General features: G+C 47.8%; 3 protein-coding genes across 6 annotated transcripts in view; 1 reads left to right on the top strand and 2 right to left on the bottom strand.

Moving 5' to 3' along the window:
• FAM168B (family with sequence similarity 168 member B) overlaps window positions 1-335 on the top strand; it is a gene marked incomplete at both ends in the record, with an annotated part of 21289 nt that extends 20954 nt beyond the window's left edge. For all 4 annotated transcript variants that reach the window (XM_084247557.1, XM_084247556.1, XM_084247559.1 and 1 more), the window contains one exon: window positions 223-335. In XM_084247557.1, coding sequence (XP_084103683.1) covers window positions 223-335 — 113 coding nt within the window. The remainder of the gene's footprint in view (window positions 1-222) is intronic.
• A 6228-nt stretch (window positions 336-6563) lies between these two features.
• Window positions 6564-60546, bottom strand: ARHGEF4 (Rho guanine nucleotide exchange factor 4; the record flags this gene model as incomplete). Its single annotated transcript, XM_084250555.1, has 11 exons — window positions 6564-6715; window positions 7235-7312; window positions 7851-8094; window positions 8765-8896; window positions 10275-10404; window positions 10687-10919; window positions 12414-12593; window positions 12664-12837; window positions 13668-13847; window positions 24398-24528; window positions 60489-60546. 11 exons carry the CDS (start codon window positions 60544-60546, stop codon window positions 6564-6566), a joined length of 1692 nt encoding a protein of 563 aa, XP_084106681.1.
• On the bottom strand, window positions 17651-17899 carry SMIM39 (small integral membrane protein 39; the record flags this gene model as incomplete). Its single annotated transcript, XM_084231009.1, has 1 exon — window positions 17651-17899. The coding sequence occupies exon 1, from the start codon at window positions 17816-17818 to the stop codon at window positions 17651-17653; it is 168 nt and encodes a 55-aa protein (XP_084087135.1). The 5' UTR covers window positions 17819-17899.
• Window positions 60547-71532: the final 10986 nt, after the last annotated feature.

The following is a 71532-nucleotide window of genomic DNA, read 5'->3' on the forward strand; positions in this document are numbered from 1 at the left end:
TTTCTGAGACATTGAGTTGTACATAATCGGAGTTCCGACAGGACTCTAGGTGAGGTCTGTCTACTACTCTGTCCCTTCCCTTTTGCAAGGAGGGCCAGGCCTGGACTCTTGTCAAAGGTGGCGTGACCCTGGAGCATATGATGATGTAAAGCCGACCTGGTGTGTCAGCCTGGTGTGTAGGCCGCGCTGCGTGCCGCTAAGACTCGCTGCTCTTCCTTCCAGGTACCCTGCTGACTGCTCACTCGCCAACTCCTGTCGCCCCACATCCAGTCACTGTGCCCACGTATCGGGCCCCAGGAACACCCACGTACAGCTACGTGCCCCCTCAGTGGTGATCTCCCTGCATAGGTAAGTGCCCAGTCAAGCCTGAGGTGATTTTTTTTTTTCCAGTGGAAAATGACAGATCTTACCGTGTCCTGAGTGCTCATGAGAAAAGCGCCACCTGTTGACCAAGGGCAGTGCAGTGTCTACATTTTTGTTCTTACTGGGACTACAAAATAGGAGAAGGGTAGAAACCACTGAGTCCTGGGTGTGTGCACTCAACATTTGGTTCCTTCTGTGGACGGGGTTTCATTGCCCCATCTGCAGAAAGAGGTGACATCTGCGGAACCAGCACGGTGGCCCTTCCTCTTCTTCCTTCCTGGTTCTTGTGGTTGCCTCCTGGCTGGGAACACCTCCTCTAGGGATCGTGTAGCAGAGGAGCCCTGTGTAACTGCGTTCTGTCTGTCTTCTCCCTAGGTTTGAGGATGGAGCTGTGCGGTCACATCATGGAGGTTACACAGCTGGTGCTGCAGGCCTCGCGCCTCCAACCAGGACTTTCTTCTTAATGCTCTCAACACTTAGCTAAACACTACTACGCCCGGCCCAGCAGGTCCCAGCGCCATTAGTCTCCAACTAACTCTGTGGGTTGGTCTTAAAGCAAATCCTGTTTTGTGGGCTGCCTGGCAATTTTTTAGCTAACTATAATGATTAAAAAGGGAGTATTAATCTATTCTGAATCATATCTAGTTGAATGCATGTTTAAAAAAACAAACACAAAAAACAAAGCTTGCTCAATCTACCTGCAGTGACTGATGCAAAACCATCATATGCAAAACCCAAAGGAATGGAAAAGTATTTTACAATTTGTATCACTAATGCACTGTTGCAATGTATGCAAAGTCTTAAAGTTATAAGTGTTAACGTGAATTTCTTCATAGAGCATCTGAAATCTCTTAGATGATCCTTCAACCCTTTGGGGTTGATTTGGGTTGCCAGTTGGAGCCACGGACTTTTTGTTTTCTGCCATCTGTTCCTTCTGCACTGACTGGAGGGGGCTCTGGGGCTGAAGTGGAGGTAGGCTGCAGCTGCTGGCGTGCGGCCGGGCATCCCTTCCTTCCCACTTCGACTTGCGGGGTCGCTGTCATGTGGACATACTCACAGAGGATCACGAGAGATTGGAGTTGTGTGGCCAGTACATTTCGGGGTGAGAGGTGGTTTATGTATCAGCAAAGCAATTTTCTCTGTTACTTAAATTTTTGTTACAAATCTCTTACAGGTAGAGGTGATGTTTTCTGTATATGGAAGACGTCCTCTGTAGAGCTAAATTATTTTCCTGGGATGGAAGATACATGAAAGAGAAGCAACCATTCTTGGAGAAGTGTTGGCCTCTCTCTTATTTAGCTTAGAAAGTCATTCCTTTTCTTTTTTCCTGAGAAGTGTTTGAGTCAGCTGAAAACATGGAGGCTTTTCTGGTTTTTCCCCACAAACAAGGGCCAGTTTCAGCTGTGTGTTGTGAAGAAAGTTGTATATTTAAGGACTATTACAAGGGAACAAAACTTTATTTGAATTAGTCATTTCTCCGAGAGAGGCAGTGCAGTTGACTGGCCCTGTCCATGGGATGGGTTTGTCCTGTGAGCCTGTCTGAAGGTCTTGGAGATGGTGTGGGCAGCTGAGGGAAGGCTGATGCCTGTTGTCGGTGGACCTCTTCTGCCGTCTCTTCTGGCAGCTGAGGGTACTCAGTACCAAGCAAGCATGGATGGCAAGGAGCTGGGCAGTAGAGAATGCATTTGCCTGCCAGAATTTATTATGAAAAGGATTTTGTGTTTAAAATCTGAATTTTGTACATAAGAAATTAAGAGGAATCTTTGGCTTAAATGTGCCCAACTTGTATCGATGGAATTGTGTTACCTGTTCTCAGAGGGGGTGGGGGAAGTGAGGGTTTTCTTCTCTTTCAGCATCTGTCAGGCAGGATGGGTGTGCCCCTGTTCCTCCCCATCTTTGTTTCAAGTGTGGGCTTTGGTTGGGGGGTGGGGGTGGGGGGACTCTGCTCTTCTGTCTCTGGCAGCTAGCTCAGGACTGTGGCGCTGGTTTGGCATTCAGCCCCGATTAGTGAGTGGGGCACCTGACCCCTGAGCCTTTGGTAACCTATTTTTTACAGTAAGTATTCTTCATAATTTTCATTTTCACATTTTCTTTTACAAGAAATTTAGGGATATTTTTTGCATGGATCATTGTAAACAGAAGATTTCCTTATTCCTAATGCCCATTAGCATAGTGTGTTCACTGGTAAGTACTTTAAATTGCTTCATGAGCACTTAATCCATGTGTGCGCGCGGCTGTGTCTGTGTGAGAGAGAGAGTGAGTGTGCATGTGTGAGCAGCCATTTGTCCCAGGTACACAGTTTGTGTCCGCGTCTTCAGCTCTGTTGGCATTTCCTTCTGTGTTGTGGATGATCTGTAATACGAGTAGGTTCTAAGGATCCCAGGGGCTGAACTACAGAGAAGTTAGTTGCCCATTTTAGTGATAATAGAATAGGAGAAAATACAGGTTTAATATGTGCTTAAAATAAAAGCCCTGAACAACAGCATGGGGAAAGACACGTGTGCACACGTAGGAGACCGGGTGGAAGGAGGAAGGTATAGGAAGTTACATGGGATGGTTCTTCAGTTTCGCACACCCTGGGTGAGTGTCTCCACGGGCACTGACTTTAAAGGATGTTTTCAAGAGAAGGAAGGGTGGGTTGCACCCTCATCCCTCCCTCCCTCCCTCCCGCCGCCCCCCCCCCCCCATTTACATCAACTTCATAAACACTTTTCTCCCTATAATTTTTTTCTGACTCTTTTTTACCTTTTGTGAATCTGAGTTGGGAGACTTGTCAATACTTTCACATTACAGATGTGGGTATCTCTGCAGCTTTGAAACTTGGGGCATAAGCTATCAAATATGAAAGGTAAGATCTTGTCTGGCAGTTAGAATCTGGACATACGAATAGTAACGGAACTATCATAGGTTGTAATTTAAGCAACATTTAGTTCCACTAAAATTAAGGAGTAGAACTTCTGTTACAAAGTTGCATAATTTACTATCCCAAGCACAATAGTGGAGCACTCAGAGAAACTTTTGTTCTGTGTGTCATTCCTAATTTCAGTCTTTCAGCTGAATTATGGTTCTTTCAAAAGTTGAGACAGGCAAGCAGGGACCTAATTCTTGTAAACATGGACGTCATCATGGAATCACAAAATTTTGTGCTGCAACCTCTTGTTTAGTTTGGAGGTCTAGTTTTCTCTCTGGGATTCTGCTTGGGTCTGGCAGTGACTGGGTGTCATCGAGGAGCAGTGTCCACGCCGTGAGCTTGCAGCCTCTGAGCAGTGAGGTCAGCATCGGGGCCATTTGTGTTAACAGGCACAGGGCACTTCCAGACATTTCTGTCTCTTGTGTTACCTGTTTCCAGTACATGCTTGTTGGTTTAGTTTTAGGTCCGCCACTTACTTTTCTCTACTGTTCCTTGAGTGCTATGCAAATGTATTTATAGGAGTGAGAGTTCCTGGGTTGGGCCCCTGTTTGGTGCGTGCCCTGCCCTTCTTCAGCTGGGCAGATAGATGCTGCTTGTTCATCTGGTGGCTCCACTCTTCAGTGAGAAGAAATCTAAGGCACTTTGGTTGCAATAGTATTTGGCAGCATTGTCCCCACGTGGTATCTGTGAGCGCCTGCAGCGGTGGTGAAAGGATGGCGTGTACCAGAGGAGCCAGTATTGTGGCCTAGACTCCACCTCTCCTCTGTACATACTTGGAAACAAGTGTTTCCAGTTGGGCCACATCGTCAGGCAGTTAACGGCTGGACATCCCAGTCACTGCCATTGCTTAGGACAGGATGCCTCGCTGACCTTCCAGTGGGCACAAATGCAGGTTTGAGGTTGTGTGGCCCGAAGTGGGAGGCAAGTTCTGGTTCCTCTCTTTAGTGCTTTTTTGGGGGTGGGTGTTCTCTAAAGAGGAGTGTGGTTGGCTGTGGGTGGGCAGGCTGCTTAGCTCACCTCTCTTGCACATCTCAGATGTTTGTGTGTTTGCCCTGAGCTGTTCATTATTCAACGGGCGCTTTCTGAAGGAGCAGCGAATTTCTGGCTAGACTGCAGAAGACATGTGGAGGAGGGAGTTGTCTTGTTTGTGAGAACGTTGCAGCTGCAGCGTTGGTCGTACTGTTTTAGAGAATTGGGCTCTTTGGGCTCTTCATTTGAAAAACAAAACCTGTGGGGTCACCTTGAGGCCCCAGGACTAAAGCCAAGTCATGGGGGACAAGGACGCAGGAGAGGCAGGTGTCTGTGTAGGGAGCCCATGGTAAGCTTGAGGAGGGTTCCCCTTGACTGTGTGCTGGAGGACGCTGAACTCTGCTAGAACCCCTTCCTCCTGTGGGCTCAGCCGCCGGTCTCCCTGGGCCCAGTGATCCGTAGATTAGTTGGGCTGGATCTGAGCTGGCAGCCTGGTAGGGTTGCTGTGGCAGCCCCAGGAGAAGCCCAGAGGCCCACATGGGTTGTGGCTGACCAGGAAATAAGGTTACTTTATTTTCTTTTAATGATTTTTTAAATATTGGTTTTTTTTAGACCTGTCTCTTGGTACTTTTTTTAAGCTTGAGTCAAAATTGTCTTCCAGTGTTACAGGCACCCCTCACCTTTGCATTGAACTTACCATGTCAATCAGTATAAAAGAATGGAACATCCATCCTGAGCCAGTTCCATTACGTGTAAATTCATACTGTTTTAATTTTTTATGCAATCTGATGAATAGATCAGCTCAGATTTAAAATTCTTAAAAGCACGTTTATTGTAACAAGAATTGTTATGTATTAATACTGCAGTTTTCAATAAAGATTGACTTGTGTTGCAGATTGTGGTTTTCATGATTTTTCCTGTAGGTTTTATCTACACGTGGTCTGCCCTGGCTGGAGATATGGTAGCTCTTCTCAAGTTAGGGAAATCCAGGGGGTTCAGGCAGAGCCCTTGTGCTCAGCCCCGGTGGCCTTGGCAGTGAGCTAGCCGGGCAGTGGGAAGCCCTTAGGGAAGGAGCTGGCTTCGAAGCCCGTGGGGGCGGCAGCTGTACCCACGCTTGGAAGGCAGGGGAACCAGGCCCTCCTTCCAGGCCTTGGAAGCCCCAAGCCCCTCCACCAGAGCGCTGAGGGCCTGGCCTGGGGAGGGGGTGCGGTGGGGCTGCTCCTATTTGAGGAGAGGCCTGGGTCTACTGCGCAGAAAAGATAAGCAAGCTGAGGAGAAAACGCTCAAGACGACGACAAAAAAAAAACAGGCTCAGCCAGATTCTTTTTTCACAAGTTTCTTTATGAAATTAAATGTGGTTTCCGGCTTGGAGGCTTGGTGCGAGAGTGACGGACTGTACATGCGCTGAATTCCCGAGGACCAGAGGGTTTGCACGACACTGCACCCACAGCCGGGCCATCCTCACGGTACCTTTCCTAGCAGGATGTGGGCACCCCTTTAACCCAGGGTCTGCCAGCCTCTGGGTGGTGGGCAGCCCTCGAGGCTGAGCCACAGAATTCAGTCCTTATGGCTTCTCACGCTCACTCAGGGTAAGGCAATCTTTCTGTGTCACTAATAACAATGCTCCAATGTTAGGAAAACAACAAAATGCAAACAAAACCCATACCAGATTCAGGAGTCACCCACAGCTACAAGTGGACTGGTCACAAACCCTGACAAGTGTCGCTGACTAGTGTTTTTCTTTTCACTAGAAATACATGAGTAAAGAGGGTGCAGGGTGTCCGGTGGGTGGGGGGTCAGCTTGGGCAGGCTCCAGGCCCAGCATTGGTGCGATGAAGTGCTTTCCTAACCCTCCAGGGACGCATGCTGCTCTGTCACCGCCTGGCCGGGGCCCTGCAAGGAGCAGAGGGCCCCACAGCCCAGTGTTGGGCGTGGTGAAGGCAGGCAGGCTCTCGGGCCTTCCGCAGAGAACAGAAGGTGGGGTGACCAGATGTCCCAAGAAGAGGGTCCAGAGTGGCCGGTCTTCTCACACGCTAGCCGGCAGGAGGCCCCAAGAGTCTGTGATGTAGGAGCCTTCCATGCTGAAGGGCCCTTCCTCTCCAGCCAGGGTCATCAGTGCACTGGGAGTGGGGCGGAAACCAAGAGCAGGGGCACAGAACTGGCATGTGTTGGTGGCACTGAGCTTTGCCCTCACCCTGCTCACTCCCAGTTTGCGTAATAGCAAAGGAGGGCTGGCTGTGGGGGGCCTTGGGGAGAAAAAGCTGGAGGCCCTCCCAGTGGCAGGCGCAGGTCCACATGGTGCTGGCGGCTGCGGTACAGCTCACTTGCGGAAGGGCGCCAGCCGGCTGATGCTGTGCCAGAAGGTGGATGGCTTCCGCTTGGGCTCTGCCAGCACCAAGACCTGTTTCTGGGGCAGGCTGGTGGGCAGTGCCAGGTGCCTCTGGCGTGTCAGGTAGTAGGGCCGGCCGAGGGCTAGGAAGGAAAGAGTCTGAGAGCCAAGCAACAGCCTCTGCTGTAGGCGTGGGGTGGGGCCCATCCCCCTAAGGCTTGGCCTCAGCCCTCCATGGGAGGGCACTTGCGCCCCTGGGGCTGACCACACTGGGGGATGCAGTGGGGATGACCAGGGGCCTGGAAGGGCAGGGGCCCTGGCGATCCTCTGTGGCACAGGCCCTGAAAGGCTTGAAGGTGTCTGGAATGAGGATGTTGGCTCCTTGCCAGGTGGCAAGGCTGTTGCCAGAGAGCAGTCTGGCCCCGGGGGGGAAGTGAGCCCTGTCACTGGTGGCCCACTCTGGGGAGTCTGAGGGTTTGAGGCGAGAACAAAGACTGCATACTGATGGCTCCTTATCACCGACCTTTGAGGACAAACGCCTGCAAAGGGCAGGGGGCAGCTCTGAGGACCCAGATGCCAGCTAGGTGGCTTGGCTTTGGGGGTCAGAGGCAGCTCACACTAGGGCTGGCGCCGTGGTGTAGGTGGGCCTGCCATCCACTCACCTTTGGGCTTCCCAGTGGCCTGCTGCTTGTTGGCGTTCAGCATGGCCTGCTTCCTCTGCAGCTCCGTGATGGAGAAGCCTGAGGGTGGGGTGGGGTGGGGTGGGGTGGGGTGGGGTGGGAGAGGCCTGTTTCCTCTGAGCATGTGGCTTGCCTGCTCCTCCCGGCCTCGCTTCCCACCCTGGGCTGTCTTGCGCACCCTGTGCCGACCCGGTGCTCGAGTCCCTCGACAGGGGAGCTGCTTTGGATACCTCTGGCATCTTCCACATATCTACTCCCCCACCCCATCTCTCACCCCAACTCCATCCCCATAGCTGACCCAGGCCTAATGTTCTTTCTCTGCATGGCGGTAGCAGCTCTTCCCCAGACACAGCTGGGCCGGTCACATCAACAGTGACGCCCAGGGATCCGTGGACAGGAGGGGCGCCGTGAGGAGACGCCCTGCTCACTAGGAGGTACTCTGGAGGCCAGTGCCCACCTTCTCCGGTGTTGCCCACCAGCTGGCAGACCCATGCCCTGGGGCTGACACAGTGGGCAGGTGGGGAGTGCAATGGGCTGTGAGACCGCTCAAGGCTGTGCTGACCTTGCCTGGGGTGAGGAAGGCCGAGCAGGGTCTCACCTGTCTCCTTGTCCAGCCGCACCTGCTCCCGCTCCCTGGCCAAGGCCTTCAGCCAGCGCTGCTTCTGCTCAGGCTTCCTGGCACACAGCAGGTGGCTCTCCCCGCTGGGGCTGCAGAGCAGCCGGAAGGCGTTCTTGACGCTCACGTGCAGGTCTCTGTCCTTCCCATCCTCCAGGTCGACCACCTCCAGGCCGTCCATGTCCACCCGGCCCTTATAGTACAGCATGTCTCGCCGGAGAAGGTCCTGCAGGAGGCTTCCCGTGAGTCCCCGTCCTGTCCAAGCCCAGCCCCTCCCTCCCCGTTGCCCATTGCTAAGGGCTGCACACCCGCCTCCCAGCAGCAGGCGCGCCCCCAGGGGCCGAGCCTTTCGCGCAGCAGTGACTGCTGCAGCCCCTATGGAAGAGCCTTTTTCAGGGAGCAGGTGCTGGGGGCCATGGACTCATCGGGAGGCAGCCTGGAAGCAGAGAGTGGGGCGGGCCCACAGTGCAGAGAAGGCCCCTAGTACCAGTCAAGAGGGTCACGTGGGCTGCAATGGAGAAGCTGGCAGCAAAGAGGAGGCCAGGAGGCTGCTGGGGCAGAGGCCCCCAGGGCTAGGGAGGGGGGCTGAAGTTTGCAGGGAGGGGCTGGCATTAGAAGCAGCTGGAGCTGGGCCAGGGAATAGGGTGTTCTGAGCAGCAACCAACCTGGTCAGGCAGCAGCATGTGGCCGGAGGCTGCGAGGCTCATTGCAAAGTGCCATAGGGCCTGACCAGGGAAGGGGCCTGGGAGAGAGTAGCTGCTTGTGGTGGGGAGGGGCGGGAGAGGGAGGGAGGCAGAGAGGGATGGGCGGTTCCAGGCCACCACCCCACCCCTGCTTTACACCTCTACCCTGCTCTGAGCTGCCTGAGGTGAGGCAGAGCAACTCCAACTCGGTACCTTCTTACAGAAGATGAGCTGGTGATCAAACAGGAAGAACATCCTCTGCTGGCTCTTGGCCTGCGGCTGCGTGACACGAGTTAGCTCCCCTGCGTAGATAAGCTCGGAGCTTCGGACCAGGAGGTCCTCCCCCTGGGGGACCCCAAACAGAAGCAAGAGCTGAGAGCACCGGACTATGGTCCAGAAGCCCACCCATCTCTGCTGAGCTCCATGTCTGCCTGGGGGAGGGGGGCAGGTGTCCCCACGGGCCCCGCCTGCTGCATCCCCACTGGCCACACCCCCGAGAGCATCAGGTCACAGGGAAGGGCTCTTCTGGGAGTGGAAGGAAGAACTGGGCGCCCTGGGAAGGGGTTATCAAAGGGTGGTGTGACCTGGGAGCTGTGGTCTCTGCATAATGGTCTGTAGCAGCCAAAGGCCAAGCACCATAAGTGTGGCCAGTCCCCGCTGAAGTGAGTCACACACTGATTTGGGAGACTTGCATGAAACAATGAAATATTTCACTTTGATAGTTTATGTTGAAATGGTATTTTGGAGACATTGTTAAAATGTTATTTTTGTTTCAACTGTTTCTTTTTCAAGATGGCTGCTGCCAGAACATTCCCTGCGTCCCTTAAGTGCTTTTTCAATTGTATAGTGCTCCCCTGGACAGTAGACTAGACCTGAGGTCATGTCACCTCCACGGCCTGCCTTTTAGGGGGTCTTAGGAGGTTTTCTTCCCAGTTAAGTGTGTTTAGTGCCTGAAGTCTATCATCAGACTTCGGACCAAGTCCTGCCCCTTCCTGTTCCTGGAAAGCACAAGCCCCAGCCAGGCACTGCGGGCACTCCTTCTGTCTGGGGTGACTCTCGAGGGGTCCTGCTGGCACTCCTTCTGTCTGGGGTGACTCTCAAGGGGTCCTTAGCCCCAACGGCCAGAAAATGAAGGACAAAACCCATCCCAGGGATTCTAATTCCTTCTTCCTCAGGCAACGCCCAGGAAGCTGCATTTGTGTGACATTCGCTCCCTGTGGGGCGGGAATGCCTCAGAAGGGTGGAATGTCATCTTTACTTCAGGCCTCCGCGCTGCCTTAGAAGGCAAGACTGGCACATAGAGGGAGGGGAACGTGCAAGCCAGAAAAAACGAACCAGGAGCCCTGGCCGGGAGCCAGCCATGTTTGGTCTGCTGTGGCAGGCTGGGCCTTCTATTGGGAGTAGTGACTAAAACTGGGCGACTTGGCCTGGCCCCAGGGCAGGGAAACAGCTCCTCCCACCGGGGTGGCTGGCTGCACTTTGCAAGGGGCAGTACCTCTCCTGGCCTTGCCCTCTGAGGAGCAGGGGGCCAGGCTGGTCACTCTGGAAGGCAGCTCTATGCCCAGAGCTGGGGCCGAGGGAGGCCTGACTTCCCTACCTCCAGCTCCCATTCTCCAGTTACCAGGAGCATGACTCAGCCCCCTCCTGGAACTTCCAGGGGGATGGATGGTTTTAAATCAAGTGGCCCAGCCCCACCATATTTTTGGGGACATCAGGCCCTCACCTCCCAGTCCTCTACGGAGCTTTGCCACTGAGCAATTTTGTCGATGTTTTCTAGTCTCCGTTTCCGTTCGTTGATGAGCTGGGCCACGTTTTTCATGGCATGTAAGGCAGCTTCCACATCCTTGAAATCCCTGGGACAGAATAGAGATGAGAGCGGGTTGCCATAGAAAGTAGACAGCCGCCTGGGCCCCAGCGCACCCTGCGGAGCTGCTCCCCTCTGGGGCCATTGCTCCACCTCTTGGCCAGCCTCCACCTTTTATCCATCCATGTGGGCACAAAGCAAGCGGAACTTCATATCCTGCCCCTCCCCACTCCCTCCTGTTCTCTGCTCTTCCCTCAGTGCAGTGACAGCTCTGAGCGCTGTGCTGCATCACCCCGTGTCTGCAGCAGTGTCCAGTGCTCACACCCCTCACCTGTGCTGGGGGGGCGTGTACTTGAGCAGCTCAGCCAGCTGCAGCGGGTACTTGCAGATCTTCTGCACTGGTGTCAGCAGGAAGCCATGCAGGGAGATGTCGATCATCTTTTGCAGCAGCCGGCAGGCCTCGAAGAAGTACACGTAGTTGCTGAGCTTAGTGAGCCGAGAAAGCTCCAGGCAGGCGTTAGGGTGGTTGTTGCAGTACTCCGAGTAGATCTGGAAGTCTGCTTGCTGGGGGCACAGCTGGAGGTTAGGACAGCTGTCTCTGGCTCCCCTGGCAACTGGGGTGCAGGTTGGGGAGGGACCCTCTACCCTCTATCACACCCAGGGACATGAAAGGCCCTGGAAAGGGCCCCACCCAGCCCCCTTTCCTCAGCAGGGCCCTCTGCGGCTAGCGTGTCAGCCTGGGGGATGAAGCCTATGCCGCTAGTAAAGAAGGGCTATCAAGGCACAGACAAGAAAGAGGAAGGGACAAGAGACAGACCAAAGATGCCAGGGTCTGTGGCTGCACATTTTGGGTCTTCATTCTCAGCCCAGAGCCTTATTTTTTCCTCACAAAGTTTACACCTGCAGGATGAAAGCCTCTCTCGCTTTAGTCAACACGACGTGACACAGATGTGTCCACACTGTGTATCGGCCTTGAGGCTCGTGGTGCCTCCTATTTTTATCCTCTGTCTCCTCGGACACGCTGAGAGAGCAGGCGGCCCCTCAGCAAGCTCAGGCTTCGTGGACTTGGGTGGTAAGGAGGGGAGAGCAGCTCGCTGCTGGGTTGCTGTGATGCTCCTACTGTGCGCTGCACACCTGGACCCGCATCCTACACCCACGCCGTGTCCAGATCCACCACCTGCTCCCTCAGGTGCCCAGGCCAAGGCCCCCTTCTTACTCTCCTGCTCCGGAAGAGATGTGGTGGCTTCCCAACACCCTGTTGTCCTTCAGAGGAGGGACTTGGTATCCTCTGCTCCAGCCCCCGTGAGGGCGACAGGAGTGCAGTGGAAACACAGGCCTTCTCCCTCAGGCAAGGCCAGGTGTCCACCTAGGCCAGCCCAGGCCACTGCACTGGCACCAGAGCGCAAGTACGCCCTGTCAGGTCCACAGCCGGAAGGTTTGCTCACTGTGTGAGAGACCCCAGGAAGCCCTGAGCTTCTACTCTGCCCTAAGCAAATCCTTTCAGACCTGCGCCCCTCTGATCGGGGAGCCTGGTCTCCCACGCTGGGCAGGTAGAAGCAGAGACACTTTTGTAGTGAGGGGGTGATGGGTGAGGGCAGCTGAACAGGGAAGGCCTGGGAACGTGTGGGTACAGAGCAGGTTACTGGGCTTTTGCCTCCAAAAGGCGCGGGCAGAGGTCCCTGGTGGTGCAAGGGGTGACGTCTCAGCACTGTGAAGCTGGCAGCGCTCTGAAGATGCCCCGCCAGGGAGAAGCCCACGTTAGACAGCAGACCTCTCCTGCCGCCGCTGCTCCCCTCAGCAGTGTGTTTCAGTCAGTCTGCCTGTTCTGCCCCCCACTCTGTCTCTGCTGAATCCTCTCACCGCCCACACCTCCTGCCTGCACCCCAGCTCTTGTAAAAAATTAATCTTTAAAAAAATTATTTAGAGAGAGCCGGCAAGGAGGTCTGGGCAGGGGGAAGCTGCGGGGCGGGGCCTGGGTCTTGGGGAGCCCGCGGCCAAGGCTGGGGGTGGGGGCTGGGGACGGCCCCGGAGGCCCGGCGGGGGTGGGGGGGCGCTCACGTGCTCCAGGAAGCAGGCGCCCAGCTCGCTGAGGTGCGGCCGCTCGCGGTTGAACCTGCGCTCCAGCGCCCGCGCGAAGGCCTTCTGGCAGCGGTAGATGTCCTCGATGTTGCCGAAGATGGTGCGCAGCTGCTCCTCGCTGAACATGTCCGCGCGCCGGCGGCACTGCCGGATGTAGCCCTGGGGGCGGCGGGGGTCAGGTCTCCGAGGGCCGCCGCGCCCCCCTGGCCCGGCCACCAAGCCCCCTCACCTCGCAGATGTCGCGCAGGTGCTTGATGTAGTCGCGCTCCGTGCTGAGGATCTCCCTGATCACGTTGGTCCGCATCTGCTCCTTGCTGCCCGGGACCTCCGTCCCCCCATCCTGGGCCTCGGGGGCCACGGGCCGCCAGGCCTCGTCGGGGGGCTCGTCCTGGTTCACCCGCAGCTGCAGGCAACGTGCCGGTCAGCGCCCTGGGCTCCGTAGCTCCCCCACCTCTCCCCCCAACCGGCGCGGTGCCGGGGCGGGCGCAGGACGGCAGCTGCTGCGCCCCTGCACAGAGCCCACCCCCCCTCCCCGCTCGCTGCCTGTGCCGGCCGCCTGCCTGGCTCACCCGGCGTTCCCGCCCCACCAGGGCAAGCCCCTCTAGGGCCCGGGGCAGGCAAAGTGACTTACTGCCTCTGACCTGCAACTAACACAGGCTGTGGGTGCAGGGTGGACCTGGGATCTCTGTGCGCCCCCCCACGCCTTCTGGAGGCTGCACTGCACTTCTTCCTTGCAGACCAAAGGCCTCATTAGGTTGCTTTGGGGCTGGGGGAGCCTTCCCTGGGATCCTTCTGTGTAAGGGTTAACCTGTCCATGCCTCCACTTCTCAGGAGTAACTGGCGGTGCCCAGCTGTGGGCTGTTATGAAGGAGATGGAGGGGTGATGTGACCCGTGCAATATTTTGCACAGGACTTAGTAAATGCCTAGAAAAGTGAACTGTTTGTAGTGACCTTCTAGCTTGATGCTGCCCCTTGGAGAACCGTTCCTCTCTGCCCTGAGGGCACCGGGGGTGGGGTGGAGCAGAGGTTGGTGGTGGCTCTGCTGGAGCAAGCAGGCTGTGTCACAGCTGCCTGGACCACCTCCCCGAGTGCCCTGCCCAGCCCTCAGTTGGCAGGGCCACCACAGCCCCGAGTCAGGTCCTGCCCAGCACCTTGGGCCTCAGAGGCGTTCAGACTTGCGTCTCTGAGCAGAGCCACGCTCTCCAAGGGCCTGGACAGCGCAAGGCAGCGTACCCGCACGAAGCTGGCTGGAAACCACCCCTCGCCGTCGGCGACACGGCCCCACCACCACTCTCGGTTGGTGGCATCCATTACTTCGATGACATCCCCAGCTTTGAAACCCAGTTCCTGGTCATCCATGGTGACATGGTCCCAGAGTGCTTCAGCACAGACCACACTGCCATCGCTGATGAGCTGTGGAGAGAGCGAGGGACATGCAGGTCAGTGGGGTCAGGATGCCACATGGGTGCTTCCTCTAGGGGCAGGTGCTGCTGTCCTCTGCCCCACACCATCAGCAGCTCTGGGCAAGGATATCCTGACTCCTGGTAGAGGAAATGGATGGAGGTTCCCTCTGAGCCAGCTGCTCTTTGGGGAGTCAGGGTGCTTCCCTGGGCATGTCTGGACTGTCAGGGTTCATAGGAAGCCTGAAGTGGCCGTGACCATTAGAATCTGGTGGTCATGTAGCTTCCTGCTTTGTTGCGGGGCACACCTTCTCCTACCCCAGGGAGCCAGTGATTCAGCTGTTGCCTCTTAACTCTGCCCAGTCACCCCGCTCCCTGATGCTGGCGGGGCACCGCATGATACATTACTGCTATGCCAGTGCTTTAGTGAGGGTCTCCACTTTTGGCACTGGAGGGAGGAGCTACCTCCCTTTCACTGGCTTGTAGATTGGGGGTACCTATGAGGTCACCTGACAAGCAAAAGTGCCACCTCACCCAGGTGCAGTGGTGCCCAGCCATGTTGGTAACGATGTCGTTGGCAGCGGTTTATAAACTCTCAGAACTTGTCACAAAGCACAGGCCCGTCCCCCCAGCACTAGTGGAACCACTGCCCTCCTCAGAGTCCCGGGCCCCAAGTCCACAGGAGGACCGGGTGTCATTATTCTGCCCTTCTTTCGGCTCCTTAACCCTGGTAGAGGGGTGCCTTGCAGCTGTCGCCTCTGTGCTGGCTCAGGGCTGCTTTTGTGCACGTGGGTACTGAGTTCATCACCTTGTAACTTGCTAATATTCCTCATGCGGAGTTCTCTCTGCTGAAACAGCTGGCAAGGTTCCTTTTTCCCATGTGGTCATGGACCTCGTGTTGGGATCCCTCCCCCTTGCCGGCAGGGGGATAGCACCTTCGGTTTGCCCTCGTGCGCAAGCTCCATCTCCTATCTGGCTGACGCCTGCAGCGCGGGCTCACTTTTTGCTCCTGGGAGGACGAGTGTCTCGGGGTGGGGGTTGCTGAGGACCTGGGCACTTGGGGCTGCAGGTTCCCTGTTCCTCTCTGCTGGGCCAAGTGTTGGTTCTGGCGGGATCAGCTCCGGCTCTTAAGTCAAGCACTCAAGGCCTTGCAGACAGCCCCTCTGTGCCAACTGTTTCCTCCTCTGAGCTGCCGCCTGCCCCTCCGGGTATGAGACCTCCCTTGGCTTCAGGGCCGGGGTCTTTCCCCGGAGTGTGCTTATCCTCAGAGCACACTGGGAGTGGGCAGGGCAGGATGGGCAGGGCGGCCACCTGAGTGGGTTCCGGTTACTGCTTTAAGAGACCTCCACTGTGCCCTGAATAGACAAGGCAAGAGGTGGGGTGGGCTACCAGGCGCCGGAGCCCATTCAGGGTGAGGCCTGCCCTCCAGGGTAAGGCCTGAGCAAGCACATTCAGAAACCACCGGTTCTTCCTATTTTCTGGGGTAAAACTGCTCTAAGGCCTGATGAAACCATTCCATAGAATAATCCTTGGCCTATGAACACACTCTCTCTCAGGCAGCAGCCAGAGGGGCTGTACATTCCTGGTGCCCACTCTGGGCACAGAGCCCTGGGTCGTTCCTGGGGGCCACGTGTCTCCTCAAGGGACCCCTGTTCTCAGCCAGCCTGAAAGGCCTACTGCCTGCGTGTCACTCTGTCACAGGCCTGGCTCCCTGGATCAGACCTGCTTGATGCAACGTGATTGGATGAGTCAGGAGGATGTGGAGACCACAAGGGAGCAAGGCTGCTGCAGCCAGGGACGGGCGCTAGATGGAGCAGCCCTCGGTTGCACATCCCCCACCTGCAGGATCCCTCCAGGTCCGGGAGGGCGTGGGGAGGACAAGGAAGGCGCAGGATGCTGGAAGGCCGAGTGGGCCAGCCCATGAGAAAGGCTGCAGGGACAAGGGTCGCCACGGGCTGTTCAGGAACATGTCTGTGTTTTGAGACCGCGCAAGGGCTCAGGCTTGGAGCCTCCTCGGCACACTGAGGTTTGGACACAGGGAACAAAACTTCCTGTTTAAGCTTTGTGGCTTTGATCCCCGAAAAGCGGGTGTTCTGAGTCACTCTCCCTGTGCCCCCGACATGGACCTGCCAGCGCATGGCCACAGGCTAGCTAATGGGCTGGACCCTGCGTCTGCTGAGTGTCCAGAGCGCAGGTGCAGCTGTTCTGCTTGGCTCCAGCAGCTGCACCCCACGCGGCTCAGGGCAGTCAGGGGCTGCCCAGAGGCTGGAGCCCGGGCCAAAGGGAGTAACGTGAGGCACCCGCACGGCCTCCCTTCCCAGGTGAGAGCGGGTCCGCCAGCCCCTTTCCCTCCGGTGAGTCCGAACAACATTCCCTCCTGTCCTCCTGTCCACCCCAGCGCCCCACCCACCTCTCACTTATCTTCCTGTCCTTGCAGACAGATGGAAGCCCACAAGGGAGGCGCCCACGTAAGCACTGGGCAGGCGTGGGGCTCTCCAGAGAGCCAGGGTTCCCACGCGTTCATCGAGGAGACCTGTCTCCAACCTGCCGGGTCACTCTAGCCCGCGGTGCTGGGGGATGCTCACCTTTGTCATTCCGCGGCCCAGGCCTGTGCTGGACGCCGGAGGCATCCTACACACAGCCGAGAGCGCCTGCTGCTCCCCACGGCGGGCTCCCACTGACGCCACAGGGATACTCTGTCCACGTGGGCCACAGAGCTCCTGCGAAGGCCCACACAGAAGGTTCTGACGGGCGGGCTGCGACACCCGCTGTCTCACGTGACATCAGCAAGACAGCACCCAGCTCCGAGAGCAGAGACACATGCGCCTCCACGAAAGGCCAGAGGCCACCGGGGCCCCACTCTGGGTCAGTTCTGGGGAGAGGCCTGACAGCAGAGCCTGTCTTGAGGTGCACCTGGGCAGGTGGAGGGGCCTGACAGCAGAACTGAAGCTGGCTCAGAGACGTGGGGGTCTTGCGGGGGCCAGCGGGGGGCTGTTCAACAGGAGGGGCAAGCTCAAGTGTAACTCGGGCATGGACAGGGGCAGAGCCACTCTGCACTGAGGTTTATGGGGAGAGGGAGATCTAATCTGATAAAGGGCGGTGACTCCTGCCCACCGCCCTCCCACCCGGCCCCTGGCTTCCTCTCCCTCACAGGGAAGGGGTGGTGGGTGAAGATGTCAGGCGACCCACCTGCGGGGGGGCCCCGGGGGCTCTGCCTGGGGCAGGGGGTGGGCCGAGAGGCCGCTTACAACCTAAAATGGGAAACCCAGCTGCGGGAAAGCGCGGGAGGCGCCCACTCATCTCCCCGAGCTCGCGTCTCACCCCACAGACACGGTGCCCGGGTCCGCCTAGGGGGGTCACCTGCCGGCGGTTTCCGCCCAGCTGCACCCACATTCCCACCCCCCACTCCCCGCCCCCCCACACTCGGCCATGTTACACACACACACACACACACACACACACACACACACACACACACACACACCTGGAAGATCCCTGCGGCCCAAGTGACCCCGCCCCAGTCCCCAGATGCTGCCGGCCCGGTGGGCGCGCAATCGGACCCGGGCCGTAGGGGGGGGGGGCGGGGCGCTCTCCGGGGCGCGGCGGGGATCGCGGGGCCCAGGCCCGCCGGGAACACCCGCGATCGCCGAGGGGGCGGGGCCGGGGGGGCCGGGGGTCGGGGGGCCGGGGGCTGGGGAGGCCGTGGGGGGCCGGGAGACCGGGGGTCGGGGAGGTCGGGGGGGCCGGGAGACCGGGGTGCTGGGAGACCGGGGGGCCGAGGGCCGGGCCCGGCCCGGGCGGCGCACTCACGCGGGCTCAGCGGAAGGCCAGCAGGAAGATGAGCACGACGTTGATGAGCACGAGCAGCGCCAGCACCGCGAAGACCACCACGCGCTGCGCGCCGGGCGGCAGGTTGCAGCGCAGCACCGCGCGCAGGGCGTTCCCGGCCCCCGGGCGCCGCCGGCTCTGCGCGGCCCTGGCCATGGCGGCGCCGCCCGCTCCCAGCGTCGAGTCCGCGGCCCCTCGGCCCGGAGGGCGCCGGGCGGAGCGCGGAAGGCGGAGCCGCAGCGCGGCGGGGAGACCCGGCCCCGGTGAGGGGGCGCGCGCCGAGGGCGGAGCCGGCGGGGGGGGGGCGACGTCGGGGGGCGGGGACCTCGCGGCGCTGGACCCTGGGCGGCCCCGACCCGCCCTCCCGGGGGAGGGAAGCGGCGCCGGACGCGGCCGGGAGCAGCGGGCGACGGAGCCGGGACGCGAACGCGGGACACACGCCGGCGCGATCCCCGCGGAGGCGCCCGCAGGCCCTGGAAAGCCGCCTGCGGGCCGCGCCCTCGGCGCAGCCCTCCCTTCCCGCGGGCTTGTCAACCCCACCGGCCCCGGCTTCGCCGCGGGGCAGCCGGCGGACCGCGCGTCGCGGGGGCGCGGGGCCCGGGGATCCGCCGCGCGCCCGCCCGTCCTCCCGGCCGCCGCCGCCGCGCGTGCGGTTCAAGTGAAGATCTCAGCAAATCCCAAGAAGCCAGGACAGCGTTGCTCACCCCAGCCCCGTCCCGTACATTAGGTTTCCCGAATTCACTCGCCCTGCACCCCTGAAACGCCGTCCCTTGACCAGCGCCTCCCCGGCCCCCTCCCCAGGGCCCGCGCGGCCCCTCCACTCTCACACGGAAACCGCGCGGCGCTCGCCTCCGTGCGCCTGGCGCGCGTTCCCCGGCACCACAGCCCCCGCCCCGCCCACGTGTGTGCCAGCGGCGAGACCGCCTTCCTTTCCAGAGGCCGAGACCCGCGGCCGCGCCTGCACCCCCGGGCTGCGTCTCTGGACGGACGCACGCGCAGGGACACGCACCCCTCAGGGCCTCCAGGTCCCCCGTCCCTGGGCGACGCGCGCTGCTGGGAACGCCGTGGCCGTGCACGTGGGGTGCTGGCGTTTCTTTGGAGTCCAACGTCCTCTCCTTTGGCTGCACGCCCAGATGTGGGGCTGCCCCACCACGTCAGAGTTGCATCTAGAACACCTTAAGCAGCCCCCCGTGCTCCATGGTGAAGCCAGTCTCCACGGCGGCCAGTTCCCATCCCCCCACCGCGCGGAGCCGTCTTTCCTCCGCACTCGCTGCCCCGGCTGCCCGCTCAGGCCATCTGAGAGGAGTAGGGCGCCGCCTCACTGTGGGGGACTCAGTCCCTTACGACGACTGATGATCAGCTCTTCATGCACCCGATAGCAATGTGTATCTTTTTTTGAGAAATATCTATTAATGTCTTTTCTCCTTTTTAAATTGGACTTAAAAAATTATTCTTTGCTCCTGGGTTGTAGGAGTTCCTTATGGACTGGATATTAACTGTTGACAGACACATGGTTTACAAATGCTTTCTCTTACCCCGTGGGTTGCCTTTTCACGCGGTGGACCATTGCCTTCGCTGTGCAGAAACTTTTATTTCATGCAACCCACCTGTCTATTTTTGATTCTGCTCTCCTTGTTTTTGGTACCATCCAAAAAGTCACTGGCTAGGTAGGTCAATGTCAAGGAGGCTTCTCCATTTTCTTCTGCAGTTCTATGGTTTCTTATCTTTTATTTAATCTTTTTTTGCAGTTGATTTCTGTATATGGTGTGAGATCCAGTCCAATTTCATTCTTCTGCATTTGGGTCAGTGGCTTTTAAAAATACCCCATGTCAGGTACCCGGGGTTGCCACTGCCTCTGGCAGAACCTGCAACCTTAACTCTGCACTGTTCAAACTCACATGCAGGTGTCTCTTGTTCCATCAGCAATGGTGGGCTCCATGCAGTCACCCTCTGACGGATCAGAGGCTGCAGCTGTGGGGCTGAGGAGCCTGAAAGCAGCTCCCTGGTGGGCAGAGCCTTCTAGGCTCCATGCTCAGGGGCATGCAGGAGCAGGGGGAGTCCATGGAGGGAGCATATGCAGAGACAGAGTATTCATGCCTGGAGTGCTCTGTGTCCAGCCTTCTGTGAGTGTGGGCATGGCATGCATGTGAGCAAGCATAGATGCAGACCACCCTGCTGAAGACACCCAAGTGGACGCACTGTGCATTTGCCTGGGTGTGTGTACCTGTGTGTGGGTATGTGTGGGTTAGCTGTGTGAGTACCTGTGTGTGGGTATGTGTGGGTACCTGTGTGTGGGAATGTGTGGCTTACCTGTGTGAGGACCGGTGTGTGGCAGAGCTGGGTTGGGAGAGAGTCTCCTGCTCCTACCCAACTCATGGGAAAACTAGACTCAGGATGTAATCCCTCAAGCTCTCCGGAGGGATAGGGGCGGGGATCAGAAAGCACTAAAGGCTCCCAGCCACATGAAATCTTAGTGCTTCTCTGGTTAAAGCTGTGACATACCCTCTGGTGGGCTGGGGCTCAGAACTCCTGGCTTGGGTCAGATGTGTCATTGTGTCCCTGTGGTGCCAGAGCCACCGCCTGCCAGGAGAGAGAGTGTAGAGGACTGTGTCCTCAGCGCCTGGGCAGGGCAGTCCCGGGAGCCCAGGGGTCAGTGCAGAGCTGAGCACTGCAGCTCTCCAGTCCCGCCTGCTGCAGGGTTGGCCCCAGGGGCACGTGTTGGACTACAGCCGTCGCCCAGCTCCGGATGAGCTGCCACGGCAGTGGAGCAGGCCGCAGAGGATTTAAGCTGGCAGAAGAACTCGGAAGGCCCTGGGCCAAGGGCCGAGAGGCACTGTCACCGGCTCTGGTCATCCGCCTTTGGAGCCTGCTCACCTGGGTTCAAGGCAGGGGAGACGGGGCGCAACAGCCTTTGTGTGTGCGTGTGTGGGGGTTTCATGACCAAAAACAAAGCCCAAAAGGCTGGAAAGCAGAGGCCTAGGCGCTGGATGGGTTCAAGGCAGATTTCCACACTGGGGAGGCCAAGGAAGAGTGCACAGCAGGGAGCCGCCACTCAGCTGAAGGCGGGGTTGGGGAACTCTGGACTGCAAATCTGCTGAGGTGGCTGGAGATGGGAAGACAAGATGGGCGGAATGTTGGTATTTGGGGCAGATGAGGGCTGGGCCCCAGGTGCCCCCGCTTCAGGAGGGCAGGGGAGGCTGCTGTGGGTGTGGATGTGCAGGCAGGGGCTGAAAGATGTCCTTCCTGCTCACAAGACCTAAGTCCAGCTGTTGTCCAATACGGGCCAAGCAGGAAGCACGTATCTGAAGTGCTCGCCTGCAGGGAGTTCTCACTGGGGCTGCGGAGGGGCTGCAAGGGCCGGGTCAGGCTGGAACCCAGATCCGGGGTTGCAGGTTCTGGCGAAGATGGCAGGACCTGCACAAAGGCCAGAATGACTCTGCCAAGGGACTGGTCAGGGTTCGGGACAGCATCCTCCAGGTGTTCCCCACAGATGTGTTGCCGTGTGACACCAGCAGGGCTGTCTACACCCTCTGAGGACCCTGCGGCCTGGCGGCGGGCACAGTCCCGCTCCACCCGCTGGCTGCACATTCCAGCCCCTTCATGCTTCAAAGTCCAGATGAGATGCATTTGATACCTGCCTGCCCTCTAGTTAGGGCTTCACCTGCCCCTCAGCAGGGACATCAGAGCAGCTCTACATAGGTGCCTGGAGGGGACCAGGACACCAAGGCCCTACCACATGCCCTCCTTTAGTGCCCCTGAGGCCTAGCTGCTGTCCATGGGTGGTGAGCTAGGCAACAGAGGACCCCAGGCTTCCTGCCAAGAGCTGCGCCTCCTGTTCCTTTCCGGCTCACAACCCTGGGGAGGTGTAGTGGAGTGGTTGTGGAAATGAGAACAGAACAAGGTCTTCCAAAGAAACTGTCTGCTTTCCACCTTCAACTCCTCAGAAACAATCCTTGGGCTAGGTGAGCACTGGGCCCGACTGCAGTGGGACGCCCACACAGGGGGGTCTGGTCAGCCGAGAGGGTTCACAAGTGGACAAGGGGCCAGGCACTCGAGGTGGGAAGTCACTGCTTTGGAGGCAGGTGAACAAGCCTGTCACTGAGAATCACCATTTTTTCTCTTCTTGAAGTTTCTGACCAAATGAGTCTATTTAATGCTGCCAACAAAGAGGAATAGGTATAGCTGTTCCCCAGGACCCAGCACAAGCTGGCACTCGAACCCTCCTGCAGGTGCCACCTCCACTCTACAGGGAGCAGACAGGCCTGGGGAGGCAATAATGTGACACAGGTCCTGTCCTGGTCAGTGGCAGGATGGGTCAGACTCAGGGTGCCAGCCTCCTAACCAAGCTTTGCCCCTCATGTTCTGCCACCTTTTGTGGGATTCTCTTTCTGGGAGGCACTGCCCACACTGAGCACGACCTCCAGCCTACACCAGCTTCTGTGTCACTGGAGAGGGCCTCTTCAGTTTGGCCAAACCTTTGGGGATGGAAAAGGGCCCTCATGCCCTCCCCCAGAGCAGCGCAGCTGCATTTCTGCCACCCAACAACCCAGCTGGGGCTACTGCTTTGTTTCAAGGACCAGATAAAGTTTGCAGGTCCTGTAGATCTGGAAATAGTCTTAGCTACAGTTTCTCTGGACTCAAAAAGAGGGAGGGAGAGGTAGTTTTAATTGGTCTAGAATTGGGCAGTGATGGGGGCGAGGTATGCATAATCAAGAGGGACCCCCTCCCACCCAGGTTCTTACCTGGAAAACTCTAATGCTTTACTGCTCAGTGCGAGGCTCCCCCTTTCTGAGACTGCCCCCCTCCCACCTGCAGTGTTCTGTCCAGTAGCTTCCGAATAAACTTTGTTGCTGGCTTCATTCTGGCACTTTGTGAAATTCTTTTCTACAGAGACCCCAAAGGCCCTAGGGCTCCATGGTCCTCAACAGAACCGTTCTCCCCAGTAAGGTGGCCCCAAGCCTCCCTCCGGGGGCTTAATGGGGTCTAGGGAAGACTAACATCCTGGAAAACACTGAGGTCTCTAAACACAAGGCACACCACTACCACTCTGTCTGCTTAGGAACCTAGATACCAAGAAAAATCTTTGAAGCAAATTCTCTAAGCAGCCAAAATAGGTGCCATACAATTTATAACCCATATTCCCTCTATTTTCCTCAACAAGGTGTCCTTTGTTCTTTTAGAACAGTTTTGGTTCTTGGTTTTTCTCATCCTAAGGATCTCAGTGTGAACAACTTGTCAAGGACTTCAAAAAGCAGCTCCTCCCCTGGCAGTGCGGTGTGACAGCAGACAGCATTTCAGTGTCACTGGCTGGGAGGCAGACAGACGTAATGCACGAACTCTAACCATGCAGTGCTGAGGGCCAACCTCAAAACCCTACCCTGCAAAGTCCCTAAAAGCTTCCTGTGTGTCTTTCTTTATTATCATCCTTGTCATTGGAGAGTCACTGAGAATCCAAGAAGAATGTCATTTATATTCATTATTTCAGGCAGTCCTCATGCAATCACATGGTCAGCCTATTTCACAGTGATGCACCAAAGACTGAGGAGGGCAGCCTGCATCTTCAAGGAAAAGCAGAATTCATAACCTGTGAATTCTGTTTAAGATGATAATTTTAGAACACTTTCCATTCAACACAGTTTGTGAGAAGCACTTAAACTTTATTTATGGGGAAAATCAATGTATCTGAATGTCTATTCCTTATGCATCATGGGTTTTGCACAAAGCATTATTTCACAACTATTTTAACTCTGCTCAGACCCCAGCAGTTTGGACCCATCCATCAAATCAGTAATGAGGACATCACACTCCAGAAGGGCTTCTGAGAAGCCTCCTGGCCCATTCATTCACAGAAATAGTAAAACCTAACTGTTTGTAAACTGATCTCCTCCTGCTGAACATTTTCGGGGGACTGAAGATCCTGCGCAATCCATTCTGGTTTTAAGGAAGCAGAAATACACAGTCTATCATGACCAGGAGGAGAATATGGCGTTGTTGTGGGCACGTACTGATGCCAATTAATACTTCATTCAACATTCACACTATTAACATTATGTTCACCAGACCCCTCTCAATCAAGTTAAAAAGGGGGAAGAAAAAAAGGAGCACAGAGGAGAGGTGAGTCAAGGTCTTCAAACTCTTTTCTCCATGGAGAATGTAGAACTTCATTTGGGAGCCATTTTTACTTAAATGAAGTTTCTCACTAATTTCGTTTGCTTAGGTAAGAACAGCAACAACAACAACAAAAAAATAGTAACCTGACATGGTTGTCAAAGCCACAGCAATATTTTTGAGCTCTTGGAGTCAAGAGGAAAGAAATCAACCTTCACAAGCCTTGGCCCTGGTCCTGCCTGGACAGCCTGTTGGCAGGTTGTGGTGGTGGTGATGGTGGTGGTGGTTATTCCAAATGGAGCAGGTTATCCCAATCAGCACTACATTATAGAGAAGGCTCAGTGGACAGACCCACCCTCTTACATATTCCACGTGTTATTATAGCTTCTCTGTAGGGCCCAGGGGGCACAGGGGAGGGTCCTGTGTTTGGACAAGCTCTGTGTGTGGACACCACATCCTAACATGAGAGTGACGGGTTGGATGGTGCTGTGTGCATGCCCGCGCCACTGTCGTCTGCTGGGAGTGCAGAGTGAGGACGCGCAGGCCTGCATGAGGATGCTGGAGTTGCCTTGACAGCTAGGCCACTGTTCCCGTCCCGTCCCCCCACCCACGCAGCCCTGACCCTACCTCATTGATGGCCAGCTGCTCGCCGCCCCCTCCAGGGTGGCTGTAGTGGTGGCCGGAGCTGTCATACAAGTCCTCCTCACTCCCCACCTCGTCGGCACAGATGACCGTGTTCAGAGTTCCATCAGGGATGGCTGGAAGGAAAGAGAGCAGCTGGCAGGGAGGAGCTGGGGTGGGGGGGGAACACAGAAAAGGAGAGGGACCTGTTCAGGATAAATACTCCTTCTCTGGGAGGAGGGAGAAGATCTGGGAACTAGTTTCTAAACCAATTTCGCTGCAAGAAAATGAGGTCTGCTTGAAGGAGTGCAGGGCTATCCCACCAGCCCTGTAATCACCTTCCACTCAGCCCCTGCCAGGCCCACACAGGAAACACTGGCATCTGCCCCAGCACACTCTCAGGAGTCCCCTCCTGTTGAACTCAACTCAAACGCATTTACCAGTGTGGCAGGTACAGTAGAGTACCCTTAAGAAAAATGTTAGAAAGTTATTATGAAATACAGTCCTATGTATATTATACGCATGCAGATATATCTTCAAAGAAATATATATCTCTCTCTCTTTCCAAAGAAATATATGTGCAAATACAGTTTGAAAATTAATAAAATGGAAACCAATGCTTATGGTGCTTAAGAAAAACTCCAGAATCTTGGAATCCAACCTCCAGTACACACCTCTGCCCTCCTCGTCCCCTTTCCAACCTTCAGAGAGCGCCAATAGTGCAAAATTGTATAAACTGTTCCCACGCTTGTCTTTGCTTTAGCATTTATTTTTGCTGAGTTTCTCATGGCTTCACCTTATGGAAATGGATCTATTCCAGTTTCTCTTCTCTGGCCAGCTTTTCTCACTCGTCTGCTGCGTTGCTGTGACCGGCTGGCTGTCACGGATGCAGTCTTCCATGTTAGGAACACTTCGAAGTTTGCGTATCAGTTATGCTGCCGGGAAGAGTGGGTGGTTTCCTGCGTGGCTGCTGGTGTGCATGATGCTGCCTCAGAAAGGTCCACACACCCCTTGGCACAAGCCTCGGAGTTTCTCTCAAACTGGGTTTCTCAATCTCTTTTTCATTATTGCTCCCCTGCTCCCGCCAAGTCTTTATATGCTGTTTTGCTAATTCCCTCCAATGAAATTCTAGTATCACAAACAAGTGTATATTGTTTATGTTCTATGGTTCTTTGGAAAAAAAGCATTGTATGGCTGAGGTTTTTCTTCCTTGGGTGAAATCATCGTTCCTGGAGTGAACTCAGATGCCCTGTGTGGCATCAGGTTCCCGGGAATGCCAAGCTGTTTTCCAGAGCTACTCTACCAACCCCATCACTCTATCCTAACCAGCTCCTGGGGTTGGAACTGTTAGACATTTTAATTTTGGGCAGGCTGATGGGTATGGAATGGTATCTCTGACTGCTAATGAGTTGAACATGTTAGCCAGGCTTACGGGTCACAAAATTAACTATATTACATAGTGTGAGCACCTCACAAGTGATATTAAGATTTGTTTGCTGAGGCATTCACGTTAAAGACGTCCACCTTGAAACACACCGCCAGTTACAAACCAGATCAGGAGCAAGGCCATCCCATCCATGAAGCTGCCTCTTTTAGAAAATTCTGGTGACTTAGGTAACGGACCATTAAACTGACTACTTGCTCTTTCTTCCCATGTGTTAATTCCCTCTCTTATGCTTTCAGTTCACCAACAACAAGTGAATCTGTGAAACCCTGGGTAACCCAGCCTCAAGTCCAATAAAGACAGACCCGCTGGTGTTCTCTCTCTCCCTCCTCCCCCGTTATCTTGACCTTGTTGTATGGTCAGGTATGCTAGGTACCAACCAGGATTCAAGAGTTACAGACCTTGTTTTCACAAAGCTCCCTGATGGTTGTTGCTAAGGTACATTAAGGCGCACAAGGGCAGGACCAGCCACAACATGGACTTAAGATGGGGAATGCCTCAGGGGCTTACCTTGGATGTGGGCCCAGGCAAGCACTCTGAGGCATGTTGAGCTGATAGCAGCTGGGGCTGAGGTTGAGGCTGATTCCAAACAGTTATTAGTATTTCCTTTAATGTAAAATGTCTGTGCCCCTGGAGTTGCTTACCTTTCATGTAATCACTGATCTAAAAACATATTTGCATGTGTATAAAGGTAAGTATATATGAGCACCAGCTCCCCTACTCTGTATACCACATCTTGGCACCCAGTGTCACAACTATCATCTCCCAATTTGTGGCCTGTCTTGTCTCTTTAAGGTACTATTGATGAACAGAAGTTCTTAACAGAAGCAAATTTATAATTTTGTCCTATGTGGTGTATATTTCTTGGGTTTAGGAAATTCTTCTCTACCTCAGAGCAATAAATATATCGTATGTTATCTTTTAATGTTTTATAGTTTTTCTTTTAACAAGTAAGTTTTTTATCCACTCGGAAATGACTTTTGTGTATGTATTAGGTTGGAATCCAAGTTCATTTTTTCCTGTAGGATAATCAGTTGTGTCAGCACCAGTTATGGAACAGGCAATCATTTCTATGGATTCAAAAGTGTGCATTAAATCAGGTTTCAAGGTGGACAGGTCTGCATCTGCATTCTACTTTTATGGGAGGCAAAGATGTCAAAATCCTCATACCCAGCACCTGTGAATATGCTGTTTCACATGACAAAGAAGAATTTAGGTTGCAGATGGAATTAAGGCTGCAAATCTGCTTACCTCAAAAATAGAGAGAGTTTATTCCAGATTATCTGAGTGAGATCAACATAGGCAAGAACATTACTTTTTAAGACTCACCTCAAGTGTGACCTCCTCTGTGTGAACCTTGTCTGACACTCACATACTAAGAACTGACACCACGTCTATATTTTACAGATAAGGCATTCCGCATGTAACCCCCATGGGGCGGATGACAACAAGTATCTAGAACACATTCCGTGAAGCCTGGAAGAGACCATGCCAGGATATAGTGGAGGCTTCCCACAAACGATCCAAATGGATACAAAATATGTACATTACGAGAGATACCTCCTAGTAGTTCTTCATTTTTGGTCTATTTTTTATTTGGATTTCAGCTGTCTTGATGTTGAGATTTGAAAGTTCTTTATATATTCCAGATATGAGTCCCCTGACAGACATGTAGCTTGGTCCCAGTCTGTAGCTTATCTTTTCATCCTTTTAACCAAGGTTTTCCTAGAGCAGAAGTTCTTAATTTTGATTCAGTTCAATTTATCACTTTTTCCTTTCAGAGGTTATGCTTTTTATAAAATTTTTGTTTTTTCTATATTTTTATATTTTATTTTATATAATTCTTACATCATTTTCCATTTTTGCACAATGTATGCATTTTCATTTTGGTTATATTCCCCATACAATTCCCACCCTCCTTATTTTGACCCTAATCCCTTTTTTCCTCCCCCTCCCCATAGTGTGTCTCTGGTTTATAATAGCTTGTTGATTTTTTCTTTATTATAATTAGTCTTTTTCCTGACCTCTTATTTAGGTTTTCTAAATTCCTGCTATGAGGTGAGACCATCTGGTATTTTTCTTTTTCTTTCTGGCTTATTTCACTAAGCATGATCCCTTCCAGCTCCATCCATGTTGCTGCAAATTGCATGAGTTTATCTTTTTGATTGCTGAGTAATATTCCATTGTGTATATGTACCACATCTTCTTGATCCAGTCATCTATTTTTGGGCATCTGGGTTGTTTGCAAAGCTAAGCTATTGTAAATAGTGCTGCTATAAACACAGGGGTGCAGGTGCCCTTTTGAAATAATGCTTCTGTGTCCTTTGGGTAAATACCTAGGAGTGGAATTGCTGGATCATATGGAAGCTCTATTTTTAGTACCATGCACAAAAACTAACTCAAAATGGATTAAAGAACTAGACATAAGACCTGAAACTATAAAATATATAGAAGGAAATATAGGCGAAACACTACATGACATGCACCTCAAAAATGTCTTTACAGGGCCTCCCCTGGTGGCGCAGAGGTTGAGTGCTGGGCTGCGAAGCTGCCCGCAGCCTCTGCAGCACCCGCTCGATCCCTGGCTGCTGGCGAGGGTCCCACATTGCGCAACAGACCTCTCCTGTCTTGCCCGCTGCTCCCCTCAGCAGTGTATTACATCAGTCTGCCTGTTCTGTTCTTCGCTTGGGCTCTGGCGAATTCTCTCACCCTCACCCTCTTCTGAGTGTACCCAGTTGCTTGTATAAATAAATAAATAAATCTTTTAAAAAAAAATCTTTACAGACAAATCATCCAAATCAGTGATAGTGAAAGCAAAGATAAACAGCTGGGAGTACATCAAATTAAAGAGCTTCTGCACAGCAAAAGAGACAATAACCAAAACAAAGAGAAACCCCACCAACTGGGAGAACATTTTTGCACCCAACACTAATGATAAAGGACTGATCACAAAAATCTGCAAAGAGCTGATGAGACTCAACAAAAACAAAGGAAATAATCCAGTCAAAAAATGGGCAGAAGAACTAAAAAGACATTTCTCCAAAGAGGAAATGCAAATGGCTAACAGGCATATGAAAAAATGTTCAACATCACTTGTAATCAGGGAAATGCAAATCAGAGGTCATGCTTTTGGAGTCATGTCAATAAATTCATCAAACCCTCATTCTGTAAGATTTTCACTTATGTTTGCATTTTAAAAATATTTGTAGTTTTAACTTTTATATTTAAATCTATGATTCATTTAGTTTTTTCCCTTGTATAATGTGTCAGATTTAGTTTAACATTCATTTTATTTATTTATTTTTAAAGATTTATTTATTTATTTATACAAGCACTGGGTACAGTCAGAAGCGCAGGAGGATGAGAGAATTCACCAGAGCCAGATCGGGGAGCAGAACAGGCAGAAGGACGGAAGTACACTGCTGAGGGGAGCAGTGGGAGGCAGGAGAGGTCTGCACGCCATGTGGGACCCTCCTCCGGTGGCCGGGGAGCAGCCAGGGATAGAACCAGCGCTGCAGAGGCTGCGGGCAGCTTCACAACCCAGCGCTCAACCGCTGTGCCGCCGGGGAGGCCCAACATTCATTTTAATTACCTATGAATGTCCAATTGTTCCAGCACTATTTGTGAAAAGGCATTATTTCCTCTCTGAGTTGCTTTGGTACCTCTGTTAACAATCTGTTGGCCAAGTGGAGACATTAGTAACAATTTTGCAGGAATAAAAAGGATTAGAAGAAAATACTAGATGAACTGTTGTACACTAAATAAGTTAGAACAAACTGGACGAAATGGACAAATTCTTATAAACACTGATCTAACTGAACTGATACAAAAGGAAAGAGAAAATCTGAATACATCTTCAATTAGTAAGTACACTGAATCTCACCCGAAAGAAAACTGCAAGATGAGATGGCTTCACTAGTGAATTCTGCCATTTTGATAATAATTGGCATTTTTCTTTCCCAAACTCCTCCCAAAAACTGAAGAAGAGGAAATTCTGCATAACTCACTAAAGCGAGTCAAGACACCACAGAAAGCTACAGACAAATATCCCTTATGGATATAGATGCAAAAAAATCTCTAACAAAGTATCAGTAAGCTGACTTCAACTAGCAAACTTCCAGTAAAGTGAAGCTTTTTTCAACATATGAAAATCATCCAATATAATTACAACTTTAACAGAAAAGGAGGGGGAAAACTAATGATAGGAAAAAAACTGACAAGATTCAGGGTAAAAACACTCAATAAACTAGGAATAAAAGGAAATGTTCTCAGCATGACAAAAGTTGTATATGACAGATCCACAACTAATATCACATACAATGGTGAGAGACCCAACGCCTTCCCCTAAAGATAAGAAATAAGACCAGGAGAATGTTTCACCACTTCCATTCAAAATAGTATTGGAAGTACTAGACGGAGTGATTAAATAAGAAAAAGACAGACAGAAAAAGGTATCTCATATATAGACGATCACAGAGACAGTCACAATAAATTGTTAGGGCTAATAAATTAAGTAAAATTGCAGAATATAAATCAATACACTTAAGTCAGTTTCATTTCTATGTACTTACACTGAACAATTTGAAAAGGAAAAAAAATTTAAATTACATTATAGTAGCATAAAAAATAATTAGGAATAAATTTAATCTAGGGGACAAAAGATTTACACACTGAAAATTATGAAACATTGGTTGAAGAAATTGAAAACCTAAACAAATGGAAACACACAGTCATGGATTGAAAGACCTACTGTTGTTAAGATGACAATACTACTCAAAACAATCTAAGGATTCAAAACAATCCCTATAAAAATCTCAATGCAATTTTTACATTAATAGAAACATTCATATGCAAAACTGAATGGATCCTGAAGAGTCAAAATTATCTTGTAAAAAACAAAAACAAAGTTCCAGATTTCAAAACTTACTACAAAGCCACAGTATTCAAAACAGTATTGTACTAGAATAAGGTCAGAGACAATAGATCAATAGAATAGAATAGACAACACAGAAATAAATCCTCACATTTATGTTGAATTGATTTTTTACAAAGGTGACAAGATAGTCAATGGGAGAAAAGAGAGTCTTTTCTACAAACAGTGCTGGGAAACTGGATATCCAAATATAAAAGAATAAAGTTCAACTCCTAGCTAACACACCATGTAAGAAATTTAACTCAAAAGGGATCAAATACTTAAACATAAGGAGAAACATATAATTCTTAGAAAAAAGCAGGGAAAGGATTTGTGATATTGTGATATTTGTGATATTGATATACAAGCTGATTTCTTGTATATGACACCAAAAGCACAGGCAAGAAAAAAAAATAAAATTGACTATGTCAAATTTACAAGTTTTGTGCATCAAAGGACATTATCAATGCAGTGAAAAGGCAGTCCACAGGATGGGAGAAAACATTTGCAAAACCATGTATTTCATAAAGGATAAATATTCAGAATATACAAAGAACTCCTATACCTCAATAACAACAAACTGACTTAAAAATGGGCAAACCTAGACATTTCTTTGAAGATACACAAGTGGCCAATAAACACACAGAAGGATGCTCAACATCACTGATTATTAAGGATATATAAATTAAAATTATAATGATACATAATTTGTACCCTTTATGATGGCTATTATTAAAAAGCAACAGAAAGTAACAAGTGTTGAGGATGTCCAGAAATTGGTGATGAAGCTGCTGTGGAAAACAGTTTAACAATTCCTTAAAAAGCAAAACACAGATGTATCACACCATTTATATACACACACACACACACACACACACACGCACGCACGCGCCAAAATAATTGAAATCAGGGACTCAAATACATCGATGTTCATAGCAGCAGTATTTACAATAGCCAGGAGGTGCAAACAAGCCAAATGTCCATCAACAGATGAATGGGTAAACAAAATGTGGTGTGTGCATCCAAGGGAATATTATTGTCATAAAAGAAATTCTGACCCATAAAAAGTTCTGACCCACACATGGGTTAGCCTTGGAAAACAAGTGAAATTAAGTCAAAGACAAAATGACTGTGTCATATGATTCCATTTATATGTTTCCTAGAATAGGCAAGTTCTTAGCAACAGAAAATGGATTACAGGTTACTAGGAACTGCAGGAGAGGCATAGAGAGTTATTGCTCAAAATGAAACAGAGGTTTCATTTTAGGTGATGAAAAAAATCGACAGTATATTCTGATGGCCGTACACACTGAAAAAAACTGATGCCACTGGATTGTGCACGTAAAATGGTTACAATGGCAACTTAAAATATATGTCTTACCACAATTAAAAAAAAAGTCTTACCACAATTAAAAAATATATGTCTTACCACAATTAATAATATATACCCAAATCATTGAATTTTGTACTTTGAATGGGTATGTTTTATTGAGACAGGAAGGGTTGTGGGATAGGGATGGACAAGATGGGAATCAAGGACAAAAAGTTTGCAAGAACTTTACTGTTCCCACAGGCTGGGAAAAGAGAGGTTAAAGACCTGATGACTTTAGGCCTGGGCACCTGCTGCCAAGTTTCCTTGGCTGTTTTTTTTTTTTCCCTCCTCACTAATTTACCCCAGCCTGGGCATTTCTGAGCCATCTTTCACAAGTAATCAAGCTGGCTGTGTGGGAAAAAGGGAGTCACAGATCTTGAGATCTGAGCGCTTCCACCTGGAGTTGCGGGCACACAGCCTCCAGGAGATGACACCTGGTCATGGTCATGTCGGACACGCCCCCCCCCCCCCCCCCCGAGCTACAGCTGATGGGTGCACACCATCAGCGACAATAATGGACTTTAGCCAAGTCCCCTCGCCTTGCTTTCTCAGTCAGTAACGTTTAATTCCTTTGTTTTTAAACGCTATTCTTAAAACATTTACCGACCTCAGTCCCAACACCTCCCCAGGCCCAGCGATGTCTTCGGGAGCTCTTTCCTTGCTTTTTAGCTGATCCACAAAGCCTGGCTCCTTGCCTGTACTCACCAGTGTGTGTCAAGTCCTCTCTTCAGTCTTGACCAGGAGGGCTCAAGAGCCCTCCCCCGGGCCTGAAAGAAGAGCCTCTCAGTCCATCCCTCTGATCTCGCGGGTCAAGCAGTAGACAACAGTTAGTTTGCTCCCAGTTCATGTGCCTGTGTTGCTGGAGGGTGGGCTCAGATTGAGGGGCCCCAGACCCATTCCCTTGTCCAGTGACCATATAACATGTAGTTTGTATCTGTTTTAAAGATTGGTTGGCTATTCTTGTTTGGCATTATTTCTAGATTCTCTAATCTGTCCCATTGATCACTTTGTTTATTCTCCTTCAATGCCATACATGCTTGTTTTCTGTAGCTGCAAAATAATTCTTGAAATTTGGTAGAGTAGCTTCTTCCATTTAATTTCTCTCTTTCAAAACTGTTTTAGGTATTCTTGTTTCTTTGCCTTTCTTTTTTTTTTTCTTTGCCTTTCTATATACATTGTAGAACAATTCTGTCTATGGTTATGAGAACCTTTTTTTTTTTAAAGATTTATTTATTTATGCATACAAGAACTGGGGTACAGGCCAGAGGTGTGGGGGGTGAGAAGACTCACCAGAGACAGAGTGGGGAACAGAACAGGCAGACTGACTGAAATACACTGCTGAGAGGAGCAGCGGGCGAGTCAGGAGAAGTCTGCTGCGCCATGTGGGTCACCTTCTTGGCCGGGGATGGAACTCATGCTGCAGTGGTTGCGGATAGCTTCATAGTGCTGACGCTTAATGCCTTTCGCCATCAGGGAGGCCCAATTATAAGAGAATCTTGCTGGATTTTTTATATGAATTGTGCTACACTTGTATATCAAATTGGAGGTAACTGACATCTCTATTCTGTTGAGTCCTCCAATTCATGAATGCAGAATCTTTCTCCTTAGTTTAGATCTTTTTTTGATCTCTTTCAGTGCTACACCATTTTCTACCAAATCCTAGAATCCTATAATTTAATCTATAAATACCATATTATGTGTCTTAAAAGAGACAGTCTCTCTCTGTGTACAACATCTTTTCTGGGAATTTAAAAATCACTGATCTCTTTAGGAAATAAAATAGATTTCTTTTAACAGTCACTACTTTTCTTGACTATTTTCTTAGCAAGTGTCAGACAGGATTTCTGCAACTCACACAACTTAGATTTGTTCATTTAGCAAATCTGAGCCTGTCAAAAAGGAAATGCCAGATTCAACGTAAGCCTCCTAATACTTTTATTTATCATCTAGTTTTCATGTTCAGTTTATAGCACAGGATCTGAAGCAAGAAGAGGTGTTTGCATAAAGGAAGGAAGATAGTCAGGTCATGGGAGTGTGAGTGGAGGTGGTGGTGGTGGTGGGGGGACAATGTCCCAGAACTGAAACCAAAAGCTCAGGCCCTGTGCAGGTCTGTGCTGACACCCCGGCTTATAGCCAACTCCTGCCTCAGGCCCCAAGGACTCCTTATCAAGCAAGTCCCATGGGGAAGGCTCAGTAGTTCGCAAAGTGTGGTCCCTAGGCCAGTATTATCGAGAACTTGTTAGCAACAAAATTCCCAGTAACCCTCCCAAGGCCTGACGAGTCAGGAATTCTATTGTGAGATCCAGCTGGCTGTTTGCACAAGCCTCTCGGTGACCCTGGCACCTGGCTGAAATCCTACCATCACTCTCAGCTGAGTCCTTAACAAAATGACTTTATCTCCACATCCTTGCTAGCACTTGTGGTTTGCGGCCTCCTTTCCTCCTCTCCTTCCTTCCCTTATTGAGGTAACACCGGTACAACACTGTGTCTCAGGTACACGGGCTCACATCTCTACAACTGCTCACACCTCTACACCACGCCTGCCACCAGAGAGCCAATAACCTCCACCAGAGTCCACTAGTCTCCTTCCTCCTTGCTCCCTGCCCCAACCCTCCCATTATGGTAGCCTCAGTTTTATAGGCAGATTTCAAGGGTTTGCTTTTGTTCGTTTCTTTTTATAGTCTACATATGAGTGAAATCATCCAGTATTCGCCTTTCTCTTCCTGACTTATTTTACTTAACATAATCTCATTTAGTTCCATGTTTTGCAAATGACAAGATTTCATCTTTTTTTTTCTTTTTTTTTTTTCACTAGCTGAGTAGTACTCCATGGTGTATTTATATATCACATCTTCTTGATCCACTCATCTGTCTTTGGGCACTTTGCCCAACTGTCTGTTGTGGGTGCTTTCAATAGGTTGGCTATTATAAACAGTGCTACAATGAACACAGAAGAGCACAAAACTCTTCAAAATAGTGCTTCTGAATTTTTTTTTTAAAGATTTATTTTATTCATTTATACAAGCACTGGGTACATTCAGAAGCGTGGGAGGGCGAGAGAATTCACCAGAACCAGAGCGGGGAGCAGAGCAGGCAGAAGGACCAAAGCACACTGCTGAGGGGAGCAGCGGGTGGCAGGAGAGGTCTGTGCGCCATGTGAGACCCTCCTCAGGTGGCCGGGGAGCAACCGGGGATCGAACCGGCGCTGCAGAGGCTGCGGGCAGCTTTGCAACCCAGCACTCAACCGCTGCGCCACCAGAGAGGCCCTGAATTTTTTTTTTTAAAGATTTATTTTATTTTTTTACACAAGCACTGGGTAACAGTCAGAAGCGCGGGAGGGTGAGAGAATTCACCAGAGCCGGAGGGGGAACAGAACAGGCAGATTGAGATACACTGCTGAGGGGAGCAGCGGGTGCGGCAGGAGAGGTCTGCGCGCCATGTGGGACCCTCGTCCGGTGGCCAAACCAGTGCTGCTGCAGAGGCTGTGGGCAGCTTCGCAACCCAGCGCTCAATCACTGTGCCACCCGGGAGGCCCGAGAATTAAGATTTAATCTCTTAGTAACTCTGAGGTTGATAATCACTATTGTTGACTATAATTACTACACCATGCAACAGATCTCCAGAAGTTATTTTACCTACTAGATGCAAATTTGCACTCTTAAACATGACTTTAGTTCTTTTCCTTTCTCTGTATAACACTGTCTCCCCCCATGTGTGATACGAGTCACACACTGTTTGGTGTTGAACCATTAAGATGGTTGCAGCCGTGTCACCCCTCTCCACCACAGCACAAGTCTCCCAAGAATGACATTCTACTGTGTGAGCACAATACCATTATCAAACATAAGAAAATTAACACTAGTTCAACACTATCATCTAGCCTATAGCTCACATCAAAGTCTTCCCCACCCCCAGTCCCCAAGTGTTTATAATTAGTTTCTGTTTCATTGTGCCTCAGTAACAATGTGATGAGTGAATGAACCTAACACCTGGGGTTAGGTGGGTTTCAGGTATCCTGGAAAAGGTGACATGTTTATACCCTGAATTTGTTAAGAAATGGCAGGCCCCAAACAGAGCTAGGTAAGCCCACCAAGACCAAACACCTTATCAATGACCATTCACCCTGCCCCAAGAATGTAGTCTGAAATGGTCAATGTGAAATTTTCTGGTCAGCACCCCTGAGGTCATTCTTTCCATTTTCCAAAGGAGGTTGAAGTAGTCAGCACACAGAACTCCTTTCCTTCCCCATCAGTAGGTTACCTAAAATAGTTCTCTCATGTCTGACTTCCTTCCACTGCTTTGAAAATCCTTTCCCTTCCACTCTTTTGCTTGCTTGATGGGACACTGCCCCATTCAGGAATGGTTCTGTAAAGCCAAGTAGAGCTTTAAATGTAATATACGTGGTGAGGTTTCTGCTATTTAACAGTTTCTTTTAACTCTTTAAACTCTGTGGCAGGTCCACAGAGTTTGGAATACCCACTCATGTGTTAACTGGCTTCATAATATCCTAAACTCTTTCTTTATTCCATGTATCTCAAACACCAGAACCTGGAGACCTGAAGGTTTCCGGATATTTGGTTGCAGTCTTCACCAGAAACACTCTGTACTGTTTGTTGTCATAGCCTCACTTCTAGCACAGTTTCTTGTGTACAGAAAACGCTCAGTATTTACTGAATAAATGAATGAACTGAACAAACTGATTTTTAGATAGATTTAGAGAAGAGATGACATTTTACTTTATGATATCTACAAGTTTCCTAAATTTCAAATTCTGCTTCAGTAAAATTTTAAGTTTCTTGAAGATGTGTATATCTACACAATGGATTACCCAGCAATCAAAAAAGATAAACTCATGCCATTTGCAGCAATATGGATGGAGCTGGAAGGGACCATGCTCAGCGAAATAAGCAAAAAAAAAAAAAAAAAAAAAAAAGGAAAAATACCAGATGGTGTCACTCATAGCAGGAATCTAGAAAACCTAAATTAGGGACCAGGAAAAAGACTAATTAATACAAAGTAAAAATCAAAATCAACAAGCAAGTATAAACCAGAGACACACTATGGTGGGGGGAAGGGAGGGGAGAGGAAGGACTAGGGTCAAAATAAGGGGGGGTGCAATTGTATGGGGAATATAACCAAAATGAAAATGCATACATTGTGCAAAAATGAAAAATGATGTAAGAATTATATAAAATAAAATATTAAAAAAATTTTAAGTTACTTCATTAGCTCCTTCATATTTCTTTTCAATATACAAAGGTATCTTCTAATTTTGCTTAGAGATATACTTGACATCTTTTCTTGTATTATTTTTGCTTATATATATGAACTATTGATTTTTATATATTACTTGGTTTTATATATGGAAAATTTTAATTTAATTTTGCCTTGAATTTCTAGGTGAGGTTGTCAGATGTTTTCTCCTTGATGTTTCTGCATTTTAGCAGCATCTTAGCAACTCCTGTCACATGGTACCCAAAGTAAAGTGGGATGCTGAGGTAGGCAGACTCTCTAGGGTGCTGAGCTGCCATCTTTCTCACTGAGCTAGCAGGTCTGGACAGTGTCTTCTATATATTTTCCAGGCAATTCATCTACATGCTTCTGGGAACTCAGTGACCATACGTTCCTATCAAAATCAATGTTATGTCTCTGCTTTAGAACCCTGCTTCGAGAGGCTGCAGAGAATACTGGGAGAATGGTTAGCAATGGTTCTTAAGCAAAAGAAGGAAGAAAAGAAACTAAAATTTACTGAGAGGATACGACGCAACATCCATTTTCACATAAATTATTTCACTTAATAAAAAGGGAGGGCCTTCCTCGGTAGCGCAGCGGTTGCGCGCTGGGCTGTGAAGCTGCCCGCAGCCTCTGCAGTGCCGGTTCGTTCCCCGGCCGCCAGCGAGGGTCCCACAAAAAATAAAAAATAAATAAAAATAAAGAGTGAGAAACAGAAATCACACGGTTCTAAAAATAAAGAATGAGAGAGTCTCATAGAGTTGTGTTGTCTTAGTGAGTGGGAGGTGCTAGAGGTGAAGTCCAGCTGCATCCAGAGCAGGCTCTTCACCCTATGATGATGCTCAAGATGGTAAACAACCCAATGTCAGAGAACTCTACAGAAACAAAGGGGGTGGTTCTGTGGGCTAGAGGATTTCCAAATATGAGAGAGAGACCCTGGGATTGGATCTTAAACATAATGGGAATTTGGAAGGCAGAGCAACAGGAAAGGCACTTCAGACAGGGAAAAGTCAAGAGTGACAGGAAAAAGTGCCCCTCAATCTTGTTTACCTCATGGCACTGAGAGATTGAGACAGAACTACATACAGAACATAGAACTCCAAGGAGGCAGCGACCCCACAAGGCGTACCTGGTCATCCTTCTGAACACACTCCAGACGGCTATGCCCTTTCCTCTGCTATATGGACACATCTGAAATGTCCCATCTATTCTGTACCAGGCATGTCAAGATTAGACATCAAAGGAGACCTGGGAAGAGAGTCTCAATTTGTTTGGACCCTCCATCCTAGTCCTAATGCCTTCAGCTGTCAAGTAAATCCCACCGGCAACTTTTCTCCTGTATTGTGGATGAGGAGTTACGTCTCCTGCATGTTCCCTGGGTAGTAAGGGTTTTAATATTTTCACTCTTATATTATATTTAGGTCTATGATGTATTTTGAATTAATTTTTAAATATGGTGTGAGTAGGGGTCAACAATATTCCTTTGCAGGTGGACAGCCATTATCTCGGCACCATTTATTGAAAGACTATTCTTTCATCTATTGAATGGTTCTAGTATTCTTGACAATTAATTGGGTAAAGGTGTATGGGTCTTTTTCTGGATGCCCAGCTTGATTCCATTGATCTACATGTCTACCCCGTGCCAGCACTATAGCTTTGCAGGAAACTTTAAAACTGAGAAGTATGAGTATTCCAATTTTGTTCTTTTTAAAGATTGTTTGGTATTCTAACACCCTTGAAATTCCACATGAATTAATTACAGAATAAGCTTGTTGGTTTCCACAAAAAAGCTAGGCGGGATTTTGACAGCAGTTGTACAGAACCTGTTGATCAGATTCTTTCTGTTTAGTTAGGTCGTCTTCTTTTTTTTTTTTTTTTTAAGATTTATTTATTTATTTTATACCAGAACCGGGGTACAGACCAGATGTGCGGGAGGGTGAGAGGATTCACCAGAGACAGAGCAGGGAACAGACCAGGCAGACTGACGAAATACACGGCTGAGGGGAACAGCGGGCAAGACAGGAGAGGTCTGCTTTGTCATGTGGGACCCTTGCCGGCCGGCCGGGATTCGAACTGGCGCTGCAGAGGCTGCGGACAGCCTCACAGCGCGGTGCTCAACCGCCTGCGCCACCAGGGGAGGCCCTAGTTAGGTCTTCTTTAATTTATTTCAATGATGTTTTATAATAAGCTTTCAGTGCTATGTCTTTATCTTTTACTAAATTTGTTTCTAAAATTTTTATTCTTCTTGATGCTATTATAAATTGAATTACTTTTTAAATTTCATTTGTAGATGTGCAGTGCTAGATAGAAAAATACCACTCATTCTTTGTGTTGCTCTTACATATCGGAATTCATTTATTAGCTCTAATTTTGTGTGTATTCTTTAAGCTTTCAACACATGATGGCATCTATGAGTGGATAATGTAACTTTATCCTTTCCAAGCTAGATGACTTTCATTTCATTTTCTTGCCTAACTTCCCTGGCTAGAACTTCCAGCATGATTCTGAACAGACAGCACTGCTAACATCCCTGAGCTTAGGGAAAGCTTTCAGTCTTTCACCATGCTTTGCGTTAGCTGTGAGCTTGTCACATGTCCTCTGGGATGTGCTCTGGGACTCCCCAGACTGGTTAGATTCCCTCTTCGATCTCCAGAGCACCCTGTATTTCTTTCCACAGAAGCAACAGCAATCTCCCTCTGCAATCACTCTCGGTATCATGTTTTTACCGTCCCTTTAGTGATTTGGGTCCCCCACTTTCTTTGAAGTCCAGGAATAGCTCCTTGTTTCCAAATGTACTGTACCACCTAGCCCCAAGTCTGAGACACACTAAGCACTCATGCCTTTTGCAAATGTCCAACTCTGCTCTAGCTGTCAGACATGGATCCTAGAAAGCCTCCTGCAGGTTGTGGTTTCATGGAGGTTCAGAACAGCTCACTGTTCTGTTACACAGTTTCTACCAGTGGCCTCCCCCTTTGAACTAGGCCATTCTCAGACAAAGACCTCAGAAGCAGATGAGTGCACTAGGTACTGGTAAATGAGCCCTCTTTCCAAGAGAAGGCCAGAACTCAGCGTGTATCCAAGGATAACATCTGGAGAGGCTGGGGAAGGGTGCATGGCAGGAGGTCCTTGCTAATTTGGGAACATGACCTGTGGCCAGTTCTCCAGAGCCGTCAGAAGACTGACCTGGTATGTGCCACAGCACCTCTGCTCAGATGGCCACAGGCTGACTGGCCAGGATGCTGCCAGTCCCTGGTCCCGGTGGCACAGGACAACTGGGTCAACTCCTTCTCCACCTCCTCTCACTCTGCCCACACCCCAACACGTGGGTACTAGGGTTCTGTTTCAGCTTCTTCCTCTTCTCTCTTCCTTGTCTCTTTTTTTCCCCATTTGATAAATTCACTCACATTTGTGGTTTAAAATCTCCTCTGATTCACAACTTGCTCCACACTGGCCCTCTTTTGAGCACCTCTGTGCTCTGACATGCCCCTGTAAGGCCCTGTAAGGTGTCTGCTCATGTTATTCCTTCTGGTGAAAAGCCTGTTAGCACCTGCCTGCTTCTTTTTAAGTGGCCTCCTTCATGACACTCTTTCTCATGCTTCATCCCCTGCGTACTTGGCCTCTGTTATCTTCCTGGCTCTCTCTACACCCAGGGTGCTGTGCATGGCTGTCCCGGAGGGCCTCAGTTCTCGTGATTCCAGGTAGGACAGGCAGCTATGGTAGTGCTGAGTATTCTACCAATATAGAGACCTCTGTGAGGTTTCAATTCTCTCCATATAATGATCAATACATTATACAAAAGTAGACTCCAAAGAATTAAAATATTTATAGATGAATGGTAAACATATAAAAATAAAAGCTTCTCACAGGAAAAATAAGGCAGTGAATGACTTCTTAAGTAAGCTCAAGAAGTACATGCCATATGGCAACAATATTGATCAATTAAGGCATTTTGAATAAAATGACAGATGACAGATTATGGGAATATACTTGTAATATTTATATCCAACAAGTATTTAAACACAAAAGGAACTCTTGCAAGTTAAGAAAAGACAGAAACACAAACAGAAAAAACTGAAATTAGAGAACTACAAATTAAAATTATGATATCACTTTATTTTCATTAGACTTAAAGAAAATTAGAAGCTGGAACACTCCAAGTCTGTGTGATGGCGTGGGGATACAGAAACTCCTACCCAGATGGAGCACATATTGGCGCATCCATCCCAAAAGAAGTCACTTGGAAGCACTTGATTAAGATAGATATAGACAGCCCCAGAGTGCTGACAATCTCTTCCTGAATACACATCCCTAAAAATTCCTATACAGATTCTAAGAAACATTTATGATGCTATTTTCTGTAGTACTGACTGTGGCAGTAGCCAGCTAAAGGCAATTTAGGTGTTTATTACTGGAATGATAAGATGCAACAAATGTACATCATAGATTACAATGAGAATCAAAGGAGTAAAATCATACACAGCAACATAGGCAGATCTTAAAAACATGATAGAAGACTTCTGCTTCTGGTAGTGCAGACTATATTTCAAACAATCCACTCATGAGGAACAATTAGAAAAATTAGACAAAATGTATAACATGTACTTTAAGACACACGAGAGCAATCAAGACATGAAAAACAGCCAGGTTGGGACCCAGGGAGAAAGCAAGTAAACCAAGTGTTGCAGCTGCCTTTCCGTGGGGCAATGGATGCTGATTCCTGGTAAAACAGGAGGAATGGCTGAGAGGTTGAATAATACTTCTGACAACCTCCAAGGAACCAGAGGAAGAGGAAATTGTTGCAGGAGTTCATAAAGGGAGTGAGGGGGTCTCTCTTAGTGTTGGGACTCCAAAGGCTTACATGTGAGAAATGTGCACAAATCATGAACAGACAGATCCTTGCCAGACCTGGCTCAGCCCTGAATAATTTAGAACTGGGCTAAGGTAATACTAATGCTAGTGCCCAGAGTTACTTGGCAGAAGCCAATGTAAATCCACTCTTGGGTGAGATAATATCCTAAGCCAAAAATTATTTCTACAAACAATGGGACAAATACTCTTGTTCATCATCAAATGTAACAAGGGACATGTGGAGGAGAGGCACCGTGAACAAAAGAAACAAGTTCAATAGATACAGATTCACAGGCAATTCAGGTAAGTGAGGTGTCAGACACAGATCGTAAAATTAATATACTTACAGCGTCAAGGAGGTAAAGGCGAGATTGACTATTTTCCCAGGGAAGTGAAAACTATATAAAAAAGAAACAAATGGAAGTTCTAAAGTGAAAAAAAATTAATAATGGAAATAGGGAGCTCAGTGAATGGGTTTAACAGAAAGTAGATACTGTCGAATAGAGAAGACAGATCCAACAAAAATATTCAGAACAAAGCAGATTCAAAAAGATGGGAAGCACAGAAGAGGTAAAAGACATTGCAGATTCAGTGAGAAGCTCTACATGTGACTGTAGTCCAGGGAATGAGAGACAGAGAGAACAGTATCTGAAAAGAATGAGAATTTCCTCAAACAGGTGACAGACATCAAAAGCCACACATTCAAGATGCTGCATGAATCCTGAGTTAAAAAACAAAAAACCAAGCTGCTTCTGGTACATAACACTGTTGAAACTAAAAGCAAAGAATACAAGGAACCTGGGGGAAAGTGACTTCAAGGTACAAAAATAAGACCAGCAGCTGATTTTTTCAATGGAAACTGGAATACAATGCAATAATGTGTCAATTTCTCTATTCAGAAAGTGAAGCAATAAGGGGCCTCCCTGGTGACCTAGGGTTTAAGTCTCAGTGCTGTCACCACACAGCCTGAGTTCCAGTCCCTGTCAGGGAGCAACCCACAGGGCGCAACAGACCTCTCCTCTCTCACCTGCTGCTCCCCTCAGCAGTGTATTTCAGTCAGGTCTGCCTGTTCTGTTCCCCGCTCTGTCTCTGGTAAATCCTCCCACTCCCCAACCAATGGCTTACACCCCAGTTCTTCTATGAAAAAATAAATAAACCCTTTAAAAAAAAAAGAAAGTGAAGCAATTACAGTAAAAGGAAAGCATTTTCAGACAGAAAAACTGGAAGAGTTCATCATTAGCACATATACTTTAAAGAAGATACTAAGCATATTTATCGGGGTGGAAAGGACAGGACCCCATATAGGAAATTGGAGATTCAGAAAAACTGAAGAGCAATGAAAATGTAAATATATGGGAAACTATAAATAAACATCAACTCTACAAAAACAATGTCTTGTTGAGTTAAAAATACTAGAGAAAAAATGTATAAATAATTAAAATATATGACAACAATGGCCTTTAAGTTGGGAGAGGAGTGAGTGTCCTAAGGTCTCTGCATTACCTGGGGAGATGTTCAAATTTCTCATTTATATTAGGTTGTTATAAGGGGGGGGTTGTTGTGCAATGTAATCTCTAGGATAACCACTAACATATAATAAAGTTTATAACTTTAGGCTAACAAAAGATAAAAAAAGGAAAAACAGCCAATGTGAAAAAGGAGTGAAAAGCAACCCAAAATAACTGAGACAAATGAAAAACACTTATTGAGATGATAGTTTTAAAACCAAACACATTACTAATTACATTCCCATTAAAAGACAGAGGTTTTCATACAGGATTTAAAAATTCACTTACTGGTATTTATAAGGGAGAGATTGTGAAGTCACAGAAAGGTTAAAAGTAAAATAATATGTCAGGAAACACTAAACCACAGAAAGTAATGCAGCTGCATAATATATCAAGGTAAACCTTAAGACAAAATACGTTATTAGAAATAAAGAAGAACATTAAATAATGACGAAAGATCAATATTTAAGGAAGCTATAACTAAATTTTTATGCTCTTTATAACATATAGCCTTTAAATATATAAAGCAAATAGAGAAACTAAAAATCCTAGTGGAAGATTCAGTCATACATTTCTGATAAGTGTAGGACAAGCAAATATGGCAAGAAGATTTGACTGAAATGACATCTCCTGCATCTGACAAAGACAGAATGCACATTCTTCTCTAGTATATATGAAAGACTCCAAATCAACCAAGCTTCAAAATGTTGAAATCATGCAGACATTTTTTTCAATGTTCTAATACAAATAAATCAGAAACTAAAGACAAAAACCAGGTATTTAAAAATCAATAAAACACTTCTAATTAACTTATGGGCCAAAGCAGACATTCAATAGAAATAAGAAAAATAGGGCCTCTCCTGGCGGTGCAGGCTGTTGAGTGCAGCGCTGTGAAGCTGTCCGCAGCCTCTACAGCACTGGTTCGATCCCGGCCAGCCGGTGTGGGTCCCATATGGCGCAGCAGACCTCTCTTGCCTCGCCCACTGCTCCCCTCAGCAGTGTATTTCATCAGTCTGCCTGTTCTGTTCCCCGGTCTGACTCTCTCACCCTCCCACGAATCTGGCCTGTATGCCGGTGCTTGTATAAATAAATAAGTAAATCTTAAAAAAAAAAAAAAGAATACAAAATAACCTGTTTAGAGGGAAGTATATTGCTTTAAATTTAACAGAAGGGCCTCAGTATCTTTAACTTCACTGTTAAATGATACTCTATTTGGGCAAAGCATTTTAAAGTTATTATTGAAGTTATTATTTGCAGGGTAAATGGAACTGATCAGGTTTTTCCGCCCTCCCGCCATTGGCATCTATGATGGACACCTGTGGTATGTATGACTGATGGTGGCACCTGGAGTAGGGTGTGGGTGTGGGTGTGCGTGAGTCGGTACACTGAGCCAAGAGACTGAGCACATAAGGGTGGCATCACAGAGGGTGGTGGGGGGCGGCAGAGAACAGCTAGGAGAGGAAGCAGTGTACAAGGATTCGCAGGGGGACCCAAGTTGCTGTCTCCCTGCTGGCTTGTGTCCTCTAACCTGTGGGGATGATGCCAAGGGCTCCAAGGTTCTCTTTGAAACTACTTGAACTGAGCATGAACCTACCCAGTCTGGGATGGCTGCAAAACCTTATTCTTCTGGCTTCCATTGTTACTGCTAATAAGTAGGTATTCAATCTACCAACGCAAGGTGGGTAATCTGACCTCTCCCTATCTGGTTGCCTTTATTACCGGCTTGTTCTTGGGGTCTCTGCACTTTCACTATGATGACTTGCATGCTGTGATGGTTGAGTTAAAGATTGGAAAATTTGCAGCCACGCATCCTTTAAATTAAATTGTCCCTTCTTCTACTCCTTTTTTTTTCTTAAAGATTATTTATTTATTTATACAAGAACCGGGACACAGGCCAGATGCGTGGGAGGGTGAGAGGATTCACCGGAACCAGAGTGGGGAACAGAACAGGCAGACTGACCAAAAGCACTGCTGAGGGGAGCAGCGGGAGCAACAGGAGAGGTCTGCAGTGCCACGTGGGACCCTCGCTGGCCAGCTGGGATCAAACCAGGGCTGCAGAGGCTGTGGACAGCTTCACAGCGTGGCGCCCAACCCCTACGCCACCAGGAGAGGCCCTCTACTCCTTTTTGAACGACTAGACATGTGGCTATTTCTCAAATGCACTGGGTGATCACCAAATGGGGACATTTTTAGGTAACTTCTCCATTTGTAATTCTCAGACTAAACGGGCCAATGCGAATTTGAACTTACATCAGGTAAGGTCCAAGATTTCAAGTTCTCAAGGAGAGGTGTTTTTTTTTTTTTTTTTTTTACCCAGAACCCAAATAAGAGACAGCAGGAACTGAGTGGAATAAAAAACAAAACAAAGCAACACATCCGTTCCTCCATGGATGGCCGTTTTTAGAGGGTGTCAGTTTTGAGTAAGGATTTTCGTTCCATCTCCTAGCTTTGCAGAAGCCCAGGCCTGACCTCCTGTTGCCATGTGGATGTTTTCAGGCTGACTACCCCTCCTCCCCATCAGCAGCAAAGAAGCATGTGTGATTAACAATTTTTTCCTCAGCACCTCCAAGCGCCGGCACCTGGGCCTTCTCTTCATTCCTATGAGTTGAGCAGTGCAATTAAGGTAATTTTTGCTGCATTTCTTCTAGCATATTGAGGAGTTAATAAAGGAAGTTTTTTTCAAGTTATCTGAGCTCATCATCCTGCTAAACCAGAAGCTGTAATCTTAATCTTTACCAACATACAAAATGCTAACTGAATTGTAGCTCACAGGCTGTAAACTCATCAAGAAGCTATGAAATTAAATTTCTTGGGCCTCCTTGGTGGTCAGGGATTAAAGACACAGTGCTATCAAGCTATCACCAGCCACTGAGGCATGAGTTTGATCTCTGGCCAGGGAGCTAACTCACATGGTGCAGTAGACCTCTCCTGTCTGCTCCCCTCAGCAGTGTGTCTCAGTAGATCAGTGCCTGTTCTGCTCCCCACTCTGTCTCTGGTGAATCCTCTCACCCACCCCCCACCCCATGCCTCTGGCTTATACCCCAGTTCTTGTATACATAAAACTTTAAAAAAAATTAAATTTCTTTTAACAGAAAAATCATGGAAAGTTGTTCTGTAAAATGTCAACTTGGTGAATTTTTTCTTAGTCTACACTCCACCCAAAACACTACATGTATAAAACATACTCTCTTCCAAGCCAGAGAAAAGAAATGAAACAGAATGAGCTAATCAGAAGGAAGCTTACATAGTAGATATGGTCAATTTTAGTTAGAAAATAAAGATAAAAAACTAACTGCTTTATTAAGGATCTGTTCTATTTGTGCTATTGTCTCTTTTTTTTTTTTAAAAAAAACTTAACCTCTAGAGAGCAGTGTTTGTGTGGACCTAAGCCTTCACTTCCCACAGCTCTGGTCACAGTATTGACACCTGGCATAATGACGTAGCTCAGAACAGCCAATAATGGTCCTGAGAAGCAGAGAAGATTCAGCACAGATTGAGCATCTGCTAAGTGCCAAATACAATGTGAGGAACTTTACATCACAATTTCAGTTAAGTAAGTATCATTAGTCTCATTTTAGAGATGAGAAAATTCAGGTCCCAGATTGAACAACATAACCAAGTTCAAACAGTTAACAAGAACTGGACTTGAACTCAGTGGGTCTGCTCTTTAAGTAGGTTTATTCTACTGCCAGACTTTCTTTGGTGTCTGCTGATACTTAATCAGTACACAGAAAAAAAAGTTTTTAGATTATACTAAATCAGGGGAAGAAATGGATTCTAAGCATTTAGGGTGAAAATGTAAAAAAGTGTTAAAGCAGAGTTTGTTGTTTAATCCTTAGCTATTCAGAATGTTTTTCTCAAGATTGAGTAATTCTTTCACTGTAGAAGACTGAAGGGCGTAAATCCTGGGAGTGCAGGTCTGTGTCCTGGCGCCTGGAGAGTCTTAACCATGAGGTGCCATGTAGCGCTACAGTGACTGCAACTTAGCTCTTCCTGACTCTCCGAGTCCTTCAGACAAGGTCTACCCAGAGCATCTGCTTGATGTTCATGCCAGTGCTGTGGTATTGGGACACAGGAGGGACATGTGCCCTGTCAGCCAAAAGCTGATGGAGATGAGTCCAACACATTTCACCATCCACACATCACACCCGCAGAACTACCACATGAAAGTTACAGAATGATCTCGGTTGTGTTAATTGCACATTAAAAAATGCAAAGGAAAAATATCAAAATGTTAAGAATGAATCTATTGGTAAGATGGGTTATGCATATTTTAGTCTATTCCTTTAAACTTATTCTCCCCACTTTTTTTAATCATAGTTATGCTTAATATTAAAAATGTAAAGTGCTTCTGTTAAGTATTTCATAAGACATTTTGAGTTTACTTTCTTAACATAAGTGCATCAACTTTAAATATTATCAAAATTATAGAGGATAACCTCTACAATTCCAGGGATCTGTAGTAAATGGTAAATAAAACTGCAATCTAAATCTAATTCAAAATTATCAGAAACCTTCAAATTTTACATATTTTCTCCCAACAAATAAACTTTCTTGAAGTTTATCTTAAGAAAATATTCATGGATAAATACAAAAGATAAATGGAAAAGGTTATCCAATAAGGCTCAAAAAGCTTAAAAAGTATAAATAGCAACTTAAATGCTCAGCAATAAATTATTAACTAAAAATATCACAACACACCCATAAAATGGACGGATATGTGGTCATGAAAATAGTATTGCTGAGGAACTTTTAATGCCATCAGAGAAGCCCACAATAAATTATTAAGTGGGTAAAAAAAAAGATCATGAAGCAAATATCCCATATAAGCTCATTTTGTTAATAATAAAAGATATACACCAAGATATTAAGAGCCATGATTTCTGGGTTGGGAAATTTCAAGGAATTTTTTCCTAAGTTTTCCATAATGACAGTACCTTTCTGTTGTATTAGTGCATGCGCAGGGCACACGGCGCACCCTCACGGCCGGACCACGCACTGTGGTGCTCGCACCACTCATCACCGGGTCTCAGGAAACCGGGGTGGAAACATCAAAGAAAGGCACACAGGACATACAGAAAAGCTGGGCCTGCTCCCTATCTGGGGAGAGGACTGAGGGCACAGTGAAAGGGTCTCATTCCCCCAGCTTTGTTGTAGGGACCAACTTAACCTCCCCCTCAAGGCAGCCCACTGAGGCAGTAGAGGAGCGGAGACTGTTTCAAAGCCTGCAGATCGCCAAGAGCAATCAGGAGGAAGGGGGAGAGCAGATGAGCAGGAACTTCCACACATTTATTAAGCACCTTTTGCCAAATATTTTCCCCAAATTTCACCTGTCTCACATGAGGCCTCTTTAAACTCCTGTGTTCTTGGGGGAGACGGCAGCAACCTGAAAATGACTGATGGAATGAAGCATGTCCCCAGTGAGAACTCTCAGTTCTGTTCCTGGGTGTCCAAGCCAGCCTGCCCCTGAGGTTGTCAATGGAGGGTTCGAACTTGGTCCTGCAGTCCCACTTCAGCCCCTTTCTGCCTCCTGAGCACAGAACAGCTGCACTTCCAAACCCACCCAAGGCAAACCCAGAGTCAACTTCACCAGCCTTCACGGGCGCCTTGGCCCTCAGCTGTCTTACCAAGTGTCTGAGCTCTGTTTTCTAGCAATCAGTGTCTTCACAGCTTCTTGTGTATAAATAGCTTTTTTTTAATGAGTCTTAAAAACTCTCTGCAGTGCTCGCTTCGGCAGCACATATACTAAAATTGGAACGATACAGAGATTAGCATGGCCCCTGCGCAAGGATGACACGCAAATTCGTGAAGCGTTCCATATTTTTAAAGAAAAAGAAAAACACCGATGGTCTCACTCATCGCAGGACTCTAGAAAACTTAAATAAGGGACCAGGAAAATGAATAACTATAAGAAAGAAAATATCAAAATCAACAAACAACTATGAACCAGAGACACTCTATGGAGGGTGGGGGGCGGGGAAAGGAGGGCTTGGGGTCAAAATAAGGGGGTTGTAATTGTATGGGGAATATAAAAATAAAATTTAAATTAAAAAAAACCTCTCTGCAGTAGATACCTCTTGGAACGTGTCTGGAAAATCAAGTACGACTGTGCTGACCTCAAATGATCACAGATGTTAAGGCCATCAGGACTCCTCCCCCTTTTTTCCTCACCCCCATCCCGCAAGAATCTGGAATTGGGAATGGGAGACTTGGTTTCTCTCTAGGACAGACTACAACATTTGACCTTGACCTGTCAGCTGCTCCAGGCAACCTGGGACATGGCTTTCTGTAGCAAAGAAGGAAGCTGATCAAAGAAAAGCATCAATAAAACAAGCACCCAAGGCTTGTACCCCCCACCCCTGCGTGCGCGCGCGCACACACACACACACACACACACACACAAACACACACTCTCTGCCTGATCCCTAGGCTCTCAGCGACACCACATTGTTATCTCTTCTTTTGCTTAAGCAACTCTCTCGTTTTACATCCGCATCCCATCTTTTCCCTCGTCAGTGTATTTTACGCATGTTGGATTTTCATTTAAGACTTCAAATCACAGAGTTGTGTCTGAAACTCTATGAAACTTTTTGAAGGTTTCCACATTGGCCTTCATATGTCCCCCTCTTAATGTGAATTATTCGCTGACATCATTATTGCCTGGCATTAGTGAGCGCAGTTAGAAGCTTCCTTTCTAACGTCTCCCCTGTCCGGCCATCCCTGTCCTTGAACTCAGAGCCCAGGCAAGGCAGGAGCATTCCATGCAAGCAAGAAACTGAACCATGTGTTCAGCTAAGTGTGTTCCTCATATGTACATACACACACACACACACACACACACGCACGAGTCACATAAATTTTGCAAGTGCTATCATGCAGATAAGAAAATTAAAAAGCTCTGCAATTTAACCTGCATGCTCCAATCACTTGATCCAAGGATCCCTTTATCCATGTAGCCTCCCTCAAGACTAGTGCCCTAAGTCACACACTCCGGGATACATGTTTCTAGTTTCACTTTCATGCTAATTGCCTTAGACAACTTCCCCATGTGTCAATTTCTTCATTTCGTCAATGGAAACCAAACAAGAATGCAGATGAGAGGCAGATAGGATGGAGCCGACAATGGAAATCTGATAGACCTAGGTCAGCTCAGCTAGCTGCTCAATCAGCTGTATGATGTGATCCCCATGAGTCAGCTATTTACACGCTGAGTTCCCATCATTCTTATTTATTCAGTGGAACTGCTGTGAGGACCAGACACAACAATCCGTAGTGAGGATGGTGTGTCTTCTTTCTCTTCCTTAGCTGCATCCTCTCAGTGCATGTTCTTTCAGCTACCCACTACAGAGGCAAGTGATGGGCAGAAAGATGCCAAAAAGACCAGACAAGAAGCAGAGGTCATCTAAATGATCATTTCCGGGGTAATTAGTGTTTCAAAATGTACCCAGGATTTGGTAAGACATACAGCCACGGAAATGACTGTCATTAAAGTGTAAGTTCATACTCAGTTTTCTAGAAATCAGAGGCATGGCATGGTGTGCATGGCACATATGGGACAGTATCAGGGTGGGTCAGGAGGCACAGGGAGTAGGAGAAATCTGAGAGCCTTTATTGTAGTTTCAGTGGGGAGGGGAAGGCAAGGCAAGGCAGGCTCATCAGGCTTAGGATTGGATAGCTGGAATCATTTCCGGGGCACAGAGGCTGTCACCAGCTCTTTGGTCCCTGACCTTGGGGTCAGAGTAGGGGCTCAGTGGTACTGAGTGTAGGAGGCAGGAGAGGGTGTGGGCTCTGGATTGGTTACTATGCATTTGGAGAGCACATTTTTAGATGAGTGTTTGTTATCTTGAGGAATTAGCTAGCCCTGGACAGGGAATTCTCCCTAGCCCCACAATGTCAAAGCACTAGGTAGTGCAGAAAATAAAAACATGATCTACAGAAAATAAAATCATGATCAAAGTAACTGTCTCCTTGTACACTTGGAAGAAGGGGACCCAGTTATCATTGTTTATTGATTCCCAAGTTGTCGATACGTCCAGATAATACTCAGCATCTTCCACCTCTAAATCTTTTCACTCCTGAACTACGTGAGAGCATCTCCACTTATCCAGGCATCCGAGTCAAAGACTTGGGAGCTACAGACTCCTCTCTCTTGTTCTCTGAACCATCACCATAGCTGCCATGCTGCAATGATGCTGACAGGTAAGTCTTTGGGGATAGTCCTGCAGGGACAGCCACAGCTTCAAAGACCTACCACACTCAAGGTGCTAACCCTCAGTGGAGTGGCTCCAGTCAACCTACGTGGAAGATAAAGTTCCAGCCACCTCAGCCCAAGCCAAGACAACTCTGAAGAAACATCCTACCTCTTGTGGACTCTGGGGAAGAGTCCATGGCTGTTACTGCATCAGCATCATAGCTGGCCTTCTCCCTCCATCCACTTGCCGCTCCTTCCCTCCTTTCATGAGTGCCGCCCCCAAGACTCTTTCATAAACATCCTGGACTTGAAATTCTTTGAGTGTGTTTCCCAGGAAATCTAACTTACGATACCAATCTATTTTGTTAATACTGCTTCTTCAACATCTTTGCAGTCTATTTTCAAGTTGGATTTCAAAATAAGCATTTTAGTTCCTGGTCACCACCATATCTTGCTTAGATAACCACAAAAGACTATGGAGTCCAGCTCCTGGCCACACTCCTATGTGTGCTCTTTCAGCTCCGATCACAACCATTTACAAAAAACTGCTGCTGCAGAAGCTGCCCCTGCCAGGCAGACGGGTGAGCATGCGCAGCCCCTCAAGGGCACTGCAGTCAAGGGCGCTGGTCACTGACAGCCAGGTTCCTACACAGATTTGCATTCCGAGCCCAGGTGCCTCTTCCAGAGACCTCTTGAGTGGTCTTCAGCAGATGCCTTTTCCAGGTGCTTCTGCTAAACCTTGGGCTAGGGGGTGGAGAGGACACACCTTGAGATACTCTTCTCACTGACTCAGTAACCTGTACTCCTTCCTTGCCCTTTCCCCCAGGGGGCTTCTCCCCATCGTGGACAAAACAGCAGGAATCTTTTTGTTCTGGGCAAGCTTAGCAAAGTATAGTCCCCTCATATGCACTGATTCCAGGGGAAAATGGAACTCTGGTGTCAGCATGTTCTTTTCTGTCTTATACTATTCCAGTGAGTGATTAAAGGCTTGGCAGTTACTTTCTTTTTGGCTTATTCGATTACTCCAACCCTTGGCAACTCAATTTTCTCTAGCTCAGCTTAGTTCTTGATGGATTCCCAATTGGTATCCTTATATAAAAATAAAAATGACCTTTCAAAATGGAACTGACACCCAACATTTACTGATAGAATATAGTCTGGCCATACAATAAAACTTTAAACATTGTAAAGGAACTAATCGTACAAAATGTATCCTCTGACCATAACTTAGGTAAGCTAGAAGTCAGTAAAGGGTATTTGGAAAAATCCCCCAAAATTTGGAAATTAAAACATTCTAATTAATATATAGGTGAAAGAGGAAGTATCAGGGAAACTAGAAAGTTTTAACTGAATGAAAATAAAAACATAACATCAAAACTTAGGAGATACAGAAAAAGAGGGGCTTACTGGAAGATCTGTAGGTTTAAATGCTTCCTTTGAAAAGAAGGTAGGTCTCAAATCAATTGTCTACACTTTCACTATTAGAAACTAGAAAGAAAGAACAGACTAAGCCCAAAGAAATCAGAAGTTAGGAAGTAATAAAGAGAATAAACCAGTGAAGTTAAAAACAGAAAAATAAAAATTAATGAAACCAAAAGTTGGTTGTTTTTGCAAAGTCAGTAAAACTGATAAACCTGTAGCGAGACTGACTAAAAAATAAAAGGATAAAAATTACCAATAATAATAATAAAACAGAACAGACTCCAAATATATTAAAGGCACAGTAAGGAACCATTGTGAATATATATGCCCATATACTCAACAGCTGAGTTGAAATGGACCGTTTCCTTTGAAGACGTAAAACAGTAAAAGTACATAAGCATGAACAATCTCATATCTGTCCAGTGAAGTGAATTCCTAGTAAAAATAAATAAATATACCTTCTAAGAACAAAATTCTCAAGTTCCAGGAATTGTCACTTTGAATTACATCAAACATTTTAGAAAAAAAAAATTCCAAATTTATACAATCTTTTCCAAAATTAGGAGGGAACAGTTCCGACAATGTTGAACTTCAGTTGAACCCTGTGCTCCCAGAAAATGGAGACGCCACCTCCTTTCACGCTGAGAGAAAGGTCTAGCACAAAGGACAACCCTGCTCTCCAGAGTCTTGAAACCACCTCTCCCTCCTCTTCAACAACTCCCTGGTTTCTTTCTCTCTCTTAAGCCCCCACTTTCTCTCTCTTCTTTGAAACCATTCTCATTACAAAACATTTTCCCTCTTGCAACAGCCTGAATAAAACCATCTCCTGGACTGCCCAGTGCATTTTGTCTGCAGTTCCTACGTGACTTGCATGGGGCCAGACCAACCTTCAGGCACCTGTTTCTTCCACCCAGGTGACTAGTGATGGGGAAGCAACTGTGTCCATCTCCCCGTCCTGTGCTCTGGACTCGTGCTCAGCAGCAGCGTGGCCAGGGCTTAATGTTGCCCTCAATCTCTGACTCTGGCTGCCTTCAGTGTCATGGTCTGACCATCTGGCGATCTCGGTAAACTGATTAATGTTTTCTAGGGCTCTGCTGCTGTGGAGGGGAAGATGACAGACTCTGTTTTGTTAGTCTCCTCTTTCTGTCTAGCTGAAGCTCAAACAAATTCAGAGCTCCATGCCCACTGGGAAGTGGCTCTCCAGCCTGGTGAGTTTTAGATTTCTATGTTATTGCTTGGCACAGCTGACATTTTATATTTGAAGCTATAAGCTTTCTGCATGCTCATGTTTGTGATTTAGAAAGGCCTTTCCCTCTCACTATTTGTGTAACATTTTGCTAACTCCAGATAGTATTACCAAATTAGAATTCAGGTTCACAAAATTTAAGTAAATCTTCAACATGGCTAGTTTAATAAATAATGTCCTCTCTGTTAAATAATTATTGGCGTTAAATAATATATGAAATTTTTATTCTATGTGGTTATGCTCTTTCTAAACTCATGAGGGCTTACTGATTGTGTAACATTACTTTCACGAAAGGTTTAAAATTATGAAAAATGTACTAAATTGAATCATTCTGGCATTCTTTCAACAGTATGTCAGCTTGATAATTTCTAAGATTTTCAGGTAACTTAACCTTGGTGTTCATGAATGAATATTCAATAAAGACCTGTATCTTTTCAGTCAGACAGGATAGCACTGATTACTAAATATAATTTGAGTTTACATATTCATTGTTTTTTATATTTATATTCTATAGAAAGACTATATATAGTTGGGTCTTAATGAATGTGTTTGCTTTTTTCATTTTGATAAGTCATACTTAAGGGTTGCAGATAAACAATAGAAAATTGTAGGGGAATTCTACTTGTCATGGTCAGAGCTAAGGATTGGTGCATCTTTAAATCAGATTCTCAGAGAAGCCTTAGTATCAAATATTATACTGATGCAAAAGAAAAAAATGTGGTTTTCTCTCCAAAAATGGAAAAATTTTCTTGGATTACTGGTATGCTCTTAATAAAAGAATGCAGAAAGTTATTTGTTGCTTTCTGTGGAATCTCAGAGATAGCGGAGATTGTGTATATTATCAAAACCATCCCTTGTGCTTTAGGTTGACTAAGACACATCATTGATTATTTAACATGAAACTTTCTTCATTAAGAGTTAGCCTTTAAATCATTTTTATTTTAGCAATATCTCACTGCTAATTTGGCTCAACAGCTACCAAAGTCATGTTCTTAGTAACCCACAATACTGTCTCAGTATTTTAAATCTGGCAACTTTTGATATTTTGCCTTTCAAAATTAAATCCTAAAAGATAACACTGGTGCCTAAAACTGTCATTACCATTTCCCAGAAGACAGTGAAAAATCAAAAAGTGTTTCCTTTTGCCTCCTTGAAAAACAGACAAGTGGTAGAAATAGTCAGGTTTATTTGATTACATGACTACTGCAGAGCTGAACGGGAAGAGGTGTCAAGTGAGAGGAGGGCCCTCCCTAGGTGAAATCTGAAGGGTGAAATATTACTAAGAATACTTTGGGAGTGGTAGGTTGTATGGGAAGTTCTTAGAGAATTGCTAATGCCCTTCCTTTGACCATGTGCCTGACATCATACAAAAGTGTTATTAGTCATAAATTCACTTATTTTTTTCTTTTTTAAATAATTTATTTATTTTATAGTCCCCATACAATAAATTCACTTATTTTTTGAAAGCTAACTTTCTTGCAGTTTCACTTCTTGAATCTAGCAATTAAGAGGCCTGAGGTTTTTAACTGGGGATTCATATCACTTATCTGTGGAGTTTAATTTATACACAGAAGCTTGGGACTGAATCTCTTTATAGATATTCTTTGTCTATTCTAGCTGTATGCACAGTCTATTCCTAATATAATTTTGTCAGGATTATTGTCTATCAGGAGGATTTTTTATTTGTAAAGATTATGTTCATCCATTTTAACAAGTTAGATGTAATGCTGTCTTCTTGGAAAATAGGGTTAGTCATTATGTTTATAACTATGAGGTCTAAATTTTTGGGACTGACTTTATTATTTTGTTTTGCATGCTGCAGAAATAACCAAATGTCCTAGTCCATTGCACTGTTCTTATTATGAGCTCCCATCACATCTTTCACCTTAAAAATTATCAGTAATAAGTTAACCACAGCCACTTTCTGTCTTTTACAGGTAGCTTTTAATTTTATTCTGATGCTTTCGCTACCTGCCTGAAACCTGGAAGCTTGTGCCTGGTTTCTCCTGGGCTCTGCCCTATGCAACTTCTGCCGTATTGGATTTTAATCAATATGCTTTTGCTGTAACAAACTGTAAGCACAATAGCTCTTCTCAGCTCTGTGAGTCCTTCTAGAGAACCTTCCACCAAGAGTGGCTTAGTCCCCTTCCCCACACACACACATCACCCCACTGGGCTGACCTCTATCAGAGCATTGTCATAATCTGTGCTTTCTTTACGGGCAGGGCCCTTGTATGATGTCTACCTCCAGTACTGAATGCTGTGCCCGGAAAAGGGTAAGTTTTATAATGGTGATGGCAAAAGAGGTCTAACCTCCTCCTAAGTCTGGTTCCCACATAAGCCATGCGGGAAAGACATGCGGGAGCTTTCAGAGGAAAGTGGGAGTAGGGTGGTCCTCGCCCAAGAGGAACTCATACATTGCTGACCATGGAAAAGAACAGTTAGCAGAGCTGTCAGCCCCCAGCGCCGGAATCAAGACTAAGTCAATCAGACAACGGATTCAGAACAAGAATTTAGAAATCCAAGTGTCAGCAGTGTGAAAGCCAAGCTGAGGGCGGGTGGGGAGCGGGCGATGAGAATAGTGGGGCAGAAGGGAGAGCCATGGCAGGTCGCCTGTCAGCTACATCTTATGCTGCCTCTAGGGAACACCCTCACCACACCAGGATCTACGTGAGATTTCAGTGGGAAGTGACAACCTGAGACAGTCACAATTCAAGAAGTCGTTCAGAAACAAGGAGAGTCTACAGTTCTCTGCTAGAATTCCCGGCTAACTCTGTCTACGGGTAAGCAGCCATCCACTCTCAACTAGCCTCTCTAGTTCTTCTGACAACCTCAGAAATGTCCAGCAACATATTCCCTCACAAACATGACAACTAAAAATAAGTTGTAATAAGGATCTTTTACTGGTAATGCTTAAACTCTCTTAAGATATCAATACAGGGCCTCCCCTGTGGTGCAGCGGTTGAGCGCTGGGCTGCGAAGCTGCCTGCAGCCTCTGCAGCACCAGTTCGATCCCCGGTCCCACATGGTGCTCAGACCTCTCCTGCCACCCGCTGCTCCCCTCAGCAGCGTGTTCCGTCAGTCTGCCTGTTCTGCTCCCTGCTCTGGTGAATTCTCTCACCCTCCTGCGCTTCTGACTGTACCCAGTGCTTGTATAAATATATAAATAAAATCTAAAAAAAAAAATTTAAAAAAAGAGATCAATACAGTTCAATTAAACGCACATGTCCTTTGTCTTAAGTTTCAAAAAACTGGTCACACAGAAGCACACCAGTTCTCCGCAAGTTCCTGCCACAGTGTCTCTGACTGGAATCATGGACCCTTAGAGTTGGTAAGAAAAGAGGCAAGATCTTGATTTCAATGTCCTCATTTTGACAATAGGGTGGCCGGGAACCCCTGCCCCTCCGAAACTGTGATTATTGAATAAAGACAACAGTGAGCGTGCAAGTAGCCAAGACATTGACACGCTGCCCTCCCTCATCAGGCCCAGCACAAGCTCCACTTCAGACCCAGCCCAGGGCCCCACCATATCACACAGGCCCTGGTCTGAAGGGCCGGAGAGGCATGGCCTAGCAGGATCTCTCCGAGATTACTTTACTATCTAGATTGTAAGATAACAATAATTATTTACCTCATTGGATTTTTCGTGGCTCCTGAGGTAAGCTGGGGATCCTTCCTGGCTGACAGAAGATGCTCAGCAAGTTAATTTCCCTTTCCTATTCCCATTAAGTTATCCGTCATTGCAACCTTCCCAACCAGATTTCCTCACCTGAATCACACATGTAAAGACAATCTGTATCTGGTGCTCATTTTCTGAATTCCTCCCAAGAATGGCAAATAGCTAGCACCATTCTAGAAAAGAGTGGCATACGTTGGGTGTCTTAGGACATCAGGGCTCAATTCTCTCCAGGAATCCTACTGAGAGATCACGTCACAGACTCACACAGCTTTACAGGGTTCATGGAAGTCCTTTTCACACTACAAAACAGGGTCTCCCAACACGAGGCAGGAACTAGAGGGTGGAGGGATGGGAACAGGTAAAGGATGAAGAGGTCATTTAAAATGCCTCCCCTGTGACTCTATGATACAGCTGCCCAAATGGTTTTCCTTCCATTTTCAGAGCTGGAAAGCATACCTGCCCCCACTGGGACTGGGAGTAGTCCCACGGAGGCTTAGGGCACCCTTAGGGTTCCTCCATGGACTCCCTCTCCATATTCTCCTTCTGCCCCCGGTGAACAGAGCAGAGATTCAGGCACTCCCTAGATCAGTTCAACTTTGCTAAGATTTGGAAATAACAGCTACAAGTGCATGAAATCTGGGGCTGAGGGAGGGATGTTGGGGGCCTGGTAGCAAAGGTAAAAGCCACGGCCCAGAAGACTGCTCCATAAGGGACTCAGCTGCCCCTGTAATGGAAGGTCTGGGTTTCAAGCAACATAAGGTGGGAAGAGCTGATGCAAGGCCAACAGCGAATGGTGTGCACCCCTCACAGGGCTACACCCCTGGAAGGATGGGGCTCTGCTTGGTGCACAGGCAGCACCCCACCAGTGCAGCTTGCTTAAAATCCCATGTAAAGTATTATCTACTTTGCTTTTCTCAAGGAGGGTTGAATCAATATTTAATCCCCGAGAGAGGTGACAGTTTCAGTGGAATTCGGATGGGAGGGAATCAGTGCAGAATTCTGGAAAACGTTTGGCTGGAGGCGGTACCAACAGCTGTATCATTCTCTGTTTCATGCTGGCTGGGGAGTGGAGCAGACGAGAGTCACCGAGGCCTGAATGCAGAGGCCCAGGCATCCTCTCCATCCCTTTCCTAAACCTAGTGGCTCTTCCCAGAGTTGGAAGCCCTTCAGGGTACTCTCACAACCGGCTGGGCTGGGGGCCATCTTTAACATCAGCCTCCCCAGCACGGCCTGGGCTCGTCCTGGGGGAGGGGATGGCCCTGTGACTGCCTGGATCCCTGCTCTGCTCACGCCGCTGGGCTCTGCTGCTTTGACCCAGTTTCTGGAATATCACCTCCGCGCCCCCTCAGGGGGCTTGGGCTTTCACAGGCTGCATCCCTTGCCATCCCAGAAGCATAAAGGTGCACTACCTCCTGCGCTTCTATCCCCGGGAAGCACCTATTTTCCTCACAGCTCCCTCTGAAGGGGGCCCCCAGAAAACTAGCGGAGTGTTTGTAAGAGGTAAACATCAGGGATCCGGCGCAGCAACCAGTCAGGGGTAGGCGGCACCATTCATAAAACCACTCTGGGCTGCCTTGCTTAATCAGGAATCCGGGTTTCCTCCCCTGCGTGCGGACTTCAGCCCTCCAGGCAGAGGCACCGCCGAAGGGAGGTGCCCGGGGCAGGGGCCCCAGCGCCAGCACGCCTAGGGGCACAGTGCCCTGGACGCCGAGAGTCAGGCCCTCGCGGGGCTGGGAGCCTCGCTCCTGATATCTGACCAGACACCCTGACTCGGGGACCCCTTATCCAGGGAGCCCACCCGGCTCTGCGCCGCGGTCCAGCCCCGGGGGCGGTTCCGAAAGCCGGACTCGGGCCGCACGGCAGGCGGGGCCGGATCCAGCCTCACCTTCACGCGCGGGGTCCGGGCTTAACGCGCCCGGCTCCGGGCCCCCGGGGGCGGCGGTCGCGGGGAGCCCGCGCAGCCCAGAGGCAGCAGTGGCCAAGGACGGTGGGAGAGGGTGGGGGAGTCCGGGGGAGCCTCCTAAAACAGAAGAGCAGTCAGCGGGGAGAAGCCGAGGAGAAGGGCACCGGGAGGGGGAGCGAGACCGAACTGGCACGGACAGGCCAGGGCCACGGCCGCGGGGCGCGCGGCTCGGGGGAGGGCGGGGGGCGCCGGGGGTTGCGGAGGGCGCGGGGGCCGCCGAGGGGCGCAGGGGGGACGGGGGGTGCAGGGGGCGCGGGGGGGCGCGGGGGGGCGCCCTTACCGGCGGTGGCCGAGTGCAGGCTCTCCAGGCTCCAGGAGCGGGACCGGGCGCCGCGCATGCCCCCGCGGCCCCCGCACACCACGCCGCTGCTGTCCGAGTCCGAGCCGGGGGACAGCCCCCTGCTGCTGCCCGCGCCGCCGCTGCTGCTGCTGCTGCCCAGGTCGCCGCTCGTCGGCCCGCTCGACTCGCTGGGGCAGGGCGGCGCGCTCCGGCCGGCGGCCCCCAGCTCCAGCCACAGGCTCGGGGGCGGCGCGGCCCGGGGCTCGGGGGTAGCGGCGGGGGGCGCGCCCGGCGACTGGGGGCGCGAGCCGGGGCCGGGGCCGCCGTCGGCGGGCGAGGGGCGGGCGGGCGGCGGCCGCCCCGCGTCCGCCGACATTCTGGGGCTCCGCGGAGGAGGCTCCCGGCCGCCCGCCGCCCGCCGCGCGTGGCCCAACCCCGGCCAGGCGCCCCCGGGAGGGGCGCGGCGCCCGCTCGCCCCCAGCGCCGGCTGCCGGGCGGCCCGAACCCCGCTGGCCGGCGGGCGGCGCGCCCGGGGGGGCGGGGGACGCTGACGCAGGCGCGCGGCCCGGGCGGCGGGGCGGGGACGCGGCGCGGGGACCCCGGGCTGCCCTGGGCCGCTCGCGCCCCGCGCAGCGTCGGACCCAAAGGGAACGCGGCCGGCGCACCCCGCGACAGCGCCGGGAGCAGAGCCGGGGCGCGCGCTCCTCCGCCCCGCGCGCCCTCAGAGGCCGGGGCGCGCCCTGGCGCTTCCTGGCGGGGAGGCGGCGGCCGGGGGACCCCGCGAGCAGCCCGGCACCCCGCGAGCAGCCCGGCACCCCGTGAGCAGCCTGGGGCCCCGCGAGCAGGTCGGGACCCCGCGAGCAGCCCCGCACCCCGGCCGGGGAGGCGCTCGGCCAGCTGCGCGCGGGGATCTCGTGCCGCGACTCCCGAGACTCGCGCACCCGCGTCCCGGCGTCCGCGCCCCCCGCGGGCGGGGGCTCTGCGGGACGAGGGGCCAAGGGCCGAGTCAGGGACCAGGCCAAAGGCTTTAGAAAGTGTCTGGAAAAGTCCAGTAGCAGGCACGAACAAAATTGGGGGCAACCGAGCACACAGGATCCGCGGACTTCATTGGTTGCTTCTGGGGTTCAGTGGGGCTAGGGAAGGGAGCCGCTGCCGCCTCCGAGCCGTTTCAGACGCCCGCGGGCGCTCCCGAGGTTCCCGGGGCGCGTCCTGCAAACTGCGCGACACTTGGCCTCACCTTAGGGGATAAATGTGTGAGGGAAAGCCTTAGTGCTGCCCCCTCCCACCCTGGCATTATCATCCCGAAGCTGATTCTAGTGCAGAGTGGCAGAAGTATAGAAATACTGAGGATGGCGAGAAGTGAAGGAGAGGCTCTTGCCACCCCAGCACACCAGCCGGTCCTGGGTAGCTGCTGGAAAAGTCATTCCCTCCGTGAAGGATTTCCTGTAGGCACCCTCCTTCCCTAAGCCCCATGTACCCCTCACTCTGTACTATCAGGAACCGGCATAGTCTGCTGTCCTGTGGGCAGCCCCTGTTACCCATCAGATAAGTATGTTAGTAACAGCAGGTGCAAGTGCAATACATTCAGTTTATATCACTACTGTAATGTACTATATGTATTATATATGGTATATATAATATATACTGCTGTTATACTATTAATTATACTGCTGGCATTCCATTGATGGGCATGGAGGGAGGTGACTCAGCCAAATCTACTCCTTAAAGGCCCTCCCTTCAGTTTACTTTCTCGTCTGGGGACCCTGCGTGCCTTTCCCTGACCACTCCAGACTTGGCACATACACGTCTACCAGTGCCTTCAGTCTTTCCTTGGGAAAAACAGCTCCTCCCTCCTCTCCTCCCGGAGTGCAGGCTTCTCAGGAAGAGGGTACGGGGGAAGGTGGTCATCCTCTGTGTTCTCCATGGTTGTCCTGTTGAGATCTGTGAGCTACACACTAGTGGGCAGGATGAACTGTTGAGGAAGGAGAGGGCCACTGCCCACATGAATCACAGGCAGGACACACCCCTCCTACTGCATCAGCAAGTCTGCATTCTACCTCTAAAATAAGTGTCAGAGTTCTTCATGTCTTTTACTGCTCCCATACCATACTGTCTTTTGGAAAATAGCTTCGGTGACTAATCTTATGCCACCCAGCAGCCAGAGGGAGCACTAACATGTAACTCATACCACATCACACTCCAGCCTCAAATCCAACAGATGCTTCTCTTCACAGTGAGCAAGACCCTGGGACTCTGTGTGTTCTAATTTGACCTGTCTCTCTACATCCTGCCATCTTTCCTGGAGTATAGAACTCTCTGCACTCCAGCCACCATGGCCTTCTTGCTATTTCTCTTTCTTGCCTCAGGGACTTTCCCCCTGGAATGAATTTCTCGCTGCTTTTCATGGTAAAGGCTCCTTCTCAACCTCCAGATCTCAGAGAATGTTTCCTTCTCAGTGATACTTCATTGTTTCCTTCTCAGTGATTCTTCATTAATTCCTTCCCAGCACCTATTGCCATCTGTCAGCAGTTAAGTGTATCTGTTGCCTGCCCTAAAGACCATGCACCATGAGGGCAGCCTCCTTAGCCACCACGTGTTCCTGTCCCAGTATGCCCGAATGCTGGCCTTAGGCTCTGGTGCCAGGTGAATGCTGATGGGGCAATGAGTCAGGCCTGGAATCCAGCAGAAGGCCAACTTGGCAAAACTTGCTCATTGGCTCAGGACTTTGAGATGCTGTGTGGTCCTCAGGAGAGAGAGCAACAGTTGTGCAGCTCTGGGAAGATCTAGTCTGTGTAAGGCACTGTCAGCCAAATTCTCAAATGCCAGGTTTTTCCTGAGCCAAGACTGTTTTAAATCTGCCCACAACTTCAGCAAAACCCTATTTGAATCAGCTATCCTGGTCTTTGTGAGAAACCGAACTCTGGTATGAAAAAAGGATTTATATTCCTTAAGACCACAGTGGTGATGGTAGCTAAAATGCATACGTTCAAAGCTCAGAGAACCTCAGGGAAACCTCAGTGACTCAGCTGTCAACCCACCACATGAAAAGTCTTTTCTCATAAATTCCTTTTCTTCTTTTCCCAACAGTTAAGAGATTTTGATTGGGGTTGTAATTATAAGAAATTTCTGTTTCTTCTTTTTTTATCTATGCCTATGAATCTATGTATGTCTGTGTACATATCTATGTATGTATGATCATCTGAGTTAACAATGATACAATATATAAGAAAAGAGCACAGAGGGTTAGGCATGTGAATGCAGTGTAGGGTAAATGAAGCTGGTCAGGCTTTTACACCGTTGGACTCTGCTATCACCTGCAGCCTTGATCTTGTTACTGTAGAGGGTGCACGGGTGTGGGGCCAGCGTGCCTGATTAGGGACACCTGCGCTTGGGTATGTGACCATGTGCAAGTGTGCACACCTCAGCCTAGAGGTCAGGGATATAAGGGCAGTATTCCTCAGAGAAGGCACGCGGCTACAAGAGGAAGAGACCACAAGAGAATGACAGAGAATGCCCAGAGAAAAGAGCATATATTCACAGGGGGCTCAGGCTGCTGTCTCCCTGATGGCTTGTTTCCCCTGCTTGCCACTAAAATCTGTGAAAATGATGCCAAGGGCTCCATAATTCACCTTTGAATTTCTAGAACCAACGGTGAATCTACCCGGCTTGGGATGGCTGCAAAATATGTAGGAACTGCAATTCATCTGTACAGATAGCTAGCTCTATGTGACTGAAAAGTGTTTAAGGCTGGTGATCACTCTCTCTTATCTCTCCTAATTAACCCTATTCTAGTTTCTACAAGCCAGAGAGATTTAGGTCCAATCCCAGTTTTGTCTCTTAATGGTGACCTTAGGTAAATTACTTCAACTTCTTAAGTCTTTCCTAATTGTAGGGAAAATGGAGTAGCTCAGCCCCCCTGCCCCAACCCCTGCCTTCTTACCGCTAGCCTCTATGGCCAGCACCTGTGGTCTCTCACTCCTCCTAGGTTGCAGATACCCTGGGCCGAGAGGTGTGGGCTCAGGGCAGGTGCACCTTTGATTATGGACACCTAGGCCCACAGAGCATGGGGTACATGCATACGCAAATACAGACATATGCCCAGAAGTGAGGGCTTAAAGGGGCTCTTCAGTTTTGGCGATCACAGCAGCATCTATCTGATGCTAGTCGGCTCAGTTGCTATCTCTTCACTGCTGGCCTGTCCCCTGATTCAGCATTAAAGACCTGTAAAATGATACCAAGGGCTCCAGAATTCTCTTTTAATCTGTGAGAACTGACAACGAACCTACCCGGTCTTGCACAACACTCACGCATCAAATAATGATACTAACAACTATTTCTGCAGGATTGTGAGGTGGAAATGAAATGATATGGGAATATGCAACAGTGCTTAGCAATGTCTTAAATATTAACTGGTATTTATTATGCATACTAAATGCTTTGCATGTTATTTAACTTTCACAACTTTATCTGATTAGTCACATTTTTTTCAGTTGAAAAGTCACTTGGAAAGTGATGGAATTGGTTCCAGCGCTCACCACTTGTGCTTTACTAGTGTGTAGCTGTTAATGCCCTCCCTCCCTGTTTTAAGGATTCTCAAGACAGTTCTTGCTGGGACATCAGTGTCAGTGGCAAGAGACACTATGAGCACTTTGTGTAAAGCAGCATGCCTACCAGCAGGGATTTAATGAGGAAATTTAAGCAATGGCTCTTGATACTGAGTAGTTATGGCACGAGTACACAATTTATTTCCTGTAAGACCCTCACCTATATTGGGTTATAAAAACAGGGAAAATTGAGATCAAATTCACAGGACAATGTGACATGCTCCACTAACCCATTCCTCAGTGAATCTGGTGAAAATTATTTTAAAATAACCACTTAAAACCCCTGGGAATGGTCCTAATGACAGATAGCAAATAAAGAAACATCTGCACAACATTTCATTTAAATTAAAAATTCGGTAAGAAAGGTATGAATCTGTGGTATTTAAAGAAATGCCCTTTCTCTACCCTTTCCCAGATTGATAAGGCAGAAAAATTGAAGCAGGAAGTTGCTAAGTCTGCTGCTTGCTGGAGCGGAAAGTTCCTGCAGTGTGCTGCTGCTGCTTGCCCATAGTAGTAGCCACGGCTACCTTGATCCCCTTCCCAAACAATAAAGAAGGTCTATGATGGGTGGGGTGACAAGCTTCCTCTTACAAACTGTGTAAAACCTTACCATTCCTGCAATTTGGGGATCAGACTTTTGGGAGCTATCCCACTGATCCTGCCAATGTGACAATTAAATCTCTCCACCTCTCTGAGTGCCTCCTGAATTCTCTGGGAAATTGCCATAACAAAACCACATCAGAAGACTGAAGCCAAGAACACAGGGTTCCTTTTCTGCTCATCTCACAGCTCAGGAGCTTTTGTCCTTGGGGTAGCAGCATTTCTCATCCTATTACATGTATCTATTGCTGAGGCTAAGTGCAGGGTGAAAGTGGTGGTGGTGGGGGCTTCTTTCTTTGGCATGCTGAAAATATTGGGGTTCTAGTAGACCTTCCCCTTGTTGAGAGGTTATGATTCCATGTCAGGAGAAGCAAGTCGAGGAAACCATAGGGAACTGTATCCTTCACTGAGTGACACACAGACAGAAGCCTGCCATCACTACACACCCATGCTCCAGAGGTTTTGCTCAAAGATTTTGCCTGGGGAAGAATTTCACCTCTGCACAGGCTGCAAAACAGGTAACTGATAATCTCTTGCCAAAGAAATTGACTTCATTGTTAACAGAACATGGAGATGTTTAAACCTAAAGGTATTCCTAAGAACAGTGGAGGTTGTGGTAAAATGCGTTTGGGAAGAGATTCATGGATCTAATGAAGACATAGCCTAGAATATAACTCTATTAGTTTGCAGGCAAGAACAGGCAATAAAACATTTGCTAGGAGGCCTTCTAGGGTCAGAACAAATGCCAAACACAGACTTTAGAAACTATTCCTTCAAAGAGGTCAGAACTTGATTGGATTAACCCTTTGCACTCCGCTGTCCCCTCTCAGGGGACATCATAATTCTAGCATATCACTCGGATGTCCCCTCTCAGGGGACATTGCAATTTATTAGTGATTACGGGGAGTTGAGGTTATTTCAACACAACTTTTTGAGACATGCATGTTTCCCTGAAGTGCCTTGAAATGGCACAAGAAATTAAATCAAAATATCATAAAATGGTTTGGAGTGCAAAGGGTTAATTTGCAGGGTAATTTATGCCACAGGGCACTGTTGAAAAAAAAAAAAAGAGCAATTGGCTTCCAAGTTGTGGGGTTTAATTGTGGCTATAGTCAGGGAAAGAGAAGACAGAGCCCTACCAAAACTGCAGTTGGCCCTTGAGCAGTTGGTGAGGAGAACAGTGGATGTCAACTCCCTGCACAGTTAAAGACCTCTATATAACTTTTGATGACCAGAAACTTAACTACTAATATCCTACTGTTGACTGGGAGTCTTACAGAGGACATAAACTGTCAATTAACATATATTTTGAATATTTATGTATTCTATACTGTTTGCTTACAATACAGTAAGTTAGGGAAAAAGAATTTTATTAATAAAATAATAAGGAAGACAAAAGATATCTACAGTATTATACTGTATCAATACCATCGGTTTACATTGTTTAGAAGAAAATTTGTGTAAAGGTGGACCTGTGCAGTTCAAACCTGGGTTGTTCAAAGGTCAAATCTACTGTCATCCATGGGTGGTTGTGGGCAAAAAAGGGATAAAGTTATCCCTGAAGAGAAAGATGGGAGGCTTATCACTGGGGGTGGGAGTGGGGATGGAAACAGACTTCACTAAAACAATTCACTGCATCACTAAACAAATAAGCAAATGATAATAACAAGTTCCCAGTGGGGGCAGTATTCTATTGCTATAAAATATTATATATAATATCTAGTCTCCCCTAAAAAAGTATGATATGCAAAGACACAGGGAGGTATGATCCATATGCTTGGAAAAAGCAAGCAACAGAAACTGAGAGTGAATGGATGTCAGATTTATCAAAAAAGCGAATTCAAAGTAGCTATTATAAACTGAAGTAAAGAAATCCAAATAAAGAAGTGAAGAAATGTTTGATGATAATGTTGCATCAAGTAGAGACTATTAATAAATAGAAATTATCTTTAAAAAAATCAAATGGGGCCTCCCTGGTGGCACAAGGGGTTAAGATGCAACCAATGAAGCCTCTGCAGCATGAGTTTGATCCCCAGCCAGCCAGGGAGCAACCCACATGGCACAGCAGACCTCTCCTGACTCACCCGCTGCTCCCCCAGCAGTGTATTTCGGTCAGTCTGCCTGTTCTGTTCCCCACTCTGTCTCTGGTGAATCCTCTCACCTCCCACATCTCTAGCCTGGGGTCAGTTCTTATATGCATAAATAAATAAAATCTTAAAAAAATCAAATGGAAATTCTGGTGTTGAAAAATACAAAAACTGATGTAAAAATTCTTCATAGGGGCTCAACAGAAAATTTGAACTGGCAGAAAAAAGAACTGGCATACTTGCAGAGACATTAGCAGAGATTATGCAAGGTAAATAACAGAAAAAAGAAGAAAAATGAACAAAGCCTTTGAGAAATATGAGACACCATGAACTGCATCAACATAGATCTAAGGATATACCAGAGAGGAAAAGATATTCAGCACCAACATACATGTAAGTGTGTAATAGGGATTCATTCAGCCATTCAAGAAATGATGGCTGAAATTTTCTAAAATTTATCCAAAAAATCAATCTACACATCCAGGAAGCTCACTGAATTCCAAATAAGATACATAGAAAGAGACATACAAACACATATGTCACAGTAAAAACATTGAAAGTAAATGACCAGGAAAAGCACTTGAAAGCAGCAAGAGAAAAGCTGCACAACTACAATGGAGCGCCAATAAGAGTAACAACTATCTACCCAGCAGAAACTATGTAGGCGAGAGGCAGTGGGACTACTTAATAAAAGTACTAATAAAAAAAAAAAAAAACCTTGCCAATCAAGAATTCTATATCCAGCAAAGCTTTGCAAAAATGAATGACTAGTTCAAGCATTTAGAATAAACTTAAAATATAAAATAAAGTATTTCTTAAAATACTCATATAAATTCTGAATTTGTTGCTTCTAGACCAATTTATAGGAAATACTAAAGGAAGCTCTTCAGACTGAAAGCAAGTGACCACAGATGGTAGTCTGAATCCACATGAATAAAAATAGAGCACTGATAATGGTAATTATGTAATTAGAAAAGACACCATAAATTCCAATTTTATCCTTTTTTTGAGTTGATATAGAAATTAGCTGTATAAAATAATAAGTATATGGGTGTGTTGTTTGGTTTGTAATCTATAGAAATATATGTGGAATATATATGCCAATAATAGCACAAAGGAAATGGGTTGAGCAAAGCCATAATGGTAAGGAAATGCTGACAGATGTTAAAGTATTCTTTTTAATAATGTACTGCTAGGTTTATAACTTTAATAGATATAATATCTGTAACAATAATATCACAAAAGGGGGAAAGAAATAGAGGCATATAGGAATTATTTTCCTACATTTCATTAGAATTAAGCGAATATAGATCTGAAGTTGATTCTAGTAAGCTAAGCGATATACATTAAACCCTAGAGCAACCACTGAAACATACTAAAATATATAGAGTGGAAGAATCATCAATGAAATTAAAATGTTATGTTGAAAACATTCACTTGATGCAAAAGTAAGGAGGAATAGAGGAACAACAAAAAATGAGACAGAAAACAAAAAGTAGAAGATGTAAATCCAATTATATCAAAAATGACACCAACTTAAATGAATAAACAATCTAATCAAAGGCAGAGAATGTTCGACTGAATAAAAAACATGATCCACCTGTATATTGTCTACTGGAGACGCATTTTAGATTCAAAGACACAAATAGGTTGAAAGAAAAAGGATATAAAGAGATATGTCATACAATCACAAGAAAGGTGGAATGTCTACATTGATACCAGATAAAATAGCCTTTAAAACAAAAAATCACTAGAAATAAAGGGGTCATTTTATAACAATAAAAGAGTTAATCAATGAGGAAGATTTAACAAATGCATCTTATACCAGAGCAATAAAATACATAAAGCAAAAACAGAAATGAAGAAAGAAATAGATAATTGAGCAATAGCAGTTAGAGGTTTCAACACCCAACTTTCAATAATGGATAGAACATTAGATGATCAAGGAAACAGAAGACTTGAGCAACACTATAGACCAACTACACCTAGTAGACAGCTACAGAACACATCACCCAACAACACAAGAGCATATATTCTTCTCAAGGGTACATGGAAAATTCTCAAAGTTTAGATCATGTTTAGCCCACAAAACGAACATCAATAAATTTGAAAGAATAGAAATTATACAAAGCATATTCTTTGAGCATAATAAAATGAAATTAGAAATTAATAATGAGAAATATGGGAATTCACAAGTAGAAAGAACACGCTCCTAAAAAACCATTGGGTCAAATAAGAAATCAAAATGATGATCAGAAAATACTTTGAGATAAATGAAAATGAAGAAAAAAATAGGGCAATACTTAAGGGACACAGTTAAAACAGTGCTTGGAAAGAAGCTTATAGATGTAAATTCCTCTATTAAGAACAAAGAACGGGGCCTCCCTGGTGGCGCAGTGGTTAAGCACTGGGCTGCGAAGCTGCGCTCAGCTTCTGTGGCACCAGTTTGATCCCTGGCCACTGGTGATGGTCCCCCATGGTACGCAGACCTCTCCTGCTGCCCGCTGCTCCCCTCAGCAGTATACTTCGTCAGTCTGTCTGTTCTGCTACCCTCATTGGCTCTGGTGAATTCTCTCTCACCCTCCTGCATTTCTGACTGTACCCAGTGCTTGTATAAATAAATAAATAGATAAATCTTAAAAAAAAAAGAACAAAGATCTCAAATTAACAACTATATCTATACCTTATAGCAATGGAGAAAGAAAAATAAAACTGAACATAAAGAGAGCCAAAGGATTATTTTCTTTGTTGTTGCTGAGTCTCATCAGCTCTTTGCAGATTTTTGTGATCAGTCCTTTATCATTAGTGTTGGGTGCAAAAATGTTCTCCCAGTTGGTGGGGTTTCTGTTTGTTTTTGTTATTGTCTCTTTTGCTGTGCAGAAGCTCTTTAATTTGATGTAGTCCCAGTTGTTTATCTTTGCCTTCACTATCACTGCTTTGGGTGATGTGTCTGTAAAGATGTCTTTGATGTGCAAATCCCGTAGTGTTTCGCCTATATTTCCTTCTATGTATTTTATGGTTTCAGGTCTTATGTCTAGTTCTTTAATCAATTTTGAGTTGATTTTTGTGTATGGTGTGAGGTAGTGGTCAAGCTTCATTCTTTTGCATGTAGCAACCCAGTTTTCCCAGCACCATTTATTGAACAAACTTTCTTTGCTCCAATGAATAGTCTTTGCTCCTTTGTCAAAGATTAGTTGACCATAAATCTGTGGGTTTATTTCTGGATTTTCTATTCGATTCCATTGGTCTGTATGTCTGTTCTTGTTCCAATACCATGCAGTTTTGATGATTATGGCTTTGTAGTATAGATTGAAGTCTGGGAGTGTGATGCCTCCATTTCCTTCTTTTTTTTCAGTAGAGCTTTGGCTATTCGGGGTTTTTTGTGATTCCATATGAATTTCATCAATAATTGTTCTATTTCTTTGAAGAATGCCATTGAAATTTTGATTGGAATAGCATTGAATCTGTATATTGCTTTTGGTAGGATGGCCATTTTAATAATGTTTATTCTTCCAATACATGAGCAGGGGATGTCTTTCCATTTCTTTGTGTCTTCTTCTATTTCTTTTAACAGTGTACTCAGCAACAACAAAGAAAATAATCCAGTCAAAAAATGGGCAGAAGAGCTAAAAAGAAACTTCTCTGAAGAGGAAATGCAAATGGCCAACAGACATATGAAAAAATGTTCAACATCACTTGTAATCAGGGAAATGCATATCAAAACTACCATGAGATACCATCTCACACCAGTGA

Source organism: Talpa europaea (genome assembly GCF_964194135.1).
Source record: "Talpa europaea genome assembly, chromosome: 1".
NCBI lineage: Eukaryota > Metazoa > Chordata > Mammalia > Eulipotyphla > Talpidae > Talpa > Talpa europaea.